Source organism: Sinocyclocheilus grahami, unplaced genomic scaffold (assembly GCF_001515645.1).
Source record: "Sinocyclocheilus grahami isolate Dianchi unplaced genomic scaffold, SAMN03320097.WGS_v1.1 scaffold855.1, whole genome shotgun sequence".
NCBI classification, from domain to species: Eukaryota; Metazoa; Chordata; class Actinopteri; order Cypriniformes; family Cyprinidae; genus Sinocyclocheilus; species Sinocyclocheilus grahami.
The window spans coordinates 148,011-218,984 of NW_015506034.1; the positions used below are offsets into that span (position 1 = coordinate 148,011).

The following is a 70,974-nucleotide window of genomic DNA, read 5'->3' on the forward strand; positions in this document are numbered from 1 at the left end:
GGAATTTTGTTTCAAAAGTACCTCAAAAAAAGAGAAGGGAATTCAAAAAAGACTTTGGAAATTTGAGGGAATTTAGATATGAGAAGGCTTGGTGACTTGTGTGAGAATGCTTGTACCTGCATTTCTCGGGATTTGACATCAGTGGCAGGAGTGAGCTGGTATTCTGGGGGCTTTCCTCAGTTTTTTTCACTGCCTTACTTCCAGGAAGTAATGCAAGCAAGTCAGCTAGACAGAAGGAGGGAGGCCGCTGCACATATCCTCGTTCTGACACTGAAAGTGAAACGGTCTTACAGACTGTAAATCTGAGAGCCTCTTTCTTTGCATTTTGTTTGTCAGGTAGGGTAAGTGTACGCCTTCAGAATACTGCTGTGGGGGAAAAACTGGGGAAATTAAATGCATCTGTAGGGGGTTGCAGCTCAGTTGATGTTTTGATTCAGCATGATGACTGTATTAGAGAACCTCAGCTCTTGGGTTTTTTTGGAGTTCTAGGTTTGTCTTTGTGCGAGACGGTCTCAATAAGAGCTCCTCTGTTTCTTCTACATTACAGGATGGATGAAACACAGTATTCCATGAAGTTTAACAATGAGGTGAGCCACCTGTCATCCATATTACTGCTGTAGTTTATCTGACAACAGATGTTTGGTTTAGAGGGACGATTTTTAGCGTTTTCTTTTCTTTTTTTTTTTGGGATGCACAGTATATTGGTACCATATTGGTTATCTCTCAATATTGGAGATTTTTTTAAACAATCGTTTCAGCCAATATTGTACAGTATATTTTATTTTAATACTCATTTCATTTTAATATTGATATTTTTACATTTAGATTACCTTTACCATTGTTAAACACTAACTTAAAGCTAATCTTTAAAAACAGTAATAATTTAATAACACTGTTAAATGTAATTTTTACAAATCTCAGTATCCTGAATATCCGTACTGTACATTATAATGTTGTGATGCCTAAATTCACTTGTAGTGTATTTTATTTTTATTTATTACTTTTTTGTATATATATTTAGATAAAATAGTCCACAATTTTATATCAGGCCAATTATGTTTGGGCTTATTGGCATTGGTTCAGAACTTTATAATTGCTGCATAATTTTCATCCTCAGACACTGGGTTTAATAGACACATAAATGTATACTTTATATAAAAACACCAACATTTTGTACATGGCATCTTTTGTCCTTACAGTTTATGGTGGACCTTCAGTATCTGCATGAACCTTTTGAGGTGAAACCTGAACCCTTTGTGCCAGAGACAGGTGAGTGTGTTAATGCATTTAATGATGTTTTTCATTTGTTGTTCATTTATCTTTTGATTTAAAATGGAAAAATAAGGATAATTTACTGTATATGATCTGATCTTTATTCCAGTTCATGGGCCTTACCTGCAGATAATTGAGGAGCCAAAGCAGGTACAAAATTCTTCATATGCCTGTTTTATTTGCTTTATTTCCACTGTATTTGACAATACTGACATGTTCATGTTAAAGTATATAATTTTATGAGTGATGACAAGTAATTTTGTCCACATTCGTAATGTGTTGCACTGAATGTGCAGGCAGTGTGGGATAATTCCAAAAAGTATACACTGGAATTCCCCAAAAACAGGGTTTTATCAGTGAGTAAGGTGTTACATGAATAATGTTGTTTGTGTGTTACAGAGAGGATTCAGATTTCGGTATGAATGTGAGGGCCCATCCCATGGTGGTCTGCCAGGGGCCTCCAGTGAGAGGAACAAAAGAACGTATCCCACAGTCAAGGTAGGTTATGCAACATGGAAAATGTAGCAATGTAGGTTTTTAATAAACAGTCCATTCATAAACACACACACTCCCCCTCTACAGGTGTCAAACTACTTGGGTCAAGCTCGCATAGAGGTTCAGCTAGTGACGCACACAGACCCCCCTCGTGTTCACGCGCACAGCCTTGTGGGCCGCCATTGCAATGAAAACGGGATATGCACCATTGATGTCGGGCCTAATGATCTCACAGCACAGTGAGTGAACATTATTACTGTTCATCATGCTCATATGATCTCTTTCTTTGTTATTATGATTAAAGTGAATTGCGTGAGGCAATGAGTATAATCATGTGACGCTTGTGGCTTTTAAGTGATGTTTATGTGTAGTTGTGCAATCTTAATTCATCCTCGCATCCTCTATGTCTAGATTCAGTAATTTAGGCATCCTCCATGTCACTAAGAGAGGAGTGGTCGAAGTATTAACGAAAAGGCTGGGAGAAGAGAAGATGAGGATGAAAGAGTCTGGATATAAATGTACTGGTAAGTCTGTGATTTCATTATTCAACTGGACATACAGTAACTGCTTACATATTTATTTGACATGCTTGCTCTCTCTGTCACTCTCATACAGATGCAGAGGAACAGGCTTTTTTGCAAGAGGCCAAAGAACTGGGCAAAATCATGGACCTAAACATTGTGAGATTAAAGTTCACTGCTTACCTGCAGGACAGCAATGGGAGTTTCACAAGAGCCTTGAAGCCAGTTGTCTCCAACCATATCTATGATAGTAGTAAGTCCCGCCAAACAAGAAGAGAATTAGTGACAATCAATTAACAAACATTTTCCGAGGACTTATCTCAAAGTTGAGAGTTCATATGGTCATATCTACCAAAATAAACAAAATGATATACACTGTAAAAAAAAAATCCGTAAAATTTACGGTAAAAAACCGGCAGCTGTGGTTACCGGAATTTTACCGTAAAAAATACGGTAGCAACGTTTTAGGTTTTACGGTTTTAACTTAAATTTACAGTCAAATACCGGAATTTAATTAACTGATAAAATGTTATTATATACCAACCTATTGAAGCACTGACATCTGTTTTGTACCTTTGTAATACACTGATAACCACCAAATGCAGGTGGTGATGAGAAGGTCACATGATGAACAAAAGCCCATCACAAGCAGCTTTTAAATAATAACATATATAGAAGGTGCGCCGTGTCATTCACACAAACACCAAACACCATCATGGTAACACACATGAAACTGAAATAATGCAATAAACATTAATTTAACAACATTAGGTGTAACACTCAACCCTAATATACAAAACTGATAAGAAAAAACTAAGAAGAAACATAGTTATTTCAACAAAAAAACATCAAATTTGAAATGTAACGCAGGGAATCCTGGGAATGTCAATTTACGGCTATTCACTGTAAATTATATGGCCTATTTCACTTCCAAAAATGGTATACTACCGTAAAATTAATGTCCAATACATGTAATGTCCAATACAGTTTTTCACCGTATATAGTAGGGGAATTTACCGTTAACCATTTAACAGGTTTTTACTGTAGCATTTTTACAGTCTTTTACCGTTAAATTCACGGTCATTTTTTACAGTGTATAGGCACTATGGTTTAAAAGATGTGGTTTAAAAAATATGGTTTAAAATTTTTTTACTCATATGTAGTTACCTAATACCTAATCAAATACGTTTTCTGTTTTTTGTAAATGTAATTATTTTTTCTGTTATTTTATAATTTAGTTTTATTTTAAAATTGTTATATAATTTTAGAACTTCCTGTATTTCTATGTAAGTGTCACTTTTTTTTAGAAAGAAATTACTTTTTATCTGCAAGTTTTGAACAGTTCTGAACCTTCTATTCATTAAAGAATCCAGAAAAAAACTAACAAAGTTCCCACAAAAATATTATGCGGCATTTCTTTCAAAACATTTTACCGCTCCAAACTTTTGAACGGCAGTGTAAATTATAAAAGTATGTGCTGTTGATCTTGTTATAACTAATGTAAAATGTGCTGAACTTTACCTAGAATCACCAAATGCTTCGAATCTGAAGATCTCCCGCATGGATAAAACCTCTGGATCAGTGCTGGGAGGAGAAGAGGTCTTTCTGCTCTGTGATAAAGTTCAAAAAGGTTATTATGATTATCTAATTTCAAAAAGGCAGTCCTTTGACAGGCAGTTGACAGTCCTTCCCATCCTTTTAGATCAAATAATGTTTATTCTCCTTCATTTCCAGACGATATTGACATTCGCTTTTATGAGGAGGAAGATGATGGATGGGAGGCGTTTGGAGACTTCTCCCCTACTGATGTCCACAAACAGGTGTGTTATAAATTGACACGTGCATATCATGGTTGATGATTCCAGATTTTGCCACCAGAGTTTAGCCTTTTACAACAAATGTTTAATAACTGTTTTTATTTCCGTCAGTATGCGATCGTGTTTAAGACCCCACCGTACCGCTGCGCAGATATCACACGTCCTGTCACAGTCTTCCTGCAGCTCAAGAGGAAGAAGGGAGGTGGCTGCAGCGAACCCAAGCAGTTCACGTACATTCCTCACAATCAAGGTTAGTAGTGCTATATTAAACATCGGTCCTTAAGACTGAAAAAGCATTTAAAACAACAGATTACCACGAACTGTCCTAACATACATATGGGGGCTGTTTATATCTCATTCCGTTGCTTAAGTGTTTCACTTCCTTTTTGGCATTGTGTACATTACCATTAAAATGTCCGCGGTCTGTTTCAGCAGCCATTACTCCAGTGTCACATGATCCTACAGAAATCATTCAGAAACAATTGTCATTATCATTGTTGAAAACAGTCGTGCTGTTTAATATTTTTGTGGAAACCCTTGTAAAAAAAAATCAGGATATTTTGAAGAGAAAGTTAAGGAGAACAGCATTTATTTGAAACAAACATTTTTTGTAATATTGTAAATGTCTTCACTGTCATTTTTGATCAATTTAATGCATCCTTGCAAACAGTATCGAACATATTAATTTCTAAAAAAAAACGTACTAACTGCAAACTTTTGAACAGTAGTTTTGATCCATCAAATGTTGTCTATCAGAGGTATTTCTCATGTTTGATGGCATGTCGCCTCCTGTTCCCCCATAGACAAAGAAGAGGTACAGAGGAAGAGGATGAAGGCACTTCCTCAGCCCTATGATCACTGGCGGGGAGGACCTCAAGGAGGAGCAGGGGCCTTCGGAGGTCCTGGATCTGGAGCAGGAGGAGGTGGAATGGGAGGAGGTATAACCTTTTATATTCCTGAACTCAGAAGCTTCCTGTGTAGATTGCCAGTTCAGTTATTCTGGTGCACACAAGAGTGTTCATAAATGGAACATTTTATGTCAATTTCGCCCTTAGGTTTTCAATTTAATCATCCGATGGATGGTTCAGGGTTTTTCAGTGGTGGATGTGGTGGATATAGCGGCGGGGCACAGATGTCAGGCTCCACCCCACAGGCTGATGGATCTCCGAATCAGCCGACAAACACACAAACTCAGTCTGGCTCTCAAATGCAGCAGCAGCTCTTTCAGATTGGTGAGTATAATTATGCCAGCCACCACTCAACTCAAGACATTGAGATTTTAGGTACATATGCACTCAGTGATGTATGTTTCCTTCCTGTATTGTTTCCAGCCACAGCTCTGCAGAATCGTGCCACTTTGATGGCAAAGTACTCTGCTCATGCTTTATTACAGTACTGCAGCACAGGGGATGTGCGCCCTCTGCTGGTTCTGCAAAGACGTCTGTGTGGAGTGCAAGATGAGAACGGAGACACGTATGTCTTTTCACATCTCTGCCTTTCAGTTTTCACCTGGGCTCTGTGAATCCTCGCCTTAACACATGTCAACTATACTAAATTAAATACTTGGTTATGTGTCTACTACCTTTAAACCTTTCTAGTATAGTTAGTGTATTGTAAGCTGCTTTGGATGAAATGATCTGCTAAATGAATAAATGTAAATGAAATTATAGTGTAGTGACGTTTTTATTAAATTTAACTATGGTACACAGATACAATTGTATTGAATGAAGAGGGGGAATAAGTGTTAGACAATAGTGATCAGACTTGAAGTTTATTTTAATCTGTATTGTATTTATTTTCCCATAGGCCTCTGCACTTGGGTGTTATCCATCAGCAACCTATTGTGGTGCAACAGCTTATTCAGGCCCTGAGCAACACTCCACAGCAGAAGTTTATCAACAAACTCAACAAACTCAATCAGGTAATTTAACAGATATGTGCTCTTTTTAAACGAAGACATTTTTATTTGATTATTATTTAATAATTGTATTATTATTGTTTTGTTTAGTTTCTTAATTTATCTTATTTATTTTTTATTTTAATTATTTGATTTTTATTTTGGTTTCCTATGTCATGTTAAAGTTCATCTTTCCTTCTTTCGTTCTTTCTCCAGGCTCCATTGCATCTGGCTGTGATCACAAAGCAGCCCAAGTTAGTTGAGATGCTGATGAAAACAGGGGCAGACCCGAGCCTGCTGGACCGAGAGGGCCGGACAGCGCTTCACTTGGCCGCTCACACCGGCGATGAGACCATACTACGATTGATCCTGGGCCTACTGGGAGAGCGCTATGCCCATTTAATAAACTGTGCTGACTTCTCAGGTGAGAGATACACATGCCATTGACTCTCAATCATTGAAATGGTGCTTAGGTTGCATTTGGAATATTACAACTTATGTTAAGATGCTGAGACTTTTTTCCTGACGTTTCTTAGGTCAATATCCAGTTCATCTCGCAGTAAAGAAAGATGGAGAGCACTGTCTTCGATTGTTGGTGGAGGCAGGAGCAAAGATTAACATGCCAGAGCAGAAAAGTGGCTGCACAGCACTACACCTGGCAGTGAGGGACAACCTTTTAAAACTGGCCTGTTATCTCATTACCGAGGTAAAGGACCAACGGAGGGTTGAACAATTCAAATGGTCATAGTTTTGGATTAGTTGTTATGTCACTATTAGGGGTTTACCAAGTAGGAGTTTTTTGAGACCGATACAAATGACCCACATTATCGTTCAAAAGTTTGAGGTCTGTTAAGATTTTTTTCAGTTGTATTGAAAGATGTCTCTTATGCTCACCAAGGCTGCATTTATTTGATCAAAAATACAGTAAAACAGTAATATTGTAAAATATACTTACAATTTAAAGGATCATTTTTTTATTCTTTGAATAAAATGTTTAAAAGCTTTTATTTGAATAAAATATAAATATTTTTGTAATTTTACTGTCACTTTTGATCAATTTAATGCATCCTTGCTGAACAAAAGTATTCATTTCTGACACCAAACTTTTGAACAGTAGTGTATTTTACAACACCACAATCAAACAACTCATACGTTCTGCTGTCATTCTGTAATATCACTGTGACACACAGGCAGCTAGTAAATACATGGTGGTTCAGCATCACTCAAATACTGGAATGATTTCACCCTGATTTAACACTTCTTCAGCAGACAGCCACAACAGTTTTATGTTTGTTGTTTCTGTTACAGCTGAAGGCTGATGTGAATACGTGTACCTACGGGGGCAACAGTCCTCTTCACTTTGCTGCCAGTCAGGGCTCCCCACCTCTCTGCTCCATGCTGATAGCTGCAGGTAACTGAGAAATCTTCTTTCCTACAAATTTAATACAAATATGATGCACTTAAACATCTGTGAAGGCCTAGAAACCACAAAGAAAAGTCATTAAGAATATGCTCATGTTGTTTTGTTTCTAGAGCAAAGATGAACATTTACTATATGTGACCCTGGACCACAAAACCAGTCATAAGAGTCAATTTTTTGAAATTGAGATTTATGCATCATCTGAAAGCTAATAATAAAATAAAATAAGCTTTCCATTGATGTATGGTTTGTTAGGATAGGACAATATTTGGCCGAGATACAACTATTTGAAAATCTGGAATCTGCTGGAGGGTGCAAAAAAATCGAAATATTGAGAAAATCACCTTTAAAGTTGAAGTTCTTAGCAATGCATATTACTAATCAAAAATTAAGTTTTGATATATTTACGGTAGGAAATTTACAAAATATCTTGATGGAACATGATCTTTACTTAATATCCTAATGATTTTTGGCATAAAAGAAAAATCGATAATTTTGACCTATACAATGTATTTTTGGCTATTGCTAAAAATTTACCCAAGCGACTTAAGACTGGTTTTGTGCTCCAGGGTCACATATAGCATGTGATTTTAGTAAAGTCTTTGTCCAGATTTTCATAATGTGTAACATTCATTGATTATGTCACTCATAATTAATGACATTTGAACGGACTATCCTTTGAAATTAAGAATAATCATATCCAGAGCAAATGACTGAAATAAGTCAAATTTGGGTTCAGTGAAATAAAGTTTTGTTTGATTAATGATCTTCTTTGTCTTCATTTTTAGGTGCTGATAAACGCATGGAGAATGACGAGCCTCTTTTCTTCCAGAGCTCGTCTTCCTCGGATGAAGATGACGAGTGCGTGAAGAATGAAGTCAACAGGCAGCTTCCAGATCACATGGTTCAGCAAGTTCACTGCATGTCGATATCATCTGAAAGAGGAACATTTAACCCACGCAAGAGACCTGCTGTGGGACACACACCATTTGACCTGGCCAAATGCCAAAAGGTTTGAGCTGTTGTATTCGTCATAATCAAGTATAATGTGTGAACATTTGAAGGTGGATGAATAAATAAATGCGATAGATTTAAACTTATGAAACCCCACCGTCTTCCACAGGTTAGAGATCTTTTAGATGGCAGGAAAGGCCCCAAGCCCAGTTCACTCGCCCACAAGAGAACCAAAATCAGCACTGAGGAAGGTAATGAGACTTAAACGCATGCTTTATGTTCTCACAAACTCATGCTTCTAGCATACGTGACTGATCTGTATTCCTCTTCCTGCAGCCAACCAGGGTTTGGACAGTGAGGTCCTCACAAAACTCTGTAGTATTCTCATTGAAGACCACGTACCCTGGAGAGAGCTGGCGGAAAAACTGGGCATGCTCACACTCACTCACCTTTACCAGGATAGTGCCTCACCCTGCCAGAAGCTTCTCGAGAACTACCAGGTAAGAGACTGTCATTCTTCTCTCGAATTGGCAAATGCTGTTATAATGTTAAATAGGCCCTGTCACATAGCTGTTTGGAACAGCATACTAGCATACCGATGACTTTATCTGTAGTATAAAGCATGTATGCTGCACATTATGCCAATTTTCTATATGCATGGATTACTTGCATGACGATTTTATTAGCCAAATGTGCAATATACAGTATAGCTTCTTGTCATATGCCACAATGTATTGTGTTTGGCTTGACCTTCCATTTAAAGTGTGACTAATCAACTGGAAGTAATATAAAGCTACACTATGTAACTTTTTTAGTTTGAAATTAACAAAATTTAAACAGTGAGCGAATACATCCTTTATACATCTTCCAAACAGTGTTTGGCCTTACCCCAAATCACTAGCCTATGATAATTGATCTTTTAGAGCTGTCCGGATGGTTTTCGTGGAAAATACAGACTTCTGTCATTCATCCTTCTGTAAAATATGTCATATCCATAAATAAAAGGAAAGAAAGCCAGACTAGGCTACTAATACTATATGCAGTGGATGGTGTCCTAACAGCTTGAATCCACAACAAATGAACGCTGATGAGTTTGCAAGCAAAAAGGGAAAGCGACAGTGCTAATAATAAAACACGGCTTTTTAGAAATTCATAGTTTGCATAGCATCACATTTGCTGTGCAATGAAAGGTTCACAAAACAGTGTTTATGCTGGTAACAAGTGCCAACCTCTAAACCCATTTTTACATTGGTCTATTTGATTACCTACCAGCCAAATTATAATAGTCAATACTGTCTTACCTAATCTGATATGAATAGCAATCATTAAGTCTAATGTCAGTAAGATATAAAAACGGTTATAACCTTGTTTTAAAACCGTTGATTTCAACAAGTCAAAACAGCAGTGGCATATAAGCTACTTACCGACTCATAAAACATATTTTTAAAAAAAAGAAGAATTGTAGCTTGTATCTGTTTGGCTAGACGGATTTTGTATTTGTAGATCTATTGCTGGTTGGCATCCTTATGAATGGTTTATTAAGTATATTTATTTGCATGTTCAGTTGAGCGGTGGTCCTGTGGACGGCCTGGTGGAGGCGCTGCAGTCTCTGGGTGTGAGTGAAGGAGTGAGACTGCTGAGAGACAGCCAACCCAGAGAGGACAAGCAGAGCACAGGTACCGGTTCACCCTCTGAAAGAGAAACCTCTCACCTCTGCCACCGACACAAACTCATTAAACAGTATATTGAGAATAAAACATGTTTCCTTTCTTCCAGATTCTAAAGAGGACAGTGGCTTTGGGAGTCAGTCCATTGGAGAGGAGATGGGAAATCCTGCAGTGTCCAATCACTGATTATCAGGATCTATTCTTTGTGGACAACTTGGCACTTTATTTGACTGTTTTTTCAGGTGCAAACTGGTGGACTGTTCATCATCTCAATAAAGTGGAAATACAGCACATCACAGGAGGAACTGAAAGGATTGTTTTGAGGTCAAAGCCCTCGCTGGTATTACATAACAATAAGACAACATGACGGAAATCAGTTGCTTTTAGATACTCAAATCTTCAGTGAAGCTGTAGTCTTAGTACAGGTCTAAACAACAACTCGATAACTGCAATTTCACAGAAATTTAACAGTAATGCAACTGTCATTTCATAAGTACAGCTGTAATCATGGAATATTTCTGCAGAATATTATGATATGAATGTTTCTAGTAAGCTCTGTTTTGATATATATGCAATCACTCTGGTTCATTTTCTGATACGTCTATCCAATACTGTTTATTTATGTGTATTTTGGTTGCAGATATGCGCTTGTTCAGAGTTTAAGTAAATATGTTTGTGTTTGAATAAAGTTATTTCATTGTTCTTTGTCTTATATGATGAATGAATATAGTAATAAAAAAAATCAGCATATTAGAATGATTTCTGAAGGATCGTGTTACACTGAAGACTGGAGTAACAGCAGCTGAAAACTCAGCTTTGCCATCACAAGAATCAATTAGATTTTAATATATATATATATATATAAAAGTTTTTAAATTGTAGTATTTCACAATAGTACTGTTTTTACAGTTTGTGCTCAAACAAATGCAGCCTTTGTGAGCATAAGAGACTAAACACATAAGAATAGAATAAAGGTTGTATTTTTAAAAACCTGTATTTAAATATTAAATGAAACGATTATCCTTTCAAAACTGATTTATTTTGCCTATGACTTCAAAACATACAAACATTATATAGAATTTTTTACTGAGCGGCTGTAACATAATATTCACATTATATACAGCTAGAATGGATAACACAATGAAGTTATAAGAAATAAGTTACATTTACAGCAAAATCTTTGGGTGACACCAAACTACTTGGGAGTGGTTGAGTGTTCCCTATAAAAACTTGTATATAAACCTTTTTAGTCAATATGCTTTAGTCATAAACAAATACTCAAGACAGTTAATAAATGTTCAAAATATATAACTCTTCATTACATACACCTATTTTTCATAGTGCAGTGAAGCGTAACACTTGATGGAATTTGGGTCCCAGATCAAGTCAAAATCATTTCGTTTTTTTTGTATTTTGTGTCCTTAATGTCTGAATTTGATCTATATGCTGGCAGTGTTAACAGTCAGTTTAGATGTTCATGACCTGGATTTGCATTAGAGTGTTGTTTTTCAGGTTTTACAATTTCTTGGATCCTTCATGTTTCTGATATCAATAGGACAATTCATGAGGTTATGATAAGCAGCACAGAATCTTGCCTTCACTCTCCTATAAAGCAATACTTCACATGAATTCATTTGAACATAAGAACACACCAGTTTGTAAACAGGTAGAATTATTTCCCTCAGCACAATTGAGGTATAAGATGTGGTTACTCTTTAGTGCCTTCTGTTTTACCCCAGCACTGAATGGATCATACATTTGAAAATGAGTGCCTGAGCATTTTAATGGCTTGGCCATATCCAAAGGGTTTTTAACAGATTTTGCATCACTTCATTCACAAGATCTACATATTTTAAATACACATTAGACTAAAAAATACAATGGGGTTGATTATTGTGATGAATTTTATCATCCGTTTCACATGGTAATTGGTCGTTGTGCAAGTAAAGTCATTCAGACATTCCAGTTGAAATGATGACGGCATGTAATCCCTTGTGAAAAAGAAGTGCACTTCAGCATACTTTTAAAAAGAGTACTTACTGGACACTTAATTGCATGTTATTTGCAATGAAATGATAATGTATTATAGTTTAAATGCAATATTATATTAAATGCAATTAGTTGCATTTAAGAGTGAATTTTTCACATACTCAAGTAGGATTTAGTATATCTTTCTCTGTAATTTCATAATTACTTCAATTGGCTTTAAAATATGGTTACAGTGTACTGCCTAATGTACTGACAAGCATTTCAAGTAAACTTAAATATACTTTAATGTAATTTCTATTGAAACTTGTGTCATATATTTTAAGCATTTTTCTAATTACACATCTGTAATAAAGTTGCAGTACATTTAAAATATAAATATCTAAACGTAATATCAAATAAAACACCACAGTTAAAATTTCAATCCAGTACTTTACATGTGCTTTACTATGTTAGTCAACACACCAAATAAGTGTACTACTTTAAAGCACGACAAAAGATTATTAAAACGTAATGATTTAAAATGTACTTTAAAATAACTGACATCATTACAAAGTGTGTTATGAAACAAGTCAAAGTCCACATAAGTGGCCTTAATTTCATTAATATTATATTATCCTCAAGTACAGTTTCTTAAAAGTATACTTTTAAGATTTGAAGTACTACAAGTGCACATTCATACAATACAATTAAGCGCACCTATTTTTCACAAGGAATGTGCTATTTGCACATTTGTCATTATCACTAGTCAGTTGTCATGGTAAAAAGAAAAATAATGCATTCATTTTCTTAGTAATTGTACCAAATGAGGAACTGATTGTCTTCAAACATCTTAGGCATGCTTTGAGACGTGCTTTAAAGAAGGTTTAAAGGACTATAAAGGCTAAGTTCTTGAACTTCCCATGAGGAGTTAAAGCGCTTGATCGACCTCAAATTATGAAATGATAGTCTTAAAAGCAAAATCTACAATGCTTTATATATATAAAGTGAACAGTATATGTTCACACAATAAAGAGGTTCGCTTCTCCTTTGGCTGCCACTCCCAGGGCCACCAAATTAAGTTTGCACTTCAGCTTGAAAAGCCACGAGTGTTTAAACTGACGATCAACAAGCATAATACACAGATAAACCGAACAGGTTTGTGGTGAAAACACAGACTGACAGAAATAAGACAATGTGAGGCTGGTGCTCCTTCTCATCTGCCTGCTGGCAGATATGGGCTTGCGGTTACTGGCCAGAAAAGCATGCTTTACCAGCGGTCACGTGGGGCACAGCAACCCCAATCACAGTTTACATAATCATCAGTTTCCTAACCCTAATGACTTGAGAGCAGTCATCAAAGTAACGCTCTATATATTCAGCCCCTGAATGGAGATAAACAACCCCTTCTGATTGGGTTCTGTCACTGTTTGACAGCCTGTCTGTAGCTGTGTCTCTGACGGTCTGAGCGTTTGGTCCTCATGCTGCCGCTGCTCCTGCTCGACTCTTTGGTGCTGGCATGGTGGCTGTTGTCCTGGGGTAACGTGGGGCTGGAGTGGGCCCTCTGCAGACCGCCGTCGTCAAACAAACGGGCCTCAAATGCCCCCAGGTCCGTTTCCCCTATGCGGATCTTAGCTCTCAGCAGCATTGCATATGTTCCGTAGCGTGTTTTCTACAAGATACATTTAGGAAGATGTAAATAAATGGAATGAAGAGTGAAGGAAGACTGTAGTGAAAATGTTTTTTTTTTTACCTCAAAGTCCAGATACTCTTCCCTTTGCTTGTACTCTTCTTGGTCCCTGCTTTTGGTCTTGCGGTCTTGGGGCATAGAGCGTAGTTCCTGGAGCTCAGCAGAAATGGCTCGAAACCGTGTCTCATGAGACTTAAGCTGCTCCTCCTAGTATTATAATGAAGAAAAAAAGCCTCATTTAAGATTTTTTTTTGTAATTTGTTAAAAAGTCAATAAATATATATATTTTTTAAACGTTTTAACTGTCAGTTACTGTCATCTATCAATGATGAAAAAGCCTCATTTGAGGATGAGTGTTCTTTGTTCATTTGTAATTTGCTAAAATGTCACTAAGTATATTGTTAAAAAGGAAAAATAATTATGCAGTAAAGCAGCTTTGTAAAAATATGAATATTTTTAAAACAGTTGTTCAATGCAAATCAAACTCGTGGTGAACCAATGTGCAAAAATATTTAAGAAAAAGAAAACATAAAACAGGAAATGACATCATAGAGAAGACCCGTGAGACTGTGTGTCAAGGTTAATATGTTTCTTAAAATAGATATCAGGTAAGATTAGTTCAGGTAAAATTTCATATGGTACCACCACTCAAAAACAATGACATGTATTATTATTATGAATTGACAATTCATGATATTTGTTAAAAAAAACTTTTAACCTTGAGAAATCTATTTTAAAATGTTTATGAAAATAATGAACATTCACATGTACTTAAAGTCATTCAGATTAAACTTGTGTTGAAAATGTTATAAAAGTTTCTCAAACTTAAATCCAACATGAATGCAAAGAGATTTGCAAAGAAATTTGCTCATGTTTTAAATTTTTTTAACTTCTTCACATGAGCTTGCATTTCTGGTCTCCGGCATTCGCATGCATGTGAACAGAATGAAAAGTGTTGATTACCTGTGGGAGCTTGGTGTTTGAACCTGGCAGAAGAGGGCGGCTGAACTTTTTTTGGGAGCCAATGGCTGCTGGGAAGGGAGGGGCAGAGAACATGGCTGCCACCGTGTTGATGCGGGTTATCCAGGACTGCATTTGCTCTGCGTTGCTAGTGGTGAAATGCAAGCACGGGTCAAACAGAGGGCAGCAAAAAAAAAAAAACAGTAGATGGAACAAGTGTTTGAACCTGGCAGAAGAGGGCGGCTGAACTTTTTTTGGGAGCCAATGGCTGCTGGGAAGGGAGGGGCAGAGAACATGGCTGCCACCGTGTTGATGCGGGTTATCCAGGACTGCATTTGCTCTGCATTGCTAGTGGTGAAATGCAAGCACAGGTCAAACAGAGGGCAGCAAAAAAAAAAAAAACAGTAGATGGAACAAAGAACGTCTAATTTTTCCCTGCTCAAAGAAACTGTGCACTGACTGTTCAATACAACTAACACAGCCTGGAAAACTGAACAATTAGCAGGCAGCTGTTAGCAGAAGAGATGGAGCAGAATGAAAGGCAGAGTTTTAGTATGTGTATCTGGGACAGACAGAATAGCTGAGAAGGATCCATCCTCTTGGGAGATACGCGTTGAGTCATTCATCTGAGATGAGAACATTTTGACGAGGGTGTTACCAGCCCTGCATGTAGTCAACAACCAGCTGGTGCACTCAGGTGTGTGTGTGTGTGTGTGTGTGTTTGAAAGAAAGTCATTGTGTATTTTTGTGCTGTCCTGTTTCCAAAAGACAAAGCAACATGAGGCTTCTGCTGACTAAGTCTTCTTGTTATCAAAAGTTGTTATCAAAGTGACAAAGTGCCCAAGTTATGCAAAAGTTGCAAAACGTTCTATAAATGACTAAACACTGATTTTATTTCCTTTCATCCTTTCATGAAATGTTTAGGGTCGGTACAATATTTTTATGTTTCTCTTATTTTTCTCATATTTAATCAAAACTCCAGTAAAAACAGTAATAATGTGAAATATTATTACAATTTAAAAGAACCATTTTCTATTTAATATAGTTGAAACGGTCATTAATTCCTGTGATGGAATGCTGAATTTTGGCATTACAGTATAGGCTACTGAGAATTGGGGAAAGGGGTTAAAAAATGCTTGATTTTCAAAAAACCTTAATGGTATTAAAAAAAGCTTAAAGATGTAAAATGGTTTCTGATTTTGAAGTGAATCACCCTTATAGTACAGATAAGACAACAACTTACAGGGCCTGAAAAAGAAAGACCCTCCAGTCAGCAGTGCGAAGGTAAAACACATTGGGTCGCTTGCTATAGTCTGCTGCCCGCATGGCTAAAGAATGATGGATTGATACTGCATTCTTCAAGTCCTCATCAGACAGCTGCTTATTCGGACGATATTCATCCTGCAGACCAATCGCAAAGTAGAGGCAAATTGTTTTTTTACAGTAAATACCTGTACAGCAACCAAAAGAAAGTATGGTCCATATAGTATAAAACATTTATGACTAAAATTTACCTTTTGCAGGTAGAGAATCAGTCCTTTTAGGATGGCATAAAATGTCTTCCATCCTCTTTTACCTCGTGGAGCTAAAACAACAACAAACAGTAAAACTTAAAACAGTTAAGGTTGTTTAATAGTTAAGTTAAATATTCTATAACTAGATAATTATATTTATAAAAATACAGTGAAAATCATAATACAGATAATCAGTATTTTTGTCCTGATTTCTAGTGAAAATATAAAAAAATTCTGAAAGCAAGATACATTTACTAAATTAGCAAAACTCTGTGAGATAATACTTGTTTTAGGAAAAAAATCTTTAATTTTTTCTTACCCATTGACAAATATCTTGTTTTAAGATTTATTAAAACAACAACAAAAAAAACGTATTTTATAAAATATTATATAAAATAATATATAAAAAATATTTTAAAAAATAAAATAAATAATAGTAAAAAATATTATTATTAAAAAATAATTTTGTCTATAATTAATTGCTTCTTATTTAAATGCATGTTGTTTTGAGATACAGTATTTAGATCTTTTATTTAGGTGTTTGATATTTTTACTGGAAAACAAAACAAGAATTTTCTTCTTTCATTTTCTAAACTGAAATTATTATTTTTTTAAAGTCTGTATTAAATACATGAAACATTACTAAATCAACTAAAAGGCTGTATTTGAGGGTTGGCTTACTTTTCTTGCCATCAGGATCAGCGTGAACTTTCCGCACGAGAAAGCCATTCATGTAGACCTGAGCGCTGGACTGCTGTGCAACACTGATGAGGGGGTTTCCACCACTGTTGATCCGCTTCATAGTGTGCGATGTGGAGTCTTTCCTGCCGTCCAGCTCAGAGAAAGACTTCCGCAGTTCCTCCTCATCGCTGTAGAATACACAAACAAGAGAGCTTTATTATGAACAGTACACTGCTTTCTCACCTTTACCCACAAGGTATTTTACACACTAATGCAAAATTCCCTGACTTCCAACATTTACCTTTAAAGAGGTCATGAACTCAGGGAGATCTACTGGCACCCTAAGAAAAAGCATTGCCACCCCATCTGCCACCCCAGATTTATCCCAGTATAAAATATAAATGTAAGCATTTTTTTTTCCATTTTAGCAGCTGCGCTTGACATAAAAAAAGAAGTACCAAACCACCACTGATAAAACACCACTGCTGCACGGCTTCTCGTGCCGTGTAGTCAACTTCATTTCGGCTTCTTTTTGTTGTAGCCCAATTCACAAACAAATGGAGTGATTTTCCATTATGTACAGTATAGCTTATATAATATTATTTTCCAAAACTCTTCTCATCGTTTATGTTGACTTATGTCGTGTACCGTGACTATTTGTCAGACTGCCCGCTCCACTTTCGCTCTACTTTTGACATCCGACAAAATAAAATGAAAGCAATAAGAAGATCCAGATCACGGAAACTAATAGCAGAGCTAGGTAAAAAAATCTAATCTTAACTATGACGTTTCTGAAAGAAAATCTTTATGTTGGCTTGACAAGGTCTTTTTCCTAAAATGTAGAATAGTTTGCAGGTTAGGATACAAAGACAAACAGATAGTTGGGTGTTTTGGGTTGCTACTCAAGTGCTGCTAGGTGGTTGCTATGTGGTTGTTTGAGTGTTCTGGGTGTCTTCCCGTAATTAACACAGACATTCTCAGTGCTTTGATATTTTGACCGTTCTTTCTAGAAAATTTGAAAGTTTTCCTTGCTCTTAAACTTGACGCACTAAAATTTGTCATTTATATTTCAATGCAATACAAGTTTATTTGTATAGTGCTTTTCACGATACAAATTGTTGCAAAGCAACTTTACAGCAAATGAAGTTTCTACAATATTTAGTGGTAGCTTATCAGTGGTGACTGTCAGTTAATGTACATATGGCAGAAATGTACGGAAAAATCAATTAAAGATGTAATCAAACAGACGATGAACACTATTAACAGCAATTATTATATGATGCAATCAAACTTATAGCAAAATGTGGTAGTTGTGTATTATGTATCATAGCCTACACAAATAAACTCTTCTTTATTATGGTAGACCTACTCTAATGAGCTTAGAGACATTTAGATTGTGTTGAGTGTTTAATAGATAGTGTCTTGTTTACCTGGATATTAATATTTTGTTATTAGGGGTCCTAAAGGTGTACTAAAGGTGAATTGGATCTCTAATTTTTGAGTTTATGATCGTAATTGCAAATTCAAAACAGCCATTTTCAAGTTAAATAAGTTCATAGATTTAGTTCATTTGTATAAGTACGGTGTCCTGACAGTATAGTTTTATATAATTACTGTACATCGAAATCTGTAAAATTCTTATAGATCTTTAGAATTTTTATAGACCCATTAAAACATATTTCCAAGTTGCCAGACATGATGAAATATGAAATATATTGCTATCCATTTAAAATGAAGAGACCATTTTATTGGTCTTTTCCCAGATAATATTATAAAATTTCTATAAAGACACTTATTTACTATTGTGGTTTGAATAATAAAACAAACACTTAAACATAGCATAAGTTATGGCTACACATAATAATAGAAATAAATGATAAAAGAGCCTTGAGAAAAATGCTTAAGTTTTGAGCTGCAAATTATATCTTCACATTTATTTGAAGGACATGCGATTAGTCTAAATGTTGAATATAAGTTCATACTTACTAAATATATTATGATAACATACCTTATGACAGTAAACATTTTAGAGGAGTATTTCTGACCTCTCCTTTAAACAGTAAGAGGGAGTGATTTCTTTTGAAAGTTGGTTGCCCTTTTTGACTCGTGTTTTGCTGTAACCGGTTGCATCAAACCCCAAGTGAAGATTCAAGATAAACTTTCCTGTAAAAAACTCATCATGAGATAAGTTTCAGTTAGATCGCTAATCATGCACATGGGCCATTGGTGCTTGGACCCTGATGATTGCTGCTAACGGTCATAATAAGTTTTTAATTATAGTATAGTTGTTGTAAAGATGATATACTATAGATTACGTATAGATGATTGAACGTTAAGATTTTTACATCAAAAGTTTAGAAGTAATAGGCTATTTTCAGTCCTGTTTTGACCCCCTCATTGGAACGCTCTGTTTGAATAGGCGTGGCGGATTGTACTCGGAAGAACTCTTATGATTGGCTAAGAGTTGTCATTATGTAGATCAGTGGGTGACTGTCGGTCACATTACTGTCGGATCCAATATATTTGGCACAGCATCATCTTTTAGTTTCAATCTTTCTGAAAATCCTGCGTCAAATCGTGCCTTGTTTGTAAACGAATCCACGGTAAAATGAAGTGAACAAAGGACAAAGTTCTTACTGATGCGATCTGGATCTGCACAGCGTCTTGCTGTCTTCTGAGTTATCTTTATCGTTTGATTTCTGCGTAGACCTGCGTTTGCCTCTCTCGTTATTTACACTACATGCATGAATTGGTGGGCGGAGCTAAACAGGCAGTGATGTAGAAGCAGACGTTGATGTTCTTCTGCGGAGGCGGTGTTTAGCCACACTATTATGTCATAAAGTAGTACATTCCACAACCTGTCATTTTGGCAGATTGGCTTCAATATAAGCTGTTTAAAGACTAACGAGAAAGATTTGAGTTCTGAAACTTACAGGATGTTTTTATAGTACAATGACCTCTTATATGTCAAAAGATCAAGGGAATTTTGATTTCTCATTTCATGACCCCTTTAATTGCAGTTTTAGCTTTTGACTTATATAGGTAATGATTCAGGAAGCGAGGTAACATAAAGCACCATCCCACCTCAACTACAAGCATTTTTATTGTGCATTTAGAGTTACTGATAAGGATTGAAACTGCATCTGTATTGCCTAGTGCTTAGCACAGTTGTATTTTATCTACAGGACATATTTCCAGCTGAGTGACAACTGTGCAGGGAGTGCAGTCAGACACCCTGGAGAGCCCCTGAGGTCTGGAGCGCTAAACATTTCTCTCTAACTGCTACAGAGTACAGCACATAGCCTTTGCCTTCACATGATAATGCTCTCATCTGTTGCTTAGTAACTGCTGGTCTCCACACTAGTAACCAAGAGAGCCAGCTCAGTTGATGGAGCACCATGAGAGAGGGAGAGAGAGAGATAGAGGAGAGGGAGGTAGAAAGAGCAGGCAGATAAAAATGGTGACTGACGTGCATTGATTCATACAGTGAACGATGGCCTTTAGCTGAGAATCACACAATGCTAAATAAATGAAAGTGCAATGAAGTGAATCAAACTCAGAAATGGAGGGAGTGCGAAACAGAGAGACTAAAAGAGTGGAGGGGTAGAGTGTAGAGACGCTGGGATGGACGAAGATGAAAGAACTGCTGCTGAATGAAAGAGAATAAAAAACAATCACTCGTGCTTTTCTCCTTCACACATAAACAAGGGTACTGCAGAACCCCTCAAGGAGCGAACACAGTTTACATGAGAGTAGGTATGTGTGTGTAAGAGAGGGCTGTGTTTAAGTCTGCACATTAGCCAGTCAAAGATTTCAACCTGTAATTATGGAGAGGCAACTTGCGGTAACCATGGCAACAAAATCTGGAAAGCCAAAGTGGAAAGTAAGGGCTTCGAGCATCATACAGCTCTGGCCAGGTCATAAATGCTCACATACAGTATACTGTAGTACCTGTACATACACTCTTAAAAAAAAAAGGTTCCAAAAGGGGGGTTTTGCAACGATACCATAGAGGAACCATTTTAGGCTCCCCAAAGAACCTTTCAGTGAACAGTTCTTAAAATAACCAATTTTTTTGTGTGTTAAGAACATTTTAATAATCTAAAGAACTTTTTTCCATGAAGGACCTTTTGTGCGATGAAAAGGTTCCATGGACGTTAAAGCTTCTTCATGGAACCATCAGTGACAATAAAGAACCTTTATTTTTAAGAGTGTATGGTTCTATATACAACCTTAAAGGGTTTACTCTTTATTTTTGGAACCCCTAAAAGATTCCTTAAAAGGGCTTAATCAAAAGAGCCCTGCTGGATTTGTTGTAGCCTGGTGAAAAGGTTCTAAATAAAAACAGAGGTCATCATAATTTATAGATTTGGTTTGCTTTAACATTTCAGTTATATTTGGATTAAACAGTTTGTATAAATAGAAACTTTGTCATTAGAAGAAACAAACAAAAAAACCATGGCAAAAAAAAAAAATGAAGATTAAATAAATGAAGTATTATTTAAAAGATCCTAAAGAACCCTTTCATTTTTATCTTTAATATCAAAAAGGTTATTTTTTTACAGAACATTTTTAAGTAGAGTTTTTTGTATTCAAGTAAAGTATATATATTTTTTCCCTAAAATTGCACCTAATAAGCACATCTCACTGAAGAAATGAAATGCCTTTTCAGCTAAAGGATTCTCTATAATGAGCTTGCATCATTTTTAAATCAGTAACACTTCTAGAGGCATTGAATTATTTTCAAATGTTTTAGATGACACTGGATGAGGAGGATGGTGCGCTCGAATCTGATGTAGTGAAAAGGAGCCACTAGAGAAAACATTAGACTTACATTGTCCACTGCAGCTTTTCATTTTTGATAGAGTTGTAGAGAGCCTGTTAAAAGAGGAAAACAACAGTGTTAAAGCACACAACCCCATCAATAGTTTTGCCCTTTGCGTGTATATTTGTGTGCGTTCAAACATCCCACTGACATGTCTAAAAATAGCAACTAATAGTTAACAATGAACCAGAAACAGGTTGCAGACTACACTTTTCTCATGGAGCATTTTAGTTCAAACATCACGGAAAAACAACCCAACCATCATTAAAAGGCAGAAGGAAAATAGAGATCTAAACTTCCAAGGTCAGATCCTGTAGTTAACAAGTGCTACCTTTTGTTTTTTCTTCCGGGTTTGTGGGTGATTTTGGCCATCCTGAACCTTGCCGAGCAGATCAGGGAAGTCCAGGGGCTTTAAGGAACGCGAGCGAGGTGCTTTGGTGTAACGGAACGGGTCCATCACACTGAAGTCCCGTCCACATCGCACCGAGCACAGGGAGCGAGAGCGGAGACGACCAGTGGAGTGAATACTGTTTACACCAATCATGATTTTTCAAGATACAGGATCCACAGATGAGGAAATGAAGGCTTTAAAATCAAACAATGTTAAATTAAACTTGACGGAGTCTTCATTCACTTGATGTCTTTTTTTCCACGAGTAGAATCCAGAGTGCTGGGCATAATCATTAGAAATTAGTTCAAAGAGCACATCAAATGACACAGTGGCAAACTCAAAGTCTTTGGCAGTGGCGAAGCTCTTTGGGAATTCCTTGAAGGTGTCACATGGGCATCAGGCCTTCCGTAGTGATTCCAACTCTTGCATTATGGATCCATTCATATTCATTATGCATGTAAAAACATCGCCGGGCCACTGCAAATCCACCAGCGCCATTTTGCATCAAACTTTCTGCTTTGACTGAAACACCAAAGACGATCAAGGATGAGGATCCGCTACCAACATCCAGTTGTTTCCTTGTATACATCCTCGAGTTCATCACACCTACACACATTCACCAACGCATGCTGACACGCTCACAGGTGCAGTGCAGAGGACCGTGATGGTGGATGGAGATAATTGGAGAAGAGGACAGACGGATGAATGCTAACATCATTGAAGCAAACGCATGAGATAAACACACATGGGATCATGCTGGGAACAGACTGAGAGGGTCTGACTTTCACCCACTCTCAAACTGGCATCCCAAAACTGTGACGTCACCTAACGTCCCCCTCCGGGACGGAAAAATAGACATCAGATGTGTGAGAGACAGAAGGACCAGACTGGAGAAGGAAATCAGCAAAGAAAAAAGACAATCCTGTTGCTTTGTGCAGTTTTCTCTATTCCAAGTCAGACGCTTGAATGTATTAGAAGTTTTCCAGAATTCTCTTTCATCCCTTTCTTTCTCTTCAAGCTTGTATCCTCACACCCGTTATCCAATTGGCAGATTCTTTCACACCTGATTTTTACCCTTTCACAAAACACAGCTCTGCAGCATGGCTGTAGCAACAATAGAGGTTTGGCGTCTGAGTCTTGCGCTCTTTTCCTTCTTCTCCTCTCAGTCTTTTTCCTCCTCCGTGATGCAGATAAAAAAAATGGGCTGTGCGGTGAGAATGAGATCTTGTGAGGGAGGAGTGTTCACCCTCCCATCTCTCTCTTGCATTCACAATCTCGCCAGATCTCTTTCACGGTCTCTCTCGCGCTCTGCTTCTCAATTGATGTACCCGTCTCCCAGCATGACTGACAAATCACAGCACTTGAATGTTCGATGATCCCACCCTCCTGTGAATGTCAATCAGTTTTCAGGGCTCTCGAACGTGCAAATCTTCACATCACATTACTGCCATACTCTCATTTTCAGTACACATAATGTAGAAAAGGTCTGTTGTAATGTATAACGATAATAAAAAAGCAATAAACCTGTTGCTCTAATTATGATCATGTTAATTATGATAACTGAGTATGCTGGCACTCGAAATCAGTAAAACATACTCTAATATTTGTATAACTAATTTTTACAATTATTGCATAAAGCTTGTACAAATTGCTTTTTTTATATCCATCAGCCAAATGCTTTATCCATTTGCCAAATGAGTTACAAAATATAATTGGACAGTTCACACATGGGAGCAGCCAATGAACAGTCAACTTATGTTATCAATACGAATTACGCAATATAACAAGTCACTGGGGATATTACTGTAGCAGTGAATTAATTTGGCTGGTGCGGTTTCTTTTGGCACTCTGCTCACTGATGCAGCCTAATATCTCGCTCTCTCTCTCTCTGTGTGTAACAGACAGTTCTGGGACACTGGGCATCCCATAGTCTGAGTCTAACTTTATTCAAACGTAACCTGCTTTTATTTTGCCACTGTCACCAGGCAGTCATCAGTTATCCCAGTGAGCTGGGCAGAGTGAGGTTTTATCTGCTCATGTTAGAGCACAAGAAAGAGTCCATGTGTTCTTCAAATCAGACTGGGATGCCAGCAGTTGAGATATGCTCCTGGGGTATACAAGGGTAAAGCCTGAATCGAAAAGGACTGAATACACCTTTGACAAGTCAAAAACATCTTGGATATGGAATTATGTCCATGTTTGTTGTGGAGTGGCTGCTGCAACATAGATAGTGCCTGAAGAACTATAATGAAAAATGCTTGGTTACATTTTCTGTGATATAGTTCTAGTCCTGGATGGAAAACGATCAATTCAGCATTCCATCCGTGATAAAGTACACATGTTAACAGTTATGATGTATGAACTAACAATAAACAATACTTTTAATCATATTTTTTATTTTTATCTTTTCTAGTCTTTTTTTAATTATTATTGTTAATCCTACTTTTAATAATTTATTAATCTTAAATTGAATGTTATTTTGTACATACACTACCATTCAAAAGTTTGGGTCTTTATTTTATTTTTATTTAAATTTTTTTAAATGAAATTAATACTTTTATTCAGCAAGTGTGAAAAAATGTATCATGGTTTCCACATAAATATTAAAGGGGTCATATGATGCGATTTCAATTTTTCCTTTCTCTTTGGAGTGTTACAAGCTCTTGGTGCATAAATAAGATCTGTAAAGTTGCAAAGACTAAAGTCTCAAATCCAAAGAGATATTCTTTATAAAAGTTAAGAGTCGTTCTAACACGCCCCCACATGTCTACTTCGCTCTGTGGGAAGATTTGCATAACACCGCCCAAATGTTCATGCAAAGAAAGAAGGCGTAACTTTTATTCTCGCTGTAGTTTTGTTGTTTCCGCCGCAATGTCGTAAAGACGCTGTGTGCTTCGTTGTAAAAGCGAAACTACTTTGTTTGGTCTTCCAAAAGAGGACGATATCTGCTTCGTCATGCCTGGAGCTGATCCGTGCTGGTCGCTGAGGAAATACTACAACTTTGCGCTGTGGCTCGCCGGATCGGCTTTCACCGTGGACGAAGCAGAGTCCAGCCCGGAGTCATCACATGTCCTTCCGGCCGCGCCGTTCTCAAGGTTGACTCTTCTGTAGTTACATCGTGTACTAAGACCGACGGAAAATGAAAAGTTGCAATTTTCTAGGCCGATATGGCTAGGAACTATACTCTCATTCCGGCGTAATAATTAAGGAACTTTGCTGCCATACCATGGGCAGGCGCAATGATATTACGCAGCACCTGAAAATAGGCTAACTTCCGTCAACATAACCAACGTGAGCACCTGCTTGCACAGGGAGCGTGCTGGGGACTATTTTCAGGTGCTAACGAGATGCTAACGGTCTAATCAGATTCAATGATCTATGCTAAGCTACAGCTAAAAGTGCTACCGCCAGACCCGGAGATCGGCTGAATGGATTCAAAAATGGTAATGGATTCAACTGTTTAACTCTATGGGAGTTGAAAAATGAGCCTATTTTCAAAAATAGTGGAGTGTTCCGTTAAGCAGTACAACTGTTTTCTACATCGAAAATGACAATAATTGTTTCTTGAGCACCAATTTAGCTTTGCCATAAGAAGAAAAAATTACATTTTAAAATATATTAAAAGAGAAAATAAAATATTAGAAAATATTTCACACTAGTACAGTTTTACTGCATTTTGATCAAATAAATGCAGCCTTGGTGAGCAAAAGAGACTTTTTTTCAAAAACATGTAAAAATCTTACAAACTCAAACTTTTTTAAATTAAAGTGTATACTAATAATTTTTTTTTACATTTTAAGTTGTAAAAATTAACATTAGTTATTAGTGTATTATGAACAAACATGAGTAAACAATGAACAACAAAATATTTATAAATGAGCATTAAGCAAGATCAATAAATGCATTTTGCTTTATTGTTAGTTCATGATACCTAACGCATGAACTAATGTTAAAGAATTGAACCTTATTGAAGTGTTACCAGATATGTAAAAATCAATCGTCAAAACAGCATCTCTCACAGTTTGAAGCTGCAAGTTGTGTAGTGACCAGTAGGAGGAGCATAATACATAATGCAATGATGCACATGCACATACTGAGAGATAACAAAGGAATTATGCCGTTCACACAACTGAGTGAAAGAACAGAACCATAATTTGCAAATTGAAAACAACAAAATAGAGAAAGAGGGACAGGAGAGAGAGAGAATGAGCAATTTGTAACGCATTTATGATAATGCCATGACAAAACCCTCATTTCAGTGAGAGGCCGTGTGGCAGCCAAATTCCCATCTGTCCTCCCTGCCACCCCTGCTGTTGCTGGCATGAAGACAGACTTCACACAGGTTTTTCACGGCCGTTAACTGTCATGAACCACACAGGCACTGAGAGCCTAACCCGTTGGCTCACAGACGTCTCTCTCAGTTGCCATCTCTATCTGCACTATATTTAACCCTAATACCTGTTGTAATATCAGGCAGACAGAGATGAAAAAGAGTCTAAAATTATGGGAAGAAATATCCAAGTAGCTAAACGCTGCACTCCCAGAGCCTAGTTAGACAGACTAACTGTCTTTACGAGGCAACTGTGTGGCCTTCACACCCTCACATAGAGGTAGGAGGAGAGAAACCGGGAGAAAGAAGGCCAGGGCTGAGAAGAGAGAGGAAGGATGCCATTCGTCAGCCAAGGCCTGAGATAAGGAGGATTATATAGATATGGAAATAACCTAGACAGACAGGGCTAAATACAGTTCAGCAGAGTAAGTTTTTGCAGATTATAGGGTGAAACAAAGAGCAAGATGCCAGATAGTTAAATGGCTAGAGAGAGAGAGAGAGTGCAGAAAAACTGTGAAGAGAGAGAGGGGGTGGGAGGTGATGGAATAGTGCGAGGCACAGAGTGAGAGGGCAGAGGAGAGAACGAGGGATGAGCGACACACAGAGAGAGAGAGAGATGGCCAGAGGAGAGAGAGAGAGAGAGAGAGAGAGTGGGAGGACCGAATGTTTGAAAGGCTCCCTGTGATTTTAAAGCAGAGTGGTTCAGGTGCGGTCATCATGTGACTATTATTCTTGTGCAGCGTGGCCTGTAATCTGAGAGAAGGGACTAAAATAGACAAACCCTCAGTGCTAGCACAGGAAGTTCGTTGACATCAGCTGTGACAGAAATCCCCCACATGACTAATTTTAGTCACAACACTCAACTTCAAACATGGCAAACAATAAAATGGCAATAAATCAATCATTTCAAGCACAGCGTGTATTCAGTGCAGCATTATAACTCAAAACTTCATTATGTAGCTATGATCTGTGAGAAAGGTTCTACCACAACTTCAAAATACAGAAGGGTTTCTCCAAAAATATCTACAATAAAAGGTGCCCTTTATATGGACGTTTACATGCACAAGAATATTCTGATAACAATTTTACATGCACAAGAATATTCAGATGTAAATAAGATCATTATGATTATTGATTGACAACATTGCAGATTCTATACATTTAAATAAAGTAACTCTGGGTTAATCAACCCAGAGTATATCAAAGCATATTATGTACTGTTTTTTATCAAATAAATGCAGCCTTGGTGAGTATAAGAGACTTCTTTCAAATACATTTGAAAAATCTTACCAATCCCAAACTTTTGAAGGTTGTAGTGTATGAACATTTTGATTATTTTATGAAAAACTGAACTATTTAAAACTATTCTACTATGACATTAATGAGCTGATTAATTGTCCAAAATTACTCAAATGCATCATATTAAATAACAAGAGTGAGCCTTTTTTCAAGAGAAAAGCAGGTCAAGAATGTGCATGCCTTATTTATTTAGAATAAGCTAATTACACACAGGGATATTTCATTAGCTGTGGTGCAGGTAAATGTCTTCTATGGCTTGAACACAATTAGACCTTAATGGGATCATTCAATATGCAAAAGAGGTCAGTGTGTAAATGCTTGAAAACCCTACAAACCTTGAGAAGATCTTTTGGGAAGTTGTGGCCATCATTTAGCCCCTCCAGGTTACTAATGAACTGCATGCAGGACATCCTCTTCCCGATGTTCTGAATGAGAGAGAGACGATAGCATATAAATTCACTGTCAGCTGATGCGCTGACCTATTTCACAGTTCCTGTGCACTCAACAACACTTAAAATACCAAGTACACAGTGGGCAGTAAATGTGTTAATATTTTGTGCAAAAATTATTTTGCTTCCCCATGAGAAATGTTTTTACTATTACATTTATGGATGAATTTCTATTTTTATTCCTAACTGTAAAACCGACACTCCTCCTCATCCCCTCAGGGTGCTGAACAGCTCAGAGAATAAAATCCATCCTAAAAACACAGTTCCAGCTCCCTTCACAGAGACTCGAATCATGTACATGTAATAATAATAGTTTTTTAACGGTCATATAATATTTTTTTTGTTTTCCACAAAACAGACATGAACATTTCAGGGATGTGACTGGCATTCATTTTAGACGGTCAAATTCTGCACAGCAAAAACACATTGTAGAATCTAATTAAAAAAATATATATATTTATGCTTTATAGCTTATTGTATATTACACAAGTAATAATCATTTAATATATTTAATATAATAATAATAAGTCAAATTTTCATGAAGTATGTTTAAAACATAAATTTATGAACAATCAGTGTATGTTTTCCAAGTTAAAATGATCTTGGGATTTTAACCTGAATATGGTTTAAGATTCTTTTTTTTATTATTATTGTTTATGTGTTTATGGTACATCAGAATGACAGATATGTCATTTCTCAAACTCACATGACCATGCAGATCAGTGTTGAGCAGCATCAAGGCACAAGTCAGTGTGTGAACGCAGTCTGAAACACAGAGGCACAGATCTCTCATAAGCTCACACAATCAGAGCAAGACCACCCCCTAGTGTTAGTCATATTATAATACACATCAGATGCACAACAAATGCACATTCATTCACACACACACAATGCTGGTGTGGCTTACCTTCATTTAGTATAGTGTTCGGGTTGCACTGCAGGTATTTTTTAGAGAAATGGGATAATACTCGCTCCCTCTCTTGTGTTTCTCCCATCAAGGCAAACTCTCTCAAAAACACTCTAAGAAACAAGCACGACATAACACAACAGGAAAAACAGACTGAGAATTTGAATAAACCTGTTGGACACGTGAAATGAGAGCAAATGTTTACTTAACTTAACATGGAAGGAATAGCAAGCTCACCTTAATGCTTGATCCACCATCATCCCTGAGAAGTTAAAATAACTGAGATACTCCTCTGCCACCATGTGACTGAAATCATTGCTGCACAAGTCATGAAAAGACAAAAGCATAAGAAAATACGTTTTTTTGGGCCTCATATTGGGGGTCCAAAAGTCTTTTCAATCTTTTCATACAAAGTTGTTCACATGGTCATTTTCACAAATAAGTGACCCTAAAACAGTGCAGAATTATTCATTTTTATTATTCATTTTTAACTTATAAAGTTTTTTCAAAACCCTAAAAATTTAAAGTGAGTGACGTGACATGTGGCCAAGTATGGTTTCCCATACTAGGAATTAGTGCTCTGCATTTAACCCATCCAAAGTGCACACACACAGCAATGAACACACACCCGGAGCAGTGGGCAGCCATTTATGCTGCGGGGAGCAGTTGGGGGTTCGGTGCCTTGCTCAAGGGCACCTCAGTCGTGGTATTGAAGGTGGAAGAGAGCACTGTACATTCACTCCCCCCACCTACAATCTCTGCCGGTACGAGACTCAAACCCACAACCTTTGAGTTACGAGTCCGACGCTCTAACCATTAGGCCACGACTTCCCCCCTTATTTGCAGGTTTACATTTTTAAAACACAGTCCCCACCTTATATTTCTCCACATTTGCCCTAAAACATGGTATTTATTATTATAATCAAAGATAACTTTGCTTCACAAAAGCTCAAAAAGCAAAGCAAGAGGAATGGACTCAAATAAATGCAAACACAAGCTTCTTAGTATTTATTAATAGTTAAAATGATCCTCACTTCTTGCTCAGGTGACGTGCCACGTCTGACTTCTTAAATCCATCAAGACTGTACAAACGTTTGGCCAACCGTTTTGCAGCTTGGAGGTCAGATTTGTTGCCATTGGCCAGAGTTTCATTGCTGTCCACAGCCAATCGCTCAGCCACCTCTGGATGGGACTCAGACGCCGGCCGTGATGGCCTCTCTCTGAAACCAGAGGAAAAATAAATGTATATGACATCTACATGACAGGTGACACACATTTATTTGAATACGAGTTATAACATTACCAAGTAAAAGTAAAAGTCAGCCATCATGGACAACTACACAGTATAAGCATACAGAACCATACTGAACATATTAATACTGACTATTCATCAAAGCAGTCAAATCATGAGGTTAAATTTGTTTATCTTCTATCAATCATGTCTGAACCTGTCATTCTTAGCACTAGCAGTGTGATGTAAATAGAGTCTATCTGATCTACCTTTACCGACTCTTTCCCAGCAGATCAATTCAATACACCATTTACAGAGAAACTAGCATTTAACAACTAAAAAAAGCACACCTGACAAACTATTGTGAGCGCATAATACATTTGCCCTTTGTACACCATTCAAATGCACAAAAGCTTGTCATACACACACACACACACACACACACACCAAGATTTTTAGCTGATATTGTGAATAAGGAGAGAACAGAAAGAAGTTTAACTTATATTAAAAGTGTCAAATATATATACTAAACATATTTCATTCAGTCTTGAACCAAAAACTAAAACGTAAAACTCTGGCAAACTTCACATAAAAGGTCTGTAAAACCAAAACAAGAGGAGCTCTCCCCAAAAAGTGCTTAAAAAAAGCATCTACTCTACCTCAGTGACCCAACTCTGCCTTTAAACCACTGCATTCCAAAGTCTTTTAGATGTACGAGCACCAGAAAGTTCATGCCACATGCAGATCATCCCCCTGTCATCTGTCTTTGGTTTGCTCCGAAGTTCTCCATTCCTAAACTGCTCCAACCGGATAGTCCACAAACAAGGCAGGGGAGGAGACTCGAAGAAAGGGTATGAGGGCAGACTGTTTCTTCTTCAAACAATGGACAGATAGAAACATGGCAGAGAAAACCAGGAAGAAATATAGAGAGCTTTTCCGCCACGGCTTCTAGGATGTGAGAAGAGCTTCTACAAAGATGCACAGTGACTAACAGACATACCTTTGCTAAATCTTGTTTTTTTAAATGTCAGACATCATATAATTAGACACCTGTCTAGTTTGAATAACTTGTTTGGTGAGGGCAACTTAAAGGGGGAAAAATGCAAGACAATGATTGTTACAAATGCCAATGCATATTTCTGCATTGCACAAATAAATGCAGGGAGGTAAACAATCACCTCATATGTGCTGAGGCTCTACAACATTCCAGTGCTTTTTAAAAAACTTTTAACACACCTTTTTAAAATGATGGATGCCAAGATTTACATATCAAAGGAGGAAAAAGAACGCATCATTTAACTTTTTTTTTGCATGATTAGATAGCTTAGACAGACAATGATGTCAGTATCACATGCCGAGGATATGATACTACCTTACACTGACAATGAGTTGCACTAGAATTTTAGGTCTTGACTGGTAATGAAAACACATATTGGAAAAGTGACTATAACAACACAAACTATACAGTGGCTTTCAGTGAGTTGATGTTTTTAAAGAAATTGTAAGGAGGAACTTTCACAGTGTGTTGAGGTTGGTCTTGCGTAACGCAAGATAAATATGATTGTGATATCTTTGTAATATTTTAATCAGCAATGAAGTGATAGTGACAGTGCTTATGTTTTGTCAATGCTCTGTCAGATGATGATCCTAGCGACAAGGAATTGACTGTTACTATGGTTACATCCTCAGGCTAACACGATTTCTGGCAGCGAGCATCTATTTACCATCAGGTACCTAACTAACTAATCTAACTTTTTTGTTACCAAAATATTTGAAACCCTGTCTAAAACATATACTTATATGTAAAAGTCATTTTGACAACAAATTTTAATTAGAGGAGTCAGACCACCCAAACCTCAACTTAATTCAGACCCTGGCTGTTAATTTGAGACCATAATGGTCTTCATAAAATCCTTGAAGTGCTTTTAAATACTGCATTTTAATAGTGTGATAAACTGTGAATTGCCTCAGGTATTCATCAAACACTATTTAGCAAATAAGTTTAGAAAATAAATAAATAATTAATAAAATTGCTAATAAAAATGTCAAAAACAAAGCAAAATCAGTAAAACTAAAAGTTAAATTAAAATGCAAAAAAAAAAAAGATTAAAAACTATAATAGTATCTCACTGATACAGACAAAATGTTCAAAAGAAGTCTACATTTTCCTACTCACCGGTATATGGCAGGGTGGGGGGCATACATGTAATTATCCTCCAAGGCCCCACCCCCCCAGCAGAGCATATAATGAGCCATCACCTTAGCCCTGCCCCTTCACACCTTACATAGCCAGATGACAGGAGCTCGCTTATAAACCCAGTATCCAGCCCTCCACATTTTCTACCTTCCCCTGAACCTCCTTTTGTCCAGAACAAGCCTGAGGAGGTTTAGAAGAAATCTGACCCTCTGCTTTTGCAAGTCTCTTGAACTGTCATTAAAGTCTTTTAGTCGCTGTGTTGCTGATTCTCTTATCCTACTCCAAACTTTCACAAGCTCTTTTTGTGCCTATAGCGTAGTCAGAGGATTGATACAACCGTTCATCTGTTTTATTTTCTCTCGTTCTTTCTCGCCCCACCAGCTCCCGCCTTACGCTTGCCTGTTTGTGCGTGATTGTGGATGTGAATGCGTGTTCCTCTCTTGTCAGCTGAGCTATTTTTCGCTGGTGGATATGCTCTGTATTTCCTTTCACAACAGTTTATTCCCCCTTTTCCCCTCTTTCCAACCCTCTCTTCCTCTCTTTGTCTTCCCTTGTTACTTTCGTCCCTCCCATTAGACTTTGTCAATCTCCATTTCAACATGGTGCTGAATACACAGTCAGTCTCATTAACAAATTATTAATATGTATCGATCTGTAAGAAAAAACTACAGGCCAGAATTATGTGTTAGAATAATGGACTGTGTTTCTTCAATATCAGTGGCCATTTAAATAAAATAATGGTCAGATACAGCCCTGCTGAAACAGTAATAGTTTCCTACTCACTCTATTTAAAACCCTGAAATCACACGACAAGTTAATCTGCTCTCACCATGGAGACTGAGTGTGCCTGGCAAAGCTCCAGGTCTATCTGGCCCCATGGCAGGAGAAGGAATGTAGTGGATGAGCCAGGTATCAAAGCATACAATGTCGGCTTTCAGGCCCTCTTAACAACCACAGTAAACCTCAGATAAAATATCCAGACAATGTTCCTTATTGTAGGGGACTTGAAAACCTTATGCCACATTAAAATGGCAGTCTAAAAGTTACATAACCCTGTGAAACACTGCTGTTGTTGCATAATTCTTACCATGTTTCCAAAAGGTCAAATGTATATATTTTCTACAGTCTGTGCTAAATATTTTTTTCATGATCAACATTGTTGTCTTGTATGTTTTTTTAACTAAAACATTGACATAATTTGTTTAATATAAATCTATCATAAATCATAAGTTGTTAATCATAAATCTAAATTCATTTTGCATACAGAACAAGATAAAATTTGCTGATGCAAAAATGTAAGAAAAATATTCAATTTAAGAATTGTACAGCTGGCTCAATTTTATTTTGGAGTAAATTTAAACTTTTTAAATTCATTGTTTTTAAGTAGGCTTAGTTTTTTATTGGAAAACAAGATAAAAATGCTGATGGACTCAGAGCTGCACTCTGATATATTCTGATAGTGAAGGAGTAGCAAGATATTACAGGCCTAAGCATACCCAAGGAAAACTTATTTAGTTAGGAACTTTATCCTTATATGACTGCTTGCTACATACAGTTCTATTTGTCTGAGGATGATTTGAAGCAAGCCCTGCATGCTAACACACATTTAAGTAAAAAACAGTTCACACTACATTCATCAAGGGCATTGCTGAAAGAAAATCTATTTGGAGCTCATTCCAAGTCAAAACAGATCATCCAGAAAACAAAGTGAGCTGGTATCTCAGTAAAATCACAAAGCTCAGCACTGTCCTCTAGTGGTAAATACTCAACCGTTGATTCTTTTTGTAAACCCATCTTAAAGGGATAGTTCACCCAAAAATGAAAATTCTGTCATTAATTACTCACCCTCATGTTGTTCCAAACCCGTAAGACCTCCGTTTATCTTCGGAACACAAATTAAGATATTTGATGCATTCTGACAGCTCTCTGACCCTCCCATAGACAGCAAGGGTACTACAACGATCAACGTCCAGAAAAGTAGCAAGGAGATCGGTAAAATAATCCATGTGACATCAGGGGTTCAACCGTAATATTACGAAGCTACGAGAATACTTTTTGCGCACAAAAGAAAAAAAAAAACTTTAACGACTTTAAAACGACTTTATTCAACAATTTGTCTCCTCCGCGTCACCCTAGCGCCATTTTGGAGAGTATCCACTGAACGCAAACAGCGCATGTTGTTCTGTGTCAGCCGCACCACACGGATACGTTGTTTTCGTTCAAATCAAAGCACAAACAACATAGAAAACCGTGTGGTGCGGCTGACAGAATTAATGACAGAATTTTCATTTTTGGGTGAACTATCCCTTTAAAATAGAAAGCCCATTAAATCCATTTTCACTGAACAACTGTTTACTAAAATATGTAAAAATGAGTAAATTACATAGAGTTGTGGGTACCATCTGTCATCAAAACATCTGTTTACATTTTGAGAGCAACTACAGCTTGATGTCATACTATGATGAGGACAGGAATGAGTTTGTCTTAGTGTGTGTGTCTGCACTGCCAGCTGTTCCTCTTCTAATGTGTATAAATACTATTATTCTTCCAAGTGTTTATTTCACCAGGGGGGTTTGGGGGGGTTTACATTACACTAACATATCTGTTGACATGCAGTGATGATGAGATATTTATGACAACTCATGGAAAATATCACCAGACCGATACTAACCTTATGGCAGCATCTGTGTCAGAATCAGGCCTGCAGGCTTGATCAGAGCAGGATCCACTGCAGAATGGACTCTCTTCTTCACAGACACCACTCTGGTCCTCCCTGTGCAGGTCCTGGGAGGCCTCACACTCTGTGGGATCAGACACAGCAGGTGGTTCGGGGCATGTCAGAGGAGAGAAGTTCAGTTCGATTATCTGCTTGGCACTTTCACTGATCTGACTCTGGATCTCAGGAGTGAGAGTCGGAAAGTCAAAAGTGAAGACAGGTGGGCCACTAGGAGTGATGTCTTCACTATCCAGGCTGCTATAAGAGGTGCCCTTGGCACGGTGAGACTCCATAATGCTCTCAAAGTGTCTGCTGAAGGAGTCCAAGCCATCTGATGAGATTCGGCAGGGGCTGGTGACAGAGATGGGAGACTTCAAAGTCGTGTGGCTGTCAGGCTGGCAATCTGGGGGACTGCAAGAAGAGCACAAGTCATAGATGTGCTCCTATGATTGGTTTGTCTGCATCATTTAAAATGATGCCACAGTACAGACACCTTTTCTAGAATTCTACATTTTCACGAATAAAGACCCAGTTAATACTGTAAAAAATAAACATGTAAAATATGTGAAAAATATTTAGTTTCTTTTAAGTTGACACTGTATTTTAAGAGAAACTACTGAAAATATGGGTGTCAGCTGAACAAAATAACTGTAACTAATTAATCTGATGAAGTCTTTAGTAGTATTATAATGCATATGTAAATGTGAATTCATTTTATGTTATTATTTCATTTATTTATACCATTTTAATAAAATATTTCTCAAAACTTTTCCTCTGACCCCCTTGCACTCCATTGCAGCCCCCCGGGCGTCCGCAGGAAACTATATAGACCCACTTTAATTTTCCCCTAAAGTCTTCAAAATGGAGCAAGACAACATGAAGCAAGCATACAAAATCGAAATCTTAAACAGATATCAAGTGAAAGTCTTCTGTTGCATTCACTGGGATGTGGTGTCGGATATGTGTGACAATTCCGATATGTAGTGGAGCTATAGTGTATTCTATTCCACACTCACCCTCTTAGCAGTCGACTAAACACTTCATCTCCCTCAGGTGTGGCATTTTGCCTCTTTTTGTCACCTTGCATCCTCACACTGGCCCAGCTCACCACCTCTTCATCTTGCAGCTCCTCCTCACCATCTGTATGTGGGCACAACACTCCCTCCGGGGGGCTGCTGCTGTTAGTGCCTGAGGTGCCTAGCACACTGCGGTTACTGCCAAAAGCAGAGTCCACCTCCTCCTGTTCTGCCAGCATCACCTCATCAAGGTCTGTTTCCCTGTAACAGCGCTGGGGCACCGCATCTATGTCCGTCTCTGAATATTTGACACTACGTCTGGTGATGCCGGTCTTATTGGAGCACTCCATTGTGGGATGATGGTTTATCAACTCCACTTCAACTTGCTGTACATTGTGGCATGCAGATTTCGAAGAGCCAGTTGATTTACAGTGTCTTGAGTGGGTTGTTATTGGCCTTACGAGGGTAGACAAGGGTAGAATGGGTGTTGGAGACTCACTGGAACAACCACTGGAGGGTGTGGTGGAGGAGCCTGGAATGTGTGTTAATAAAGGAAAACCAAAGGATTGAGAGTGTCATTCCTTCTATTTGAAATAAGGTAGTATATACTGTATATAAAACTGTCTCTCTAAACAGACAAAATGTTTAACCTTTATAATACAGTTTCAGTAAATAGTAAATTATTTTGGCCACATTTACTTCTATTTGCAGAAGGTTTTATCTGACTTGGCTTACAAATAAGGACGTTATTAAATTAACAGTTGTATGACATTAGGCCCTGTAGCTCAACAGGTAGAGTATGGCACTATCAATTAGGCTTGCTGCAATAGACAGTGTTTTCGGTTATACCGGTGTTAAGCTGCAACACCGGTTACGTCATTTGCCTACTGCGGCACCGCCCCCCACCATCGGTTTTATTTTTTTTATAGTAACAAAAATAATTTAGCCTAGTTCAGTTACAGGACAGACACTTTTAAAAACTAAACGCTCAATGCAACGTGGCGAACAGTGTGCGAACGACAGTGCACCATGGAGCAAGAGTCAGATTTTATTTATCACGTGAGAAGAGTGAGTCGAGCTGACTGACAAGAGTGAGGTGAGAAAGACAAGACGATGGCAGAAGATTGTTTAGAAAGGAAATGCAAAGGCACCTGTTTGGCAATATTTTTGATTTTGAAAAGCCTATTGATTGGAAGTTTTTTTAAACATTCGTTTCTTATTTATTTGGTTCCACAGTGTTTGCTGATTTTTTATTAGGCATATATGGTGTATTTTTATTCGTTTTGTTAATAAAAGTTCTGAGTTTGACGTTGTTGTAGCTTGAGCCGAATTGCCGCTAATTTGAAAGTGAAAGTAAAACGCGCACGGCACTTTTTCAAGCTATTTGAGAGCGGAGAAAAGAGGGAAACTCAAACGAACTAACACCAACCCCCAACCCACCCGAACGGTGATACCGGTATTGTCACACGTCGATTAGCCAGTGGGAAAATTTCCTCACCGTCACAACCCTACTATCAATGCCAAGGTCATGAGTTTGAGTCCCAAGAAATGCATACACTGATAAAAAGTACAGCCTGAAATTGTTTTGGATAAAAGTATTTGCAAACTGTATAAATGTCAAGGTAAGGGAAAGGAATAACCACATAAAACAAGCAATTCTCAAGAATAATTCAAGTGACTCATTCTCTTCTAACCTCTCTCTCTTTGACATCAGTGAATTGAAAACACCTACACACAGTAAAGAATGTAAACTCAATGAACCTAAAAATAATCTATCTGAAGGCCACAGGAAATACAGATAAATTCATAATTTTTCAAGAAATTTATACGCAACATAAAACCACAGCTAAAATCAAGCAAAGCTGTAACATAAATCCATTAAAAGGTAATTTCAGTAAAGAGAACGTATAACACCTTGAGAAGCGATGAGAAAAAAACAAAGAGCCAAGTTAAACAGAGAAGGCAAATCCTAATGTCATGCTTTGGGGATGAGGCTTGTTACATAATTGGATTAAGCATTCATTATGAGGCAAACAGCTTGTTTACAATGAAAGGCAAATGAAAGAAATAAGGATGACATTTCAGAAAACTGCCTTCTGGAAGTCTGAGTTGGACATTTCTAAGAAATTCTCACCCTTTGTTTCATGCTGATCTTGTTGATCGGAGTGGGACCCAAACAGGAACTCCCATTTGGCACGAGCAATCTTCTGAGAGCGCAAGGAAGGCCTCAGTAGAAATGGTCCACTTTCAGACTACAAACAAAATCAAGAAGTGAATCGATGCATGAGATGAATCTAAAGATGTGTACCAAGATTACCTGTATGCCTGTGTTTCCAGAGTCAGGACTCTTCTGGCTGGTTTTGCTAGATATCTCAGAGGATATGCAGCCTTTCTCATGTAGCGTGCTCTCTATAAGGCTGCCTGTGACCCCACTGGAACTCTGTGATGTTGTACCACTCCACTCCTTGTTAGTCCTAGTGTCAGCTTTCATCTCATTTTTCTGCATTGAGACCCTACAATGGTTTTCTTGAGAGACTGGTGTTGTTGGACTATTCCTCTTATGACTGTCCATCTCCCTCAAGTTTCCCTTTTCTCTGGCTAAGCATTCCTCTTTCCCATACTTTTTCTGAGCGGTCCAGCTTGATGTCTCTAGGTTAGGCCTTGTGAAATGTCTCTTGCTGCTATTTGGACTGTCTTTGAGACCTCTGAGTGTCTCATACTGCCTACGCTCATAGCTATGTGTATGATTGTCTCTTGTGTACTGGGAAGACAGGTGCCGATGTAAAGTCGGGCTGTCCTTCCCTACCAACGGTGTTCTCTCTATCCGTGGGTCTCGTATTGGAGAGGACGGTATTACATCTGATCGGTTCAACCTTGCTGGAGCTGCTGGAGATATACTTCCAATGTGGGGCAAAAGAGGGGTTGTTTGAACAGAGTGGTGACCAGTTTTGACAGACTCTTGTTTACAGTTGCACTCCTGACCAGGAAGGTTGCAATTAGAGTGCGTTTGTGCTCCAGGGCCCTGGAAGCTAGCATAGAGCTGAGGCTCTCTTGAATGTCCCAGCTGGGGACTGTCAGGCTTTACTGTGTCTTTCGATGATGGGGTTGGGGTTGGAGACCTCCTGGCTTCCATAAGTATGGAAAGTTTGGTGGCTTCTTCTGCTAGTTTACAAGCTATCTCGGGACTTGTGGCTGGGGATACGCTCCTCCTTCCACTCAGTTGGTTAGCTCTTTCTTCTATCTTATTTTTTGAGTTGGCCAGGTTGAAATTAACTCTGTGGGCTTGCCATGGACTATCACTTATGGAATGACTGTTTTGTTGATTGCTTGATGGTTGAAGTACAATCATAGCTGGCAGTTCATGTTGAATAGCTGTAGGCTTACAGGATGGTAAATTTGTGCGAAACCTATACCCTTGCACTCTTTGTTTTGAGACCTCCTGAGTGTTGGCGGTTGAGTGTGACATTGTAAAGTAAGCTTGCTTGGCATGGTTAGACAGTTGGTCTGTAGCGTGGCTCCTAGGAATTCTATAAAACAAACTATTCCGCTCATGGTCCATTATTGTTGCTTTAGTGGGCAGGGTCCTAGAACTGTATGGTATCACTGGTGATCCAGACCAAGATCGACAGCGACGCTGATCTCCTCTTCTGACGTCATGACCTCTATCAGGACAGTTGCCTGCCAGTTTTTGCCTTATTTGTGGGGAACCGAATTCTTCCCATGCTTGATGGGTGGCTTCTCTGGCAATGGAGTCTAGAGTTGCCCTCCTAAAGCTGGGAGTACCTGTATGTGAGTTCCCCAAACCATGACTAAGTTGTTTTGAACTACACTTGTTCATGGATTCCAACCTGTTGAGCCACACTGGATCACTGAGCCTTTTTCTGAGGTGGAGAGGGGTAGCACTCTCCTCCATGGTTCTGTTGAAAGGATTCTGAGGCTTGCTTTGGCACAAAGAGCTATACTGACCCTCTACTGATTTAATTTGAGCTTTTTCAATGTAACTGAAAGTGGCAACAGATCGGCTCCCTTCATTTCTTCCCTTCATTTTAGTTGGGCTGCAAGCTTTACGCATTCCACTGGGAGTAGGAGGGGCAGTATACCGTCCTGAGAAGTGAGGTTTCTTCCCAAAGAAGGGGTCACGTTCAGAATGAGCACACACCAAGTGACATGAATTTCCAGTGGGATCTGTTTGAAAGGCAGACAGTAACTGGTTTATCTCATCATAAGGTAGACTTTTCTGGTGTTGGGTCACCGGTTGGTCTGAGTCATGTCCTGGATGTAGCTGAAAACTTACGGAGTGTCTAGATGTTGATTTACTAGAGGCCAAGGTCTGGGTGCTGCTTCCATCTTTATGCAGGACTCCACGTGGGGATGTCTGGCCATGTGGTGCATTAGGGCCACTATACTGCGATGACTGAAGGATGTCTGGTGCTGTCAACATGAGGGAGTCTGTTTTCGCCACATCTCCCAGGTCTTTTCCTTCTTCATCAGTGACAGATCTCACCTCTACATACAGGTGGAGGATTTTACCTGACTGAGACATGACTGACCAAAATTAGCCTGAAAAATCAACCTGTCCTATAGCACAACACCTGTTCTCTGCAATTGATTAATCATACTGGTCATCTTGCTTGCTCAGAAAGTTTATTGCTGTTCACGTCTGAGATAGAGTTTGGATGGACTCCAATATCATCCTCAAAATCACCTATAAGAGACAAACAAGAAGAAGTATTTTAACTTTAACATTACATTAACATCTTTTAGAATAGGTTCAGTATGACAATTTGTACACTGACCAGCATAACTCACTCTAACATTAACACTAGCAAGCAATATGTTCTAGGTCTACAGTATTTTGAACTCTCATTTAAACTGATATTTATGAAAAAGTTAGAAATCGCACAATAACTCTAAAGCAAAAAATTGTGAACTAACCGCCTTGGCTCCTCTTGGTTATACTGTACTCCTCCAAAATAAATAGTATGTTTACTGATGGCAAGAGGATCTATATGTGTGTGACATTCTAATTAAACATAACATATCCTTGTGACCATAGAACACATAGAACTCCATATAAATCTTTCTCCTGTAATGCATTCAGAAAGGCTTTACCATCTGCATTAGACTGCAATCACCTTTACAAAACCTCAAAGTCAGTTCACATTAAATGAAATAAACCTACTGCATATCTCAATAGCTCAGAAGAGAGACGAGGCTGATCATTACAAAATGCCTTCGAGGCTTCACTCTCTTTGATGCTCATAAGCCAGTCTAAGCTCTCACATGCTAGTCTCACACAGCTGCTTGTGTTCTGTCAGCTCTTGTGAGAGTGGGCAAGTGTGGCTGCGATTGGATGTGTGCCAGGTGTTGCACTCAATTGACTTAGTCGTACGCACCCAGCATCATGACCACCACTGCAGTTATGGGGGAGGAGGCGGGGAAGGATAGAGCATAGATTTCTCTCAGAGACCACACACGTGCTTATACATATGTATGGGAGCTCTCTAAGTCTCTCTTCTCTTTTTCTCTTACATACACACACACTACAAACACTTCCTTTGTATTTGAAAAACACTATTCATCACATTCACAAACCAGACACTAATAATGTCAGAGTCAAACAACACAGACAGGTAGGGAGACTAACACTTTAAATAACTCTCAGTTCATAATTGCAGTCAGTCTGAATGACAGAAGCAGAGCTTTTGTACGTGAATAGCAGATTTTCACATTCAAAGCCCTTACTTCCTGCAGTCTTCCTGCAGTGCTTTAGCTGAAATGTATTGACTATACTGTATGCCTAGTAACGTTGACTATACTGTATGCCTTATCTGTTTTACATGTTCCAAGGTAACCTGTAACAACTTGAAATCGATCCCCCTTTAATTAACCTGTTTTTGGATCAAATTCCTTAACAAAAAGAACATGCCACATTCATGACAAAATATTGTCAGATGTTTGTTAAAAATTTGTTAGAATTAACTACAAATATATGTAGACATAGAAAGACTATTATTTTGTTTCTAGTGCTACTTTAATATATTTTTAAAATAATAAAAAATTAAAATAAAACTTTTTGGTAACAGTTTACATTAAGGAACACATATTCACTATTGACTAAAAGTTCTCCCTCAACGAACTCCTAATTTGCTGCTTATTGATAGTTGTAGTAATTATGTTTAGGTATTGGGCAGGGTTAAGGAATCTGGAATATGGTCATGCAGAATAAGCCATTAATATGTGCTAAATAAGTACTAATAAATAGCCAATATGCTAATAAGCAGCTAGTTAATAGCGAATAGAGTTCCCTAATCTGAAGTGTTAGTTGTTTTTGTTGTTGTTTTTTAACCCACAAATTCGGTGATTTTCATGATGAGTACTAATTAGTTCTGCTTTGCAACTACTGCATAAATCTTTTAAATTAAACCTACAATTTTATTTTAATTATGGAAAAAATGTTAGCTTTCAATTCTTTAATACTCCCAAAGAGTGTGAAGAGGTATATGGTGTAATTTTAAGTTTTGTTTGTTTGTTTTGTTTTTTAAATATTATAAATCCTACTTACTGTCATTCATTGCAAAGCATGTTTAACATGTTTATTAATTATTTTTTACTTTCTCAGCCATTTAAATAATTGGTGTACCATTTTATTTCTGAAATGTCAGAAAACGTCAACATTAGGTAAGAAAATTGTTCAAACACATTGTTACTATATCTTCTTTCTGTTAAGCAGGCCATTTAGACCTACTTTTCCTCTGCTGTAGCTAATAGGATTCCTCCAACCCCTCCTCCTGTCCTCACTCCTGTAACTGTTACATGAACAGACACATAGAAACCAATTACAGTCAAGCCCCTCCCTTTACCTGTTAACTCCCCTCTCAACCGCTCCTTCCCATCCACTACACTGCAGCAGTGGGAACGCAGTAAATTCCCTCCTTCGGAGTCTTCAGAAAAAGAGGCTATTCATGTGTATGAAGTCTCTGTGCCTCCCTCTCTTCTCCACACAAAATAAAAACAGCTCTGGCCTGCCTTACTGGCTCACGCATACTGGATTTATGCCACCCACACGACTTAGTGCGTCTTCTCTAACACTGCTCCCCCCCTCCCCGCCCCCCACTGAAAACCTGTCTTAGCTCAACAGGACTTCCTGCATTCACCCTGTCACTCATGCTCTTAAGACCCACCTCATTCTAAAAATAAGCCTATCAGGTGCGCCAGCTCTCGGTCTGTTCTGTGAAGTACTGCATTTTGCAGTAATAGATGGTAAAAGGTTTAGCTCAGGGGGGGGGGGGTAAATAGACCCTAGTAAATAGACTTATACATATATATACAGTAAATATTTCATTGCTAACAGCACTGTGCTTGCTGCCTCAAGAGGATTGTGGTAAATCAGCAAAACTTCAAGAGTCAAAGCCATGGTCTAATGGTTAGTGCATGGGACATAGTGAGCCATAGTGCTGTCATTCATAATCTCTACCTACAATTTCCTCTCCCCCCTTTACTTTATACAGTATTTGAGTAGTTGACATGATGTGACAGCACTATCCTGCATTGTGACATGCAATATGTTTTCTCATTTTAAACATTTTTAATGTTAATACATTTTTTATATTGTGTAATCATTTTATGACCTTTTTTTGACCTCATAATTGAGACTATATAAACTATTTGTACGTCAAGTCAAGTCACCTTTATTTATATAGCGCTTTTAACAATACAGATTGTGTCAAAGCAACTGTACAGCATTAATTAGGAAAATAGTGTGTCAATAATGCAAAGTGACAATAGTAAACACCCATTTTTCAGTCATCAAAAAAAACTGTAGGTAATTTGTATTTGTATGTTGAAAAATACTGTAGGTAATTAAAAAATAAATATCTTTAAAACACATTACACTGTAAAAAATATTTTTAGAAGTTGTAAATAAAATAAAGATTACTGGAGTACATTTTACAAGAAAATACTATTCCGGTTTTTCTACTCGAAAATTTAATGTTTAATTCAGTGTGTTACTTGCCATTTCTTTGTAATTATATGTGAAACGTACTAGCAATTTCAGAGTGAAAATTGTTTCGATTTTTTTCTTCTCGGTGTACATAATGTGAAAGTAGTTTAAGAGCAATAGTTTAGGCATTAACTTTAAGACATAAGAGTGCTGTACAAATATTGTACAACTCGGCTGACCTCCCACAAACACAGAGACACCAGGCACTGGGTAGTGCTGTACTGCATTACCTACTGTGTTATCTGAGAGCTTTGGAAAGAATACTTTACTCAAATTGACTGCTCTTAGACATTAGCTTCTAAGGTGACTGATGACCACAATGGACGTCTAGGGTATACAACAGATCTATGATCAAAAATTAAAGCACATGAGTTCAAATATACATTAATAATACACTATTTTTCTGCAACCACTAAAAGCAAAAGTCTCCACAAGAAGTTACAATTGCAAAGTCAAAACAAACAAGCACAAGAAGCCTAGAATCAATCCAATAGACAATACCATTTGAAGACAGCCTGCAGTAAAATTTAAAAAAAACAAAACATGTACACCACTCTCAAGAGGCTTGCTATACCTACTTTTTAGCATATTAGGGAAAAAACTGAGGGACAAGCAACCTGACATACCTGATGGGTTCAAGAAGAGGTGCAAATGCAGGAGATATTTGAGACTTCATGGTTTCATTGTGCATGTGTGGTGCTGAAGTGGACAGCTCCGCTGTAACTAGAAAAACTTCTACAGCAGACAAAGCAGTCAGTACACTTGTGCCTGTGTCTTTAGGGAGTGCCCGTATCACATTAACAGAGCACTGGCAGGAGGCCCGTCTGAGCTTAAGGTGGACTACAACTTTGTCAAGAAGTGTTTTCTATCTTCTAAAACTGGATAAACTCAGGTTTTCTGGACAAAATACAAAACTAATCTATAGCCTAATTATATATCTGTACATGTCTATAACATTTTTAATTGAGTAGGTGCCTAGGTAAGGATAGTTCACCCAAAAATGAAAATTTGCATTTAAAACCTGTATCACTTTCTTTCTTCTACACATAATAAATGCTGCAAAAGAACAGTTTTTATTAATAGAATGAGAGTCAATATGAGAGCTGATTTTCAAAGTATGGAGAAAACAACAAACGATGACAATTTTCATTGTAAGGTGAACTGTCCTTTTAAAGTAAAAAGGGCAAACTAGTTTATTACAATTAATTGTGTTAATTTGTAAAAAAAAAAAAAAAAATTCTATTTGCACCACAAGTTTAAAACATCCAGAGAATAATGGGTTAATTGTTACAGTTAATATCCATTGATGCAAAAAGTATTCAATCCTATATTTCTTGTGATAACTACACCAAACGCAATTATATAAAACAGACAGATATACACTATAGAATAAGCTATCTATTACTTATGTAACTGGGAAACATGTATTCAAGCATTTTGAGAAGTGTTTTGAGAAATATTTTTGTTTCTTAGATTTACAATGGCAAGAGGCTGACTGTTTTGGCCATTTATGTCAAAACAGGGATTAAAGATGGGATAAACTGGGCCAGAAAATTCAACACAGAATGAGTGGAGCAAAGCCAGCGTATCACCATCATAGAAAGACACATTCCCTTTCTGGATATCTACCCAAACTCCAAGTTTTTGGATGGTTTTCCTTACTGCCAGTGGCTTTTCATTTGAGTCCTGACAAATTAGATATTTTCCATTACCATGATAGATGTAGCAGAATGCATTGTTAAAGTCACCGTTGCAATGCTCTGAATCCTGATCTCCAGTAGCTGACCCATATGACAGACCAGTCAACCAATAGGGTTTCTTCCAGACGGCCACCTCCCAGTAGTGGAAGCCACTGGAGAATCTCTCCTTGGCCCGGACGCTGTACTGAGTGCTGATGTTTGTTTTCTGTTTCCTCTCTGGGGTTGGTTTCTTACTCCAGTATACCTCCAGCCTGTCTGCTGACACCTCCAACTCAGGGTGTGCTGTTCCTGGGTCTAAACTTATTGCTCTGAGACCTGCAGGTGGAAAAAAATGGATATCTTTCACTATAAGGTAGGATTAATGTCTGTAAAATGTAAGCCTATGTAAGTCTAAGTATGTATTTTGTCATTGAGCATTGAAACATCATACTTACTAGACCACAGCCGCTGAGTGTTCTTAAGGACAACTTCATCTAAGTTATCAACCAGCTGTTCGACTGTCTTCATCTTGTCTGGGGTGCTGTACTTTTGCTCTATCACAGACTTGAGTGGCAATTCCACCTGAGAACTAGATTGATGTTGAGGGATTCTTTGAAATATTCATGGCATAGTAGAGAAAAAAAACACTTTTAAAAATTACATTTGCCAAATCAATCCCAATAAAATAAAGTGTTATTTTATGGACATGTTTACGAAATGTTTTGTTTCTCATAAAGTGCAATTTCAAGAGAATGCAGAAAGAACTCACCCTAGTCCATGTTTTTTGAAATGCTGTAAAAATACATTTAATTTTCTCTTAGTCATCAAATAGAGATGAAAAAAGAAATAAGGAAGTGCAATTTCAAGAGAATGCAGAAAGAACTCACCCTAGTCCATGTTTTTTGAAATGCTGTAAAATACATTTCATTTTCTCTTAGTCATCAAATACAGATGAAAAAAGAAATAAGGAAAATGTACACTCAAAAATAAACTTAAAATATGCACCTGGAGAAATACAATGTCATTCTCTTCCTCAAGCAGAGTTTGGCTTGATCTTAAGGCAACATTAATATCTCTAACATGACCCTCCAGTGATTCACTCCTCCATCTCAGCCACTTGTTGGTGTAAAAGTCTTCTGTTTCCAGAATGGCTAACATCAGTTTCTGATCCTCCTCAATGTGGGCTTTTATCTGGCTGTACTTCTCAACTATTCTGACTCTGTTTGCTTCTGCATTATTCTGCAAATTACCACAAGATGTCAAAAATGTTCAAAGTCCGGTAAACTTATAAGAAAAGATCATTTGAAAATCTCTTGCTACACTTTATTTATCAAAAAATCTTTTCAAATCAAAAATATCCGAGAAGTGATGTACACAATACTTTTCTTGTTTTAACTGGTTATTATATGACTCATAAAAATACACACCGATACCTCTGAAAATAATGGCTCCAAATCTTGCAAAGCAGACTCAGATAAATGTTTTCTCTGTTGAAGAAGTGATTTGTTGGTCTCCAACACCTTCTAAAAAACAAGGGATATGTTTCCATAAGTTCTCAATACACTGTCACTTTTCACAAAATTATATAGACATAATAATGGCCCATTAAATGTTATTTATCTATAATAAAAATATTAATTAAATTTTTTCCAGATCTATTAATTTAATACAAAAAATACATGAAAATCCAGTGAGAATATCTGAAGACACCTCTTCTATGATAAGCATGTCATTTCTGTACTAAAATTATATTAATATTATGTAAATATGTAAATATACATATTTATATATATGTAGTTTTCACTTTTAACAACTTTTTACTTGATCGTTACACCATTTTAAATTTTTAGAGTCAGAAAACACTGACTCTAAGAACTTGACACCTGTGTTTTAAACTACTTTTTTTTCCCTATCAATAATATTTTTAACTCATTAAATTAATTGAAATTGAATTACCTTGAATTCTGTGCATGCATCTTGCAGCGTAACAGCTTGATGGTTTTTGTGTGACCCAACTCCAATGCACAGACAACACACAGCAATCTGGTCCTCCTGACAGAAGAGCTTCAGCTCCTCCCCATGCTCCTTACACTTAAAGGAAATCAAGTCTTCAGTTACTTCGATGAGAGAGTGTCCTCTTAAAGCCTCTCTCTGCTGGTGCAGGAGGGTGTGAGCAGAACACAGAGAGGCATCGCAGGTGAGGCAGCTCTTCACAGCCACCTCAGTGTTTCCAATGCACTGATCACACATGATAACAGAAGGTGACATTTGAGATGATTCTTCCAGCGAAGGTGCTCTTGCAAAGACATCCTGAACTTTTCTTTGAAGACCTGAGTTGATCACTAGCTCAAGATCAGGAGGAAGGAGGATCTGACATTCCGGACAGAACAGTGGCCCTTCTCTGGATGTTTTTGGGTCATCCATGTTCCAGACCACTTGGATGCAGGTTTGACAGAAGTTGTGCCCACATGGAAGGCGTACAGGGTCTGAAAAGGTCTCTACACAAACAGGACATTTTAGTTCTTCTTCTCGAGCGTCCATGTCAGCAGACCTTCTACAGTCTGTGTGCGGTTGCTCTGCATGAATATTTCAAAGATGAGGTTCAGATTTCAATGCCATTATGTTATAAGTGTATTCAATTACAATCAACTGTGCATGTCTTCTAATACAATATGTAAAATACTTCAAAACAACTATAACATTCAGTGATATTCAAATCCTTCGTTTATTCAAGTCTAACCTCAAATACTGAAGAAAACCAAACCAAAAGGCACACAAATGCCTTTAATACAAAATTATGAGAGTGTAAAATTCTATTTTAAAATGTGATTTTTATAATTCCATATTCTCATTCCTTTCATGTTTCTTTATGCATCACTTCACATGTAGACCATTTCATATCAACATTTCTGCAATTGGAATTTCTGTATAGCAATGTACTGCATTAAATAGTCTGTATATAAATGTGCCTTTTTGTGGTTTGGATTACAGTATGCATTACATATTGTACCGTTGTTATTTATTAATGACAATCATCTGTTAACCAGTTGAAAGCCCAAATGTATAATTATTATACCTAACATGTATTCTGTTAATCTAAAGCACCTTAAAGAAGCATTACTTACCATGTTGATATTCAAAAATTTGCGGCTAAATCTAGCATTGCTTGTGTTTGTTGTCTTGGTAACTACAAAATTATTTCCTATAATATAGAAAATGAGGATATAACTGCCCGTTTTTCGTTTATACATATATGACACGAGGCTAACGGAGTGTTAACAATAAACGTGCAGATTTGTTTTCAAACTGTGTAACAAAAACTACAAACTCGACCAATGATCTCACTGACGCTAGGTGGCAGTGTGTCGGTAATGGCGATGCAATTGCAGCAGACAAAAAACAACGATGAAACGCTTGCTTGGGCTTTCTCTGCTGTGGCGTTCACTGTACGCGGGAATTTTGAGATCGCAGTGTTTACTCTGCAGAGATGCAGGAAGGGTTGTTTACGCGCGAAATCTGATATTTATAGTCATGTGAAAGCATATGTGAAAATGCTGCAGGAGAATATCTGCTTCTGGACGAATTATACATTTGAGCCGTAATAGCAGTGGCTATCTTTATATGCAGCTGTCACAGTGATGTGAGAAGTTGTTAAGTTTTGATACCCGTAGAGCTGCTTTGTGATATTGGATTCTCCGAAGAAAAATCGTTTTAGTCATTTTATTCACTTACGGTCCACGATGATTAAGTGTAAATCCAGCAAATCTTCCGTAAGTATTTCAGATTCATTTCTGATGCTTTGTTATTCATCCTCAGCGATCTAGATGTAAATGTTTCAGCTGTGAAACTCTAACGTTACTTTTTTTTTTTTTTTTTTTTTGTTGTTTTTGGGTGGGAGGGCATTTGCAAACGTTTTCCCGTTTTTGTAGGAGAATATCTGCTTCTGGACGAATTATACATTTGAGCCGTAATAGCAGTGGCTATCTTTATATGCAGCTGTCACAGTGATGTGAGAAGTTGTTAAGTTTTGATACCCGTAGAGCTGCTTTGTGATATTGGATTCTCCGAAGAAAAATCGTTTTAGTCATTTTATTCACTTACGGTCCACGATGATTAAGTGTAAATCCAGCAAATCTTCCGTAAGTATTTCAGATTCATTTCTGATGCTTTGTTATTCATCCTCAGCGATCTAGATGTAAATGTTTCAGCTGTGAAACTCTAACGTTTCTTTTTTTTTTTTTTTTTTGCTGTTGTAGATGGTCAGTGGAGTTCAGTCAAGCATTTCTGCCTTTTTCGTCTCAAAGGTAAGGAGTAAGGACATAAGACAACAATTTAGTGAACTCTTATAGTTGCTCTTAAAGGGACAGTTCACCCAAAAATGAAAATTCTGTCATCATTTACTCACCCTTATATTGTCCCAAACCTTTATGACTGTATGACCTGTAATATGCATTTTGTTTTCCAAATAATGACAGTAAATGGGGTCTGAGGATGTCATTTAAGATTTAATTTGAATTTATAAAAAAGCGCCCCCCCCCCCCAAAAAAAAGTTTTTTGTTAAATTAATTTAATATGTTTGTGATGCCCTTTAATTGTGATTTAATTAATTTATGCAGTTACTCTACATCGATTTATGTTACTTAATAAATCTCTTCAGAATTGTTTTGTATTTTTTAAATTCAATTAAAAAAAGTTATTTGTACCTTGCACGTTCAAGTTAAAAATGGCCACCTGCTCTTAAGTTAAAAATACGGTTGACGTCACACCATAACGTCACCTTTATGTTTTATCAGGTTTCACCAAAAGTCACCTAAAAAAATTGCAGCTGGAATTACAAGAGTCCCCGTTTCATTGAAGACTGATTTTGTGCAGGATAAAAGTGTCCCCTGCTCTCCAACCCCTTCTGCTGTCCCAGAGACACCTGACAGTCTGAGGAGCGAGAACCCTTCAGACACTTCATATGAGAACCGCTCACCTGTCTCCCGTGGCCTACCTACTAAAGGTGTCAGGGGTAAACCTAGCCTGATGGCACGTAAGCTGATGCAGCCACAGAAAAACAGCAGTCTAGAGCCAGAAGACACTTTTGAGCTTAAGAATGGCGTAAGGCACTCTGGCTCTGTGAAGAGGTTGTTGCACAGCTCAGAGAACATCCGGAGTGCAAAGCGGTCCAGGACCATGCAAGTTCAGAAACGTCCCGATTGTGACACAAGCTCACCAAGGGCCGATCAAAAGGAGTCTTCGGGAACATTACAGAGAGCATTCTCAAAGAGTCCTGAGAAAAAAACCAAAGCTGAGTCTGTCGGTTTTGAGAGTAGCCGATTGGCAACTGGGCCTTGTGTGAAAATGAATGGAAAAACAAATGGTTTCTCAAAGGTCTCAAAAAAATCCTTTCATCATCTGAGCTTTAGTACCAGTGAGAAAGAGAATTCACTTGCTCTAAACATGAAGCCAGAGATAGACATGAGTACGGTTTCTGGAACAAATGACTTTGGTCTTGTGATGTCATATAGTTCGTGGATACAAAATGGATCTACTGAAGAAAAAGAGACTTTTCTCAACTGTCCATTTACTAAGAAGAGACCCTTGAGTACTGCTGATCTGCAAGTGAAAGACAAAATTGCTGATGGAAAGACTTTGCCAGCCCCATTTGAAGATGATTTTACTGATCTGATAGACGATTGGTTTGATGATGGCATGGAGCAAAAATCTGAGGCGCCAAAACCCAAGAAGTTCAGTAATGAGTATGAATGTTTTATTCTACCTATCTATGCGCACATAAGTGAGCTTTAGTAATATTTGATAGTTTGGTGATTTTTGTGTATTAAAACTACTAGTATTATTTTAGGATAATTTACATATTATTGTAGTTTTTATTAGTATTTTAAATTAGCTTTTTTATATATATATTTCTATATAAATATATTGCATTTGTGCTTTATTTTTTAACAGATTGTTTAAGTTAATAATAACCCTGCTTTTAACTGATTTCTTTGAATTTTAGAAGAAAAAAAGGCATACCAGAGCATGTTATACTGGCCTCTGGTGTTCATAACCGATACTGGGTACTGGATGTACAGGACGTCACCTCATCACAAAGTTGCACGGAGAAGCACTTAACCATCACCTGCTCCAAGACAACACAGTCCAGAGAGGCCTGTATTCTCAAAGATGGCTGGTACAAAATGTTACTTGCCCTACAAAAAAAAAGATTTTTGATAGAGTTCTTTCTTTCTGATTGTCTTGCTGATTGTTTTTTGAACTTTCCAACCTCTTTTCTAAAGGGAGAGTACTCCTGTTGCTGTGGGGGACATTGTTCACTTGGAAGGGAGGTGTGTTTCTGGCTTGTGGACGATTGATGGAGACTCTGGTTTCTTGGTTCTGCTGCCTGACCTGCTGATATCGGGGACCAGCATTGCCAGCAGTATTCGCTGCATGAGGTGAGGGGTGCTGGGAGAGATGTTTAAGGTGTGGAAATTTAATTTTGTGAATGTGCCTTAAAGCATACACTATCGTTCAAAGTTTTGGGGTCAGTAAGATTTTCTTTTCTTCCATTTATTCAATTGGTCAATAATTACAGTAAAGACATTTATAATGTTACAGAAGATTTCTTTCTAGAACTTTATATTATCAAAGAATCCTGGGAAAAAATACTATGGTTTCCACAAAAATATTAAGCAGCACTGTTTACATCATTGATAATAATAAACTTTTGTTGAGCATGGAAAATTAATATTCATTCTGAGATTTGCTAGATTATATTTAACGGTGTTAATGAGCATGTACAATTAAATATCAATCTCCAGTAGCGATTAGAAGACACACTTTGTCATATACAGAATGTACATATAGTGTATACTGCTCATATTAAAGCAGCACTATGTAACTTTTTCTGTCTTCAAAATTTGCAAAATGTATATAATGAGAGAGTACATCATGAATTCATCTTACAAACCGCATTTTTGTCTTATTCCAATATAATCAATATGGTACACTTATAATAAGTACTTATATTTGGACTATTGTAGCCTGGTCGGGTCGTCACCTCTGCGGAGTAACACATACCTGCGTGAATCGCCATAGACATAAACTTAGCGGGATGTCTGCAGTTCTGTTTATTAACCGCTAGAGCACCAAAAATTACATAGTGCTGCTTTAATGTTTTCAACAGTGAACAATACTATGCATTTATGTCTTTCCCTTAATTGTTGATTCAAACCTTTTTGTGTTCTTAATTGTTCTTGTCAAATTTTAGTGCTTAAAATAATGAAACAGTTTGTGTGTGGTTTTTAAGCAGGCATTTGATGGTGGATCTAAGCAGATGTTAAATGGTACCATAGTTCATGATATCTTCCAAAAAGCAGCCATGTCCTCAGATTTCTCCCCAGAGAGGATACAGGCGTTTGCTGCAGAGGCCCTAAGAAACCCCAACTACCTCAGACAAATGTAAGAGCTATCTTGTAACATCGACTCCATCTTTAGAAGCACACTATCTTTATATTTTTACATAGTTTTCAGTTTTTATTGTTTTCTTAGACCTCAAATACAGATATTGTGCTAATACGGTGTTTGACAACAACAGCTCTCTTTTATGTGCCTTAAAAAGACTGTTTGTCTTGTACTTGCTTTAATTAGGTATAGTCTAAAGCTGACCCAGGCTGACATGAGACAGGAAGTAGAAGAATATCTTCCCTCTTTATCTGAGTGGGCAAAACACTATGTCCACACTTCACCACAGGCTGGACAAAAGCAGCTCACTCTCAAACTGTGAGTGATATATGTATTTAAAGAAGACTGAGAGCATGGTCTTGTGGAAAATGTTTCTGGCAGGTTTAGTTTTCATATTATAAATAATAGTTATGGTTTGTGCGGTTATTTACTATCAGCCCTAGCGACGGGGCTCTGAGCAAGCAAGATGCCACCTGTAGCATGACAGTCACAGATTTTGTGGACATTGAAGAGAACATCTGGTGTCCACGTTTTGGACTGAAGGGGAAGATTGATGTCACAGCTGGAGTTAGGATTCATCGGAGAGGCAGAAGGCCCACAGAGAGGATTGTGCCACTGGAGCTGAAAACTGGCAAGGAGTCCAACTCCATTGAGCATCGCAGTCAGGTACAAAACGCAACATAAACTCTAGATATGTCACATGTTAAAAAAATATCACTCTTTATGTCACTACTGAATATCACTTATTATTTGACTTTTTTTTTTTTATTCCTAGGTTATTCTGTACACATTGATGAGCTCAGCTAGACGTTGTGATCCAGAGGCTGGTTTCCTTGTCTACTTGAAGACTGGCAGTGTGCATCCTGTTGTGGGTAACCACATGGACAGGAGAGGTTGGTTTGTTTTTTTAAATGTACAGTTCAATTAAAAAGAAATTTTGTCATCATTTATCTTCAAAACCCAAATTAAGGTATTTTAATGGAACTTGAGAGATTTCTGTCCTCAAACCACATTGATCATAGTTTGTATGTGAATAAAAGCCTAAATTTAATCTGCTCAGCATCGGAAGACTTGGATCAAGCTGTACAGTGTCTTTCTGAACTTTTTGAAGCATGAAACTTTTGAGGTAGTTGACAACAGAGAGACCGAAATCCTTCAGTTTCATCAAAAATATCTTTACTTGTGTTTGAAAAATGAATGAAATGGGCTGGGTTGGGAGTTTCATGAGGGTGAGTAATGAATGAATGAAAGAATTTTAATTTTTGGGTGAACTATCCCGTTGAGTCATGTAGTTTCATACAAATGAGAGGCAATTTACTTTCTTTTTTTTTTTCTATCACAGAGCTGGTTAAAATAAGAAACTCATTGGCCCATCACATCGGAAACAGCTTGGTCAAGGTGGATGGAAGAAGTCAAATGGCCCCATTGCCTGCCATTGTATCTGACAAGCAAGCTTGCAAGTACTGTCCTCAGAAAAGGAACTGTGCAGTTTACAACAGGTATTGTTTTTCTCTCTTCATGCATCATCTTCTATTACAGCATCAAACCGAGTACTGTAATTCCATTGAGCTTCAGCTGAAATGCATCATTTTGTGTAGAGCTGTAGAGAGAGATCCTGTGGAGAACTGTATTGAAAATCCACAGGCCTTTGTGCAGTCGGAGAGCGAGCACCTCAGCCACGTGCACCTGCAGTACTTCAGCCACTGGCTGCTACTCTGCACACTGGAGGCTCTCACCATGGAGAACAAAGGAGGTCGGCGCAATATCTGGCTTCAGACTGCCCAGCAGAGGTGGGTGTTTTTATCAAATAAGACTTTGTGTTAGTTCACCCATCATTTACTCCCCCTCATGTCAATCCAAACCCATTCAGAAGACTTTTGTTCAACTTCAAAGCACAAATGAAGATATTTATAATGATATCTAGAGATTTCTGTCCCTCCATTGTGAATTCAAGACAAACGTTCAAGCTTCAAAAAGTTATAAAACGTTTGAACGTTGAAGAGACACGTTTCTTTTATATTATATGAAAAAAGCCTAAATTAAATCTTATAACATAATTGTGTCTTTAAAGACTTCATTACCAGTAGTTTTATGACTTTGTGTTTTTATTTATTTATTTATTAATGCATTTCAGACACTAAGCAGATTAACAGTGTTTGATTGAATTAAAGGGTTAGTTCACCCAAAAATGAAAATTAACCCATGAATTACTCACCCTCAAGGCATCCTAGGTGTATATGACGTTCTTCTTTCAGACGAATCCAGTCGGAGTTATATTAAAAATTGTCTTTGATCTTCCAAGCTGTTTAATGGCAGTCAGCGGGTGTTGCAGTTCATCAGTCCAAAAGAAGTGAAATAAAGAGCATCCATCCATAATAAAAAGTGCCTCACACGGCTCCAGGTGGTGAACAAAGGCCTCCTGTAGTGAATCGAAGTGTTTTTGTAAGAAAAATAACCATATTTAAAACGTAATCATCAATTTAATCTAGCTTGCGCTCACTGTTGTAAACGGAAGCAGCTCCGGGCGGATGATGTAAGACATCGGCGTTGCGCATGCGCCGCTCAGAAGTGATGAACGCGGAAGCGTAGAGGAGAGATCAAAACAAAACAACGGTCATGAATTAGAAGGACAAAACGAGGATTTGTAAAGAAGAATGTTGGAGGATTTCGATATAAGCCAAGAGGAGATTGGTTTTCCTTTGCTAAAGTAAGGAAACTTTGCTTCTTTTGCTCCTGTGAACAAACGTTGGTTTTCACGAGACTCACCGGCGCATGCGCAACGCTGAACTCATACATCGTCAGCCTGGAGCTGCTTCAGTGTACAACTGTTGGCGCAAGCTAGATTAAAGGGGTCATATGATGCTGCTAAAAAGAACATTATTTTGTGTATTTGATGTAATGAAATGTGTTTATGTGGTTTAAAGTTAAAAAACACATTATTTTCCACATACTGTACACGGTCTTTTTACGCATTGCGTTGCATTGCATCGTGCCGCGCAAACATAAAACCATGTCTGCATTTGTGATCAGAGAAATGACAAACAACAAGTGCTACTCCACACTGCCCAAAACTCGTGTTTGAATCATCAGTCAAATGATAAAAGAAAACGTACTTACGTGAGTCAGAACTGCCTGCATTTTAGTCTAACGTTACTCTCCCAGGATTAGTAAACAGTCCTCAATAAAATGTGCCAGCGATCCACAACACTAAGTTGAAGTATTTCCTCAGCGACCAGCACAGATTAGCTCTAGGCATGACGAAGCGGATATCGTCCTCTTTTGGAAGACCAAACAAAGTAGTTTCGCTTTCACAACGAAGCACACAGCGTCTTCAGGACATGGCGGCAGCGGCAACAATTCTACAGTGAGAATAAAAGTTGCGCCTTCTTTCTTTGCGGGAACATTTGGGCGGTGTTATGCAAATCTTCCCATATAGTGAGGTAGACATGTGGGGGCGTGTTAGAACGACTCTTAACTTTTATAAAGAATATCTCTTTGGATTTGAGACTTTAGTCTTTGCAAATTTACAGATCTTCTTTATGCACCAAGAGCTTGTAACACTCCAAAGAGAAAGGAAAAAATGAAATTGCATCATATGACCCCTTTAAAGTGATTATTACGTTTTGAATATGGATATTTTTCTTACAAAAACGCATCAATTCGCTACAGGAGGCCTTTGTTCACCCCCCGGAGCCATGTGAGGCACTTTGTATTATAGATAGATACGCTTTATTTCACTTCTTTTGGACTGATTAACTGCAACACCCGCTGACTGCCATTGAACAGCTTGGAAGATCAAAGTACATTTTTAATATAACTCCGATTGGATTCATCTGGAAGAAGGAAGTCATATACGTCTAGGATGACTTGAGGGGATAAATAATGGGATCATTTTCATTTTTGGGTGAACTATCCCTTTAATTGAATTCTTTTAGCCTTCATGAATGTCTCTGTTGCATCCCTGTTCTTATGTTGTTCATTCTCAGGGAGAAAAGTGGTGGCTGCGTGGGTAACATGCAGTTAGATAGAGACGTCAGTGTCCTATCTGATGGTGTATATAAGCACAGCTTTGTGAGGAAGGAGGGCAATCAGACTCTCACTGGGCTGATAGTGGGCGACAGGATTGTGGTTAGTGATCAGGACTCGGTGCTCATAGGCCTTGCCACAGGATATGTCACGGAAATAACTATCAGTGGAGTGACTTGCTCTTTGGACAAGTAAGTCTCTTGCAGATGCTTTTCATAATGTTGTTCAATTTGTTATTCATTTTACCTGAATTTGAAATATTCAAGTGTACATCAAAGCTTAATTTCACATTCATATCATTTCCAGAAATCTTTCCAAGTTTTCCTCAAACACAGTTTTCCGACTGGACCAGGATGAAGGTGCAGGGGGTCTTAGCACTCATCTAGGAAACCTGTCTATGTTAATTGAAAACACTCCATCCAGGTCTGATCATTCTTTTTTTTGTGCTTTTGTATTTAAATGTCTCCCTGTTTTTTGTTCTATATTAAAAGCTAAATATGTATAATTTTCTGCAGTGAAAGACTGAGGGAGTTGATTGTGGAATTCAGGCCTCCCCAGTTCATTGACAGCCTCAGCAGTGTTTTGCCACGAGACGCCAAGGACACTGTGGCCAACATTCTGAAAGGTGTGTTCAGACACTTCCTTCTCCTGATAATCTCCTCTCATTGAACCATAATCTCACTCTTTCTGTAGTGAGTTGCTGTGAAACATGACCTTGATGTATTCATTTGAATAATAGAACTTCTCTGTTCCTACTTAATGAGTTTTAATCATGTTGCCTCTCAGGACTCAACAAACCTCAGAAACAAGCCATGAAAAAAGTGCTGCTATCCAAAGATTACACGCTTATTGTGGGAATGCCAGGTACTGGGAAAACTACCACCATTTGTACACTGGTAAGAGCTTATTATAGAAACCAGTTGTGTTTTAGATAATGAACAGCTATATTAATTTTCTTGCCACTGCATACGTGGGCATTTTCATCTTAAAGGGGAGGTATTTTACACGCATAACTTTTTTTGTCCTTGAAGTCCACTTATACTGTTAATCAAGTTTTTTTTCCCCCAGAAACATAATTTATATAATTTAATTTATTTTGTTTGCATGACTTTTTTCACCCTCTTTCTGACCCGTAGAGTGAAACTGACTTTGTTTTGTTGTTTCTACTGGTTTCCATATACAAAGGAATATTTATCTGACATTTATTTTGCACTTCCTTATTTTACAGGTGCGTATACTCCATGCTTGTGGCTTCAGTGTACTTCTGACTAGCTACACCCACTCTGCTGTGGACAACATTCTCTTGAAACTGAAGAGGTTTAAGATCAGCTTCCTGCGACTGGGTCGTGCTCAAAAAGTGCACCATGATATCCTGCCCTTCACAGAGGATTCATGTCGGGCCAAAGGGATCCAAACACTAGAAGAGCTGGAACAGCTGTACAACAAAGAAGTAAGACACATTACAATCATTAATCTTAAATATTACAATTTAGAATAATGTTTTTTTTTTATTATTGTAATATATTTTAAAATGTAACTTGTTCCTGTGATGGCAAAGCTGAATTTTCAGTCTTCAGTGTCACATGAACCTTCAGAAATCATTCCAATATGTTGATTTGGAGCTCAAGTTGAATTATTAATATCAATGTTGAAATGTTGTGCTGCTATATTTAAAACATCAAAATAATTATATTTGAAATATAACTTTTTGTAATGTTAGACATCTTTACTGTCACTTTTAAACAATTTCATGTATACTATGACATGTAAGGGATAATGTTCAATCACTGATTGCTCCGCATTTTGAAAATCCAAATTGTCTTGTAAAGCTCACCCCATTTTTCTTTGTAGCTGATTGTGGCCACCACCTGTATGGGTGTAAAGCACCCAATATTCAGCCGTAGACTCTTTGACTTCTGCATCGTGGATGAGGCATCTCAGATCAGTCAACCCGTATGTTTGGGTCCGTTGTTCTATGCCCAGCGCTTTGTCCTGGTGGGAGACCACCAACAGCTTCCTCCTATTGTGCAGAATGCTGAAGCCAGGTAGTACACTTCTGTCATCATTCAGATGAGTTTTGTGAAAGATTTTCATGTTGAGCCTTTGAATGCATCTTGTTTTTAATATCAAAACTGAAGAAGCCAAAAACCCAGTTACACCATCACCATATTACCACAGTCTTATGGGAAATTTAAGAATTGCTCTAATTTTTCCCCAGAACCTTAGGTATGGATGAGAGTTTGTTCAAACGTCTGGAGCACCACAGTGATGCAGTTGTTCAGCTGAATGTGCAGTACCGAATGAACAGGTGGAGTTACACCAGTCAGACATTCAGGCTAGACCTATGTGATTGTTAAATGGAAAATAAGTAATCAATATGCAAGTTGTTAATATTAAATATCTCTAAAGTAGGCATTTAAAATTCATGTGGAATACTAATAGGTGATTTTTTTTTTCCCAATACATTTTTGAGAATATTCACAACCACCAGCTCTGCCGTTCTTATACTTGCTGTTTTCCATCCTGCAGTGTGATCATGTCCCCGAGCAATGCTCTGATGTATGAGGGCCGACTGGAGTGTGGCTCTGAGAGGACAGCAAATGCAGTGCTGCAGCTGCCCAGTAGAGCTCAAGTCGAGAAGGAGCTGGACCTGTATGCGTGTCAGCCACAGTACAGTGCTTGGGTCTAGGCTGCGCTGGAGCCCAATAGTCCTGTCTGTTTCCTGGACACCTCTGAGGTCAGTCTGACTTCCTTTTTTCTTAGACTTTATCTCATTTTGTCTGTAAGGGAATTTGCTTCATTTGCTTTTGAAGCATTTTTCAGCAATATGTACTGTACCTTTCTTCAGGTTCCCGCCCCTGAGACGGTGGAAAAAAATGGCATCAGTAACCACACGGAAGCTATATTGGTACAAGCCCTTGTCACTTTGCTGCTCAAGGTCCGAACATGCCATTTGTTTTGAAACGCATTGAAATATGTTTTTTTTCCCCCCTGTACTACTTGAAATTAAATTTTAATTTTAAACGTGTTGTAGGCTGGATGTAGAGCATCTGATATTGGGGTCATTGCTCCATATCGACAACAACTAAAAGCCATCTCCAGTCTGCTGCAGGGAGACGCCTTTAAAGCTCTGGAGGTCAACACTGTGGACAAATACCAAGGACGTGACAAGAGCATCATCATTGTGTCTTTTGTTCGAAGCAACCCTGAGGGCAACATAAGTGGCCTTCCTCCTGAATTTAAACAAATGAAATGTATAACATTTAAGCCAATTAACTGTTCATTGCATGTTATGTGATTTGATTATTTCATTATTCTGTGGTGTCAAATAATTTTTCAGCTGGGAGAGTTGCTTCAAGACTGGCGTAGGCTGAATGTGGCCATCACTAGAGCCAAACACAAGCTCCTCATGCTTGGCTCGGCGCCCACCCTTCGCCGTTATGCACCACTAGAGAAACTTCTCTGCCACCTTCAACAGGAAGATATGATATCCTTTACAAGTGTTTACAAATGAGAATCTAATTGCAGGTTCATGCAGTGACTTTTTGTCACTCTGTCATTGAAATTAATAAATAGTAATTTAACTTTTTTTTTTTTTTTTGTGAAACTGAATTTTTGAAATTCTCCTTAATTTAAGTTACATCTTCCAGCTGCCTGCTGCTGCCCATGAGGTACTACCTGGGGTCCACTTGTGATGAAAACGAAAACCTCTTCTGATTCATAGTGTACATCACAAAGATAATGCTGTGAAACTTGGTACTTGAAAAAAATTTAAGTGAAATGGAATACATAAGCTTCAGACTAACTGTAGACATCTTTTTTGTTTTAATGATGGATGTGAAGTTTAATAATAAATCAGTGCTGACAGGCCCTTGTACATAATTTACACTCATGAGTTTTTTACTCCATTAATTCTCACTACCTCATGTTGCATATTTTTATATATATATATATATATATGAAATACTGAAGACCGTTGACCACTTAAGAGACATAAAAAAGTTTGCAGGTCTGTGAATTTGCACTTTATTAAATGGCACATAACTTATAATGCAACCACAAGTTGTTTTAGTCACAGATTAATGAAAGAACAAGTGTTTCTTACTTTTCAGGTAAAAGAGCACTGCTGCTGAGGCCAGTGTTGCATGTCCACATAGTGGAATCTCATTTGTGAGAGTAAACCAGCGTAATCCAAACCTTGAAGATAACATAGAAGACTGTCTTATGTAGTGTAATACTTACATTCTCAATAAAACATACTGCAGCAGGATTACCTTTGAAAGGCACATTGGTAAAAGAATCAACAGTAGATACTGGAATTTCCATTGATTATAGTTCTTCAGCTCTAGTTTTTTTTCTTTTCTTCCTTGCACCTTTAAAGTATTTTTAGAGCGGTATTTGAAATTAAGTTAGACTTTGACCCTAATGATATAAAAAGCTCAGATTATAGGTACAGACTCAAGATTTCAAAATGTCTTTTTAAACTGACTTTTTACTGTTATATGATCTGTAAAAGAGAGTGGAAGAGATAATAATGCTAATCTATCATTTACATTTTTTATAAATATATATTCTACACTAAACCAGTTGCTGTATTGTTCTTTGTTGTTGGCATTTGCATTTCACCTATTGGTATTTTCTTGTAAATACCTTTTATTGTCTTTGAAAATGTGTAGACTTAATTATACAATCTAAGTGAAAAGGCAGCTGGTAGCCATCCATCAGAGCAGCCGCTGGGATTGCCCTGCAGGATGATCAATGCCTGATGAGTGATGTTCAGTCAACCATCATCTCTGATCTCTCGCTTCAGTTTCTCCCTATGACTGTAACCTTGGTTTGCTGTATCCTGGATCAGTATCAGAAGATCTAGCCTTACTCTGCCCAACAGACTATTTTATTAATATTCTGCAATAAAATGTATAAAACATCCATCCAGATTTACAAACTTTTAAAACCAAATAATTTTTATTCTATTTTGCCCATTCAATGAATGAAACATCAGAAAATTGACTTATTTCCATTAAACTATTAACACATTCAGTGAAAAGGTTTTATAGGTTGTCTAGATTTTAAGAGTTCCCTGAAGAACGATCTGTGCCTGACCACTGATGTTGAGTCGACCATCATCCCTAACCTCCAGCCCCAGCTCTCCCCCACGACTGGAGCACTGGTAGGCTGAAAAAACAAATAAGACAGAATAGAACCTTTTTGTGCATTTTATTTAAGCTTTTTGAGAAAACGGTTTAATTCAGTCATTCATGTGAACTAATGTCATTATGAATTTCCTTTGATTCACCAGTGCAGGGGGGAAAAAAAGGCCTTTACCCAACATTTTCTTTTTGTTCAGCTTTTCAGACCAGTAGGCAGCAAGAACTGTATGCGCAGACCCTTTGAGAAATAATTAGTCTTTTAAAAGCACAAAACAAATTCATATGAACATTATGATGACTATAATTGTGCATTTCCATTTATAACCTATTAGAATTCATGGCTTTACATTAAAACATGGAACCTTCTACAGATTTCTCCTCCTGTATTGTAGGTTGCTGCATTTTGAGAATGATGTGATCATTTCAGCTCACCACAGACTGGATCTTCAAGGATCCCAACCCAAGGAGCAAAGTAACGGGAATAGAAGTCATATCCAGGTTGTGCGGTTGGAGCTCCCTTCATTGTAACAATGACACCTTTAATCTTCCCAGTGGATTCATTTTTCAGCAGAGCTTCTGCTTCAGGCTTCAAAGATGTTAGTTCAGATCTACCAAAAACAAACATTCAACAACCTTGCTTAATGATCTAGATACAAAAATAAACTGCCATTTTAGACAGAATTACCAGCATACTTATTAATTCTTATCTTGACTGCTGCTTTAAAAATGTACTTGACATAATAAATTAATTAACATTTTCTTCCTTGTTATATTCAGCCTCTGAATGTCCAGCAGTACCTGTCGCATGTGTCAGCCAGACGAATCATCAGTTTCCTTGTGGTTGGACTGTAGCACACTTCCTGAATGGGTACATCTCCTACTACAGCCTGAAAATGCACATAAAAGCTTGTTTTTCCCTTTGTCATATTAAAAACCTAAATTACTCACTGGTTAACTTACTTTCAAAAGATCCTTGATTTCATATTGATCCTGCAAATAAAACAGACAAAACTCAATAGATTCAGACCAAGAAACACTACTGTATTAATCATGAGAGACTATATGAAGGAAGGGTCAACAATGTGTGCTTTGGTCATACCTGGGGGTTTGGTTTGTTTAAGGGAAAGTCCATTATTAGAGATTCTTCATGCTGGCACACATAAAGATCCCCACTCATAGTCTCAAACACCAGTACAGGGTTGACATTTTCTGTGTGATGATATTGTGATTTTAGAATAGTCACAGTCCATTGTCTTTGGTAAAAGGTTAATTTAAGAACAAGTGTTTCTTACTTTTCAGGTAAAAGAGCACTGCTGCTGAGGCCAGTGTTGCATGTCCACATAGTGGAATCTCATTTGTGGGAGTAAACCAGCGTAATCCAAACCTTGAACCTTTCAAAATATATCAAAACCAAAAGCAGACATGTAAATCAGAGTTGTTTGAGTATTTCAACATGCATCTCAGCAGCAGAATACCTGAGGAGAAATCCATAGAATTCCGTCTTGTGATGAAAGCAGTCTCTGATAAATTCATCTCAGCAGCAATGCTCTGATAAAGATCATCTCTCAGCTCCTGGATGTATTACAGAGAAACATTTCACATTCTGATCTTCATAGTTGCTAACATGTTTAAACTATCAGAAACTAAAAAACATAAAACTGTCTTGTGCAGTGTAATACTTACATTCTCTATAAGACATATTGCAGCAGGATTACCTTTGAAAGGTAAATTAGTAAAAGCATCAACAGTAAATATTGGAATCTCCATTGCTTCTGCTCTAGAGTTAAACAGCTGTAACAAGTTTAGCGTGATGTTTTAGCAAGTCATAGTCCAGTGCTGCGAGGCTTGCTGAGACTTTGACCCCAGTAGTGTAACATCCCATTTTAAAGTTACAAGCAACACGATTTCAGAATAGTTTGCTGTACTCATATCATTGAGTGTTAAAGCTCATTAAGAAAACAGTTGAAATTAAAACTTATAGTAATTCATTAAAAATGAGATAGGGATAGGAATCAGGGTCCCATTTAGTATTAGGTGTCTTTAATTACTTTTTTCGCTAATTATTACTGGATGTCTCCATGTTGTATTGCAAAACACTTTTACGACTACTGAGGTGGAAGACTGACAGGTTAAAGAGTGAGTTGAGGGGAAGGGATGTAGGGTTAGCAGTGTAATTATAAATGTAATTACACAAATTAATTTCATGTAGTTATGTCGGTGTTTTTTAAAATATTAATACCAAGTAAAATGTATGTACACAACAAGTGCATTGTATCAAGTGATTCATTAAAACTTTAGTAGGCTACATAGTTAAAAGACACTTGATGATCTGGAATCAGTTGCCATACTAATATTTGCATAGTTTAATTTTTCACTGTCAACACAGGCAGTGTTAAATTTAATTTTCTGTGCATGTTGATGAAAGAAAATTCATCAACATGCAATCAAAGTGATAGGGGGGGATCAAAGTGATAGTTCTAATTAACTTCATGGCTTTCACAGTCTTTCCACAGCTGCATTTGTTTGTAGAGAGCTGCAGGCAGTCTCTCGCGGTAGTACACATGGCCCCATATGTGCCACATTGCAGTATTATACAGGATTAAGTATAAACCTAGTGACTACGCTCGATGACTCTTCCGTGATGCATGCGCAACATGCGCTTGGAGCCTCGGCTCACACGTCAGACCGTTCGGTGCGCCTGCAGCGAGGTCAACGTCCTCTGACAGGCCGCGTTCTCGCGAGAGTTCGACTGTCTGGACTACTGGACTGCCGTTCAGGGTTACCTGAGAGGACGGGCGCTTGACGGTAAGAAGCTATTCGCTATTCATGTGCATATTTCTTCATATTTAACTTTTCATGTATAAGTTGATCATTTACATTCAATGGAGAATACATTTTGTGTACTTTGGATCGCGGAAGTGCTGGTTTTTGTTCCAGAATATGTGAACTTGTCGGTCGTTGATTCCTGTCAGAAGAATATCTCGCAAATTTTATAGTCGTTGCGCTTAAAGTTCATCAGTTTCGGTTGCGGTTTGTTTGACACATGACCGAACTGTTTTCCGAATGCTATATATAACATGTACCATGTTAGCTTGGTCTTAAGTTTAAAACACTACTGTATTTTGACCTATCGGGTAGTGGTTTTCTAGCTAGCTAACTAACTTGAATTGACGTTATATAAGGCGCCAACTGATTTATACTAGTCAGTATTCCTAACTACACCAAAACATGTTGCGTTTGTGTGAAATGTCTTTATTGTTTGTCTTTTTATCTCTTGAAGGAAGCCTCTGACTATTGACATGGCTCGCTCTCAAAATATAACGTTATTGAGTTGCCTAACGTTACCTAGACAGCATTTTTGGGCGTCATACGTGCGTTCTTACGTTCCGAGCTCTCCTGAAATGCCCCAAAATGCTTTCCAAGTAGACAACTTCCTAGGTTTGTTGCACTAGCGAGGTTAAGACAGTACACATGGCCCCATATGTGCCACATTGCAGTATTATACAGGATTAAGTATAAACCTAGTGACTACGCTCGATGACTCTTCCGTGATGCATGCGCAACATGCGCTTGGAGCCTCGGCTCACACGTCAGACCGTTCGGTGCGCCTGCAGCGAGGTCAACGTCCTCTGACAGGCCGCGTTCTCGCGAGAGTTCGACTGTCTGGACTACTGGACTGCCGTTCAGGGTTACCTGAGAGGACGGGCGCTTGACGGTAAGAAGCTATTCGCTATTCATGTGCATATTTCTTCATATTTAACTTTTCATGTATAAGTTGATCATTTACATTCAATGGAGAATACATTTTGTGTACTTTGGATCGCGGAAGTGCTGGTTTTTGTTCCAGAATATGTGAACTTGTCGGTCGTTGATTCCTGTCAGAAGAATATCTCGCAAATTTTATAGTCGTTGCGCTTAAAGTTCATCAGTTTCGGTTGCGGTTTGTTTGACACATGACCGAACTGTTTTCCGAATGCTATATATAACATGTACCATGTTAGCTTGGTCTTAAGTTTAAAACACTACTGTATTTTGACCTATCGGGTAGTGGTTTTCTAGCTAGCTAACTAACTTGAATTGACGTTATATAAGGCGCCAACTGATTTATACTAGTCAGTATTCCTAACTACACCAAAACATGTTGCGTTTGTGTGAAATGTCTTTATTGTTTGTCTTTTTATCTCTTGAAGGAAGCCTCTGACTATTGACAACATGGCTCGCTCTCAAAATATAACGTTATTGAGTTATTGAGTTGCCTAACGTTACCTAGACAGCATTTTTGGGCGTCATACGTGCGTTCTTACGTTTCGAGCTCTCCTGAAATGCCCCAAAATGCTTTCCAAGTAGACAACTTCCTAGGTTTGTTGCACTAGCAAGGTTAAGACAGAAAAAAAGACTAACACAAACTATTTTGATTGAGTTTAGGTAGGCAGCTCACTAGGTTTAGAGGCATGGCCCATGTATTACAATCATGTATTTTTCAGATACAGTCCTGACAAGGTAGACATGTCTCATAATGATGAAGGATATGTGGTACGGATCCGTGGTTTACCTTGGTCATGCACACAAGAGGAAGTGGCCTCCTTTTTCTCTGGTATGCAAAATCTCAAACTGAAAGCACCTTTTGTTGTGCTCTATGTGAGTTTACAGAAAAAGAGCTGCAGTTGTGTCCTTTTTTCATTTCCAGATTGTGACATTGTAGGGAAAGTGAATGGCGTGTGTTTTACCTTCTCCAAAGAGGGGAGGCCGAGTGGAGAGGCGTTTGTAGAGCTGAAGACATCAGAGGACTTTAAAAAGGCTTTGGCAAAAGATCGTAAATACATGGGTCATCGTTACATCGAAGGTACTGGACATTCCTGTCCACAATGTAGAAAAGACTAGTATGAGTTTTTGTCTTCTGTTGAACACAAAAGATGATATTTAAAAAAATGTTGACTTCCATAGGTATTTTTCTTTTCTATACTGGGTGAACCATCACTTTACCATGAATGATTGGACAATTATAGTTTTTAATGGAATATTGCGTTTAGGCATGGGCCGGTATGAGATTTTGACAGTAAGATAACCTTAAGCAAAAATATCACAGTTTCACGGTATTGTCGTTACAGCTCTAAAATGTGTTATTTTTAAATGACTGGGAAAAAGAAAAAAAACTTTTTTCCGCTGAACACAATATTTTGTTTTTGAGCAGCATACAGAATATTAGGAACAGTAGAATTTGTTTATTTTTTCTTTGATTTGTTTCCTAAAAAGAAGAAAAGTAAAGACTGACATCTTTATTTAACCTAAATCTGTAATTAGTTATTTAATTTTAGTTATATAATTCATATACATATAATTTCATATCATTTAGTTTTATAATTTCATATACATAATTTGATTTAATAACCCAATTTGGTCTTCAACGTCTCTGGCCTGTGTTAACAGGCGTTTACAGACTTCAAATTTTCACATAAATGATTTTTTTGGAAAACGATTGCATTGCAACGCAGTTTGTGCAAGTCCAGAACAGAGACAAGTTGCTTGCAATAAGACAAAAAACGGCCGGTTGCGTAAGTTCCAGGGGCAGAAGTTCGGCCATCCTACACACGTGACTGACTGCTCGCTCGCACCAACAGGAGGAGGAAGGTCGTGTTACTCTCTACACTGCACTCAACCTGAGGGATTCCTACACTTTCAGTCTTTGAGGAGACATGAAAAACAGCGCATACTGCAGGAACGGTATAACGGAAAATATTAGTGGTTTTGAAACCGTGACATTTTCAAATCGCAGTATACCTTGAAACCGGTAATCGGCCCATGCCTAATTGCATTGCGTTTATTATAAATGATTTATTCTTTATATTCTATTTTTTTATGCATGTGCCCTTGTAATTAGAAATGCACCAATACTGAAGTTCTCCACCGATAACCGATTATTCAGAATGATATCTGCCGATACCGATAATTTGATTATTCTTTTTTTTATTAAAATCTCTCCTAACTAATGCTGTAAACTATACTGGGAACACTCTCATTTGGTACATTGCTGTTATAGCCTATTAAAGGTTAAAATGAATAACAGAGCTATTATATTCAACTGCTATTTATTTTCAGATATAATTACACTCAAATAAAAACTGAATTGTCTATATACAACTAAATTGCACATAACGTTTTCATAAACAACTGTCTTCATGTCAGATTTGTCAGAGAATGAGCTCCTCTTTAGTGTTTTTTGTAGCTAACTGAGTGGAAGAGACTCATACTCCACGCTGTCGCTTGAACTAAGCCACATTTAAAAGCGTCAAAACAGCATTTATTGTTTGAATTTCGAGACAGAATTTGGAAAAATTAGACTTTGTTTCTTATCACAAGTAACAAAGCACAAAACTCTTTGTGATTATTGGATGGGAGGTGCATTGTTTGGTTTTGAGAGAAAAAAAAAGCATGGATCTGGCAAACCCTGGCTTGAACTACGGGTGATTCATTGGGTCAAATAGAGCCTGCTTTAAAGTTGTGACAGCCCTAGATTCAACACGGTAGATTTTCTTCACACACTGTATAACTTGCAGTCTGACACGTTTTGACCCCATCCTTTTGATTGACAGGATATAATTGGCCCTGATCATTAGCTGTTTTTAATCAATCGGCCGTTGGCCGGTAGTAAAAAAAAATAGCTTTTATTGGCCAATACATTGGTGCATCTCTGCTTGTAATCAAAAACATTAACATCCCCTCCTTGCAACAAAATCTCACATGCCGCAATTAGCAAACGACAATGATCCAGTCCATCACAGTTGTACAAAATCTTGCCCTTTTTTTTTTCTTGTTTGAGAAGTGGCTTTACTCAGATATGCATCTCTAAGAAAGAAAAGATGACTGCAATATCTCTTTCATGCTGATTTTAAATAGCACAAGTTAAAGCACATGATATGTTTGCACATTTGTTTTTGAAAATGTATATTAATTGATTGTCTGCCTCTTGACCCTTCCCACAGTGTTCAAGTCAAACCTTAGTGAGATGGATTGGGTGCTGAAACGCTCCGGTCCCACAGACTATGACAGCAGCAGTGGTTGTATGTTGCGTCTAAGAGGACTGCCGTTCGGCTGCAGTAAAGAAGAAATTGTACAGTTCTTTTCAGGTACATCTGTTGTTTCACTTCAACACCTCCTAGACTTGCAGGTATTGCAAGGACATCTTTTTAAAACTACTGAAAATTTTTTGTGGTTTTTGAATCATGTCAGTTCTTCCTTTTTATGTCTTTATATAGTCAGTCAGATCAAATTGTGAAGGTTTTTCTTTTTATATATTCTTCTAACTGTCATATCAACAGATTATTAAGGATGTTTTGGTTGTATTTAACAATTTATATGTCACCAGCATCACAGAGGCAGCTGTGCTATGATTTCTTGATTAATTGATTTTAATTTCATGGATTTATCCTTTGTGGTTTGCTCTAGGGTTTTTGTCTGACATAGGGAATGATTTTGGCATCATCAGGGCTCATTTGGGGGGGGATGTATTTTCTGCAGATGAGAATGTTGCGGCTCTTTAACATGTCTCCCCATGTGGGGTTATTTGTCCTTGGGTTAAAGGGTTGAAAATCGTGCCAAATGGGATAACATTGCCGATGGACTACCAGGGGAGGAGCACAGGGGAAGCCTTCGTGCAGTTTGCCTCAAAGGAGATAGCAGAAAAGGCTCTGGGGAAACACAAGGAAAGAATAGGGCACAGGTGGGGCTGGCAAGACTGGGCTGGGTGCTAATGCTCTCTGCAAATGTGGGGTGGGGGGTCATGCATCTTTCTGCTCTGGAAAAAGATGGTATGATCATGTTATTACACTTGCAATGTTTAATTTTACATAAACATGTGACATGAGGGGACAAAAAATAGGCAGAAATATGGTTTCATGATGTGGTTGGGCAACATACTGCAGAAGCAAAGGAGCCTTTTTATAACAGGCACTATACGATACTTTTAAGATTCTGTTTCTGTCTGAAATTGGCCTTTAGATACAGTTACATTTTATGACTGGGCAGAATTTCAGACACTTGCTACTTCTCCCTCTGGTCAATAACTGACAGTAAATTGTCAGTTATTGTGATGCCATAATGAATTTAGTCAGTAGGCCCCAAATACTGTCTTCCCTAAAATCTTCTTCATTGCTGTTAAACATTTAGCAGCCTGTACGTTTAACATGTTGCATTTAAAAATAAACTCAGGTACATAGAGATATTCAAAAGCAGCCGAAATGAAATGCGTGCATACTACGAAGTACCTCGGAGGATGATGGGACAGAGGCCTAGTCCATATGACAGACCCGTGATGGGACGCGGGAGCTTCTTTGGGTCCAGTCCTGGAAGGGGAGGTGCCGTCCTGGACCAGGTGCGCAGCGGAGGCGCTTACAGTGGCGGTATGCTACTTTAATAGTGCTTAGTAACTTTATTAACGCTTACTGGGTTTTAGTTAAT

At 37.8% G+C, this 70,974-nt stretch overlaps 5 protein-coding genes across 10 annotated transcripts in view; 3 read left to right on the plus strand and 2 right to left on the minus strand.

Annotated features, from left to right (window-relative positions):
- LOC107563053 (nuclear factor NF-kappa-B p100 subunit-like) overlaps positions 1-10,745 on the plus strand; it is a 12,975-nt gene extending 2,230 nt beyond the window's left edge. The window contains exons 4-25 of the mRNA XM_016247831.1: positions 548-587; positions 1,200-1,269; positions 1,382-1,422; positions 1,672-1,770; positions 1,855-2,006; positions 2,179-2,291; positions 2,383-2,541; positions 3,814-3,918; positions 4,023-4,108; positions 4,217-4,355; positions 4,909-5,043; positions 5,161-5,337; positions 5,437-5,578; positions 5,912-6,026; positions 6,219-6,426; positions 6,539-6,708; positions 7,311-7,413; positions 8,211-8,434; positions 8,546-8,627; positions 8,713-8,876; positions 9,941-10,052; positions 10,153-10,745. Coding sequence (XP_016103317.1) covers positions 548-587; positions 1,200-1,269; positions 1,382-1,422; positions 1,672-1,770; positions 1,855-2,006; positions 2,179-2,291; positions 2,383-2,541; positions 3,814-3,918; positions 4,023-4,108; positions 4,217-4,355; positions 4,909-5,043; positions 5,161-5,337; positions 5,437-5,578; positions 5,912-6,026; positions 6,219-6,426; positions 6,539-6,708; positions 7,311-7,413; positions 8,211-8,434; positions 8,546-8,627; positions 8,713-8,876; positions 9,941-10,052; positions 10,153-10,229 — 2,713 coding nt within the window. The 3' untranslated portion in view covers positions 10,230-10,745. The remainder of the gene's footprint in view (positions 1-547; positions 588-1,199; positions 1,270-1,381; positions 1,423-1,671; positions 1,771-1,854; positions 2,007-2,178; positions 2,292-2,382; positions 2,542-3,813; positions 3,919-4,022; positions 4,109-4,216; positions 4,356-4,908; positions 5,044-5,160; positions 5,338-5,436; positions 5,579-5,911; positions 6,027-6,218; positions 6,427-6,538; positions 6,709-7,310; positions 7,414-8,210; positions 8,435-8,545; positions 8,628-8,712; positions 8,877-9,940; positions 10,053-10,152) is intronic.
- A 1,356-nt stretch (positions 10,746-12,101) lies between these two features.
- Positions 12,102-43,302, minus strand: psda (pleckstrin and Sec7 domain containing a). 4 transcript variants are annotated; one of them, XM_016247829.1, is made up of 18 exons: positions 43,078-43,302; positions 38,532-40,919; positions 38,349-38,466; positions 36,215-36,746; positions 35,154-35,609; positions 30,089-30,274; positions 29,292-29,372; positions 29,055-29,167; positions 28,854-28,912; positions 28,034-28,123; positions 21,688-21,731; positions 16,854-17,041; positions 16,173-16,243; positions 15,902-16,059; positions 14,885-15,006; positions 14,662-14,684; positions 13,762-13,905; positions 12,102-13,680 (listed from the first exon to the last, which is right to left on the minus strand). In XM_016247829.1, exons 2-18 carry the CDS (start codon positions 40,755-40,757, stop codon positions 13,432-13,434), a joined length of 4,860 nt encoding a protein of 1,619 aa, XP_016103315.1. In that variant the 5' UTR covers positions 40,758-40,919; positions 43,078-43,302; the 3' UTR covers positions 12,102-13,431. The 4 variants fall into 4 exon arrangements, with proteins under 4 accessions (XP_016103315.1, XP_016103312.1, XP_016103313.1 ...); XM_016247826.1 differs by lacking the exon at positions 14,885-15,006 and having other exon boundaries at positions 14,662-14,806; positions 43,078-43,301; XM_016247827.1 differs by lacking the exons at positions 14,885-15,006; positions 43,078-43,302 and adding an exon at positions 42,963-43,067 and having other exon boundaries at positions 14,662-14,806.
- Positions 43,303-49,849: 6,547 nt separating this feature from the next.
- On the plus strand, positions 49,850-61,296 carry LOC107563052 (DNA replication ATP-dependent helicase/nuclease DNA2-like). The gene is given in 23 exon segments (XM_016247830.1): positions 49,850-50,037; positions 50,155-50,202; positions 50,692-51,639; positions 51,900-52,073; positions 52,180-52,363; positions 53,193-53,341; positions 53,531-53,662; positions 53,782-54,010; positions 54,120-54,237; positions 54,687-54,843; positions 54,943-55,134; positions 57,331-57,561; positions 57,677-57,793; positions 57,886-57,995; positions 58,157-58,266; positions 58,599-58,820; positions 59,222-59,415; positions 59,589-59,678; positions 59,900-60,107; positions 60,219-60,308; positions 60,405-60,587; positions 60,711-60,857; positions 61,012-61,296. Coding segments are annotated over 21 exon segments (3,807 nt in total). The 5' UTR covers positions 49,850-50,037; positions 50,155-50,202; positions 50,692-50,923; the 3' UTR covers positions 61,066-61,296.
- Positions 61,297-61,895: 599 nt separating this feature from the next.
- On the minus strand, positions 61,896-64,359 carry LOC107563041 (phenazine biosynthesis-like domain-containing protein). The gene is made up of 9 exons (XM_016247816.1): positions 64,204-64,359; positions 63,996-64,092; positions 63,813-63,911; positions 63,620-63,729; positions 63,481-63,510; positions 63,319-63,407; positions 62,953-63,128; positions 62,696-62,758; positions 61,896-62,545 (listed from the first exon to the last, which is right to left on the minus strand). The coding sequence occupies exons 1-9, from the start codon at positions 64,285-64,287 to the stop codon at positions 62,433-62,435; spliced, it is 861 nt and encodes a 286-aa protein (XP_016103302.1). The 5' UTR covers positions 64,288-64,359; the 3' UTR covers positions 61,896-62,432.
- Positions 64,360-65,306: 947 nt separating this feature from the next.
- Positions 65,307-70,974, plus strand: part of LOC107563056 (heterogeneous nuclear ribonucleoprotein H3-like) — a 7,561-nt gene continuing 1,893 nt past the window's right edge. For 2 of the 3 annotated variants that reach the window (XM_016247837.1, XM_016247839.1), the window contains exons 1-6: positions 66,167-66,235; positions 67,005-67,114; positions 67,208-67,363; positions 69,501-69,644; positions 70,099-70,237; positions 70,726-70,916. In XM_016247837.1, coding sequence (XP_016103323.1) covers positions 67,027-67,114; positions 67,208-67,363; positions 69,501-69,644; positions 70,099-70,237; positions 70,726-70,916 — 718 coding nt within the window. In that variant the 5' untranslated portion in view covers positions 66,167-66,235; positions 67,005-67,026. Of the gene's footprint in view, positions 65,326-66,166; positions 66,236-67,004; positions 67,115-67,207; positions 67,364-69,500; positions 69,645-70,098; positions 70,238-70,725; positions 70,917-70,974 lie in introns of those variants that run through there. The other variant, XM_016247838.1, reaches the window with a different exon arrangement.

Excerpts from the sequence above, each read along its gene's own strand:
- psda (XM_016247829.1), bottom strand. The coding sequence starts at position 40,757 with ATGTCTCAGTCAGGTAAAATCCTCCACCTGTATGTAGAGGTGAGATCT. Across the intron at positions 35,610-36,214 it reads TTTAGTCGACTGCTAAGAGG|TCCCCCAGATTGCCAGCCTG; the intron begins GTGAGTGTGGAA and ends CTCTTCTTGCAG. Across the intron at positions 15,007-15,901 it reads GTCTTTCTTTTTCAGGCCCT|CAATGCAGAGCAAATGCAGT; the intron begins GTAAGTTGTTGT and ends TTTCACCACTAG.
- LOC107563041 (XM_016247816.1), bottom strand. The coding sequence starts at position 64,287 with ATGGAGATTCCAATATTTACTGTTGATGCTTTTACTAATTTACCTTTC. Across the intron at positions 64,093-64,203 it reads CAATATGTCTTATAGAGAAT|GAGCTGAGAGATGATCTTTA; the intron begins GTAAGTATTACA and ends TAATACATCCAG. Across the intron at positions 63,129-63,318 it reads CTGGCTGACACATGCGACAG|ATCTGAACTAACATCTTTGA; the intron begins GTACTGCTGGAC and ends TGTTTTTGGTAG.